The 72,089-nt window shown below is 36.4% G+C and overlaps 4 protein-coding genes across 4 annotated transcripts; 3 read left to right on the top strand and 1 right to left on the bottom strand.

The window, feature by feature from the left end:
- Positions 1-37,144: 37,144 nt before the first annotated feature.
- On the bottom strand, positions 37,145-39,429 carry LOC141595495 (protein FAR1-RELATED SEQUENCE 5-like). The gene is made up of 3 exons (XM_074415463.1): positions 39,276-39,429; positions 37,956-38,253; positions 37,145-37,832 (listed from the first exon to the last, which is right to left on the bottom strand). Exons 1-3 carry the CDS (start codon positions 39,427-39,429, stop codon positions 37,145-37,147), a joined length of 1,140 nt encoding a protein of 379 aa, XP_074271564.1.
- An 85-nt stretch (positions 39,430-39,514) lies between these two features.
- LOC141595494 (putative F-box/LRR-repeat protein At5g38386) lies at positions 39,515-52,367 on the top strand. Its single transcript, XM_074415461.1, has 7 exons — positions 39,515-39,569; positions 40,572-40,706; positions 40,799-41,082; positions 51,301-51,528; positions 51,676-51,825; positions 52,075-52,138; positions 52,183-52,367. Exons 1-7 carry the CDS (start codon positions 39,515-39,517, stop codon positions 52,365-52,367), a joined length of 1,101 nt encoding a protein of 366 aa, XP_074271562.1.
- Positions 52,368-53,780: 1,413 nt separating this feature from the next.
- LOC141595493 (F-box protein At4g22280-like) lies at positions 53,781-55,410 on the top strand. The gene is made up of 4 exons (XM_074415460.1): positions 53,781-54,377; positions 54,950-55,099; positions 55,212-55,311; positions 55,403-55,410. The coding sequence occupies exons 1-4, from the start codon at positions 53,781-53,783 to the stop codon at positions 55,408-55,410; spliced, it is 855 nt and encodes a 284-aa protein (XP_074271561.1).
- Positions 55,411-59,890: 4,480 nt separating this feature from the next.
- On the top strand, positions 59,891-64,036 carry LOC141594462 (F-box/LRR-repeat protein At3g58900-like). Its single transcript, XM_074414478.1, has 5 exons — positions 59,891-59,978; positions 62,272-63,243; positions 63,332-63,490; positions 63,592-63,726; positions 63,826-64,036. The coding sequence occupies exons 2-4, from the start codon at positions 62,290-62,292 to the stop codon at positions 63,724-63,726; spliced, it is 1,248 nt and encodes a 415-aa protein (XP_074270579.1). The 5' UTR covers positions 59,891-59,978; positions 62,272-62,289; the 3' UTR covers positions 63,826-64,036.
- Positions 64,037-72,089: the final 8,053 nt, after the last annotated feature.

Here is a 72,089-nt window from a genome sequence, read left to right as displayed (position 1 = left end):
CCTAAAGCGCCTTCGATCGAGATATGGTCATTTCGAGTTTACGGTGATGCCATTCGGTTTGACCAATGCTCCAGCAGTGTTCATGGATCAGATGAACCGTACTTTCAGAGAACACCTCGACAAATGCGTTGTAGTGTTCATTGATGACATCTTGATCTATTCTAAATCTGAAGAAGAACATGCCAAACACCTTCGTGTTATTTTAGAGATTCTGCGCCGTGAAAAATGGTATGCTAAATTCTCTAAATGTGAATTCTGGTTATCTAAAGTGACCTTCCTTGGGCACGTCATTTCAAAAGAGGGCGTTATGGTAGATCCTGCCAAAATTGAAGCCGTTGTTGATTGGAAAAGTCCAACCAATGTTTCTGAAATCCGTAGTTTCCTTGGCTTGGCGGGTTACTATCGGCGATTTGTGAAGGATTTCTCAAAGATTGCTAGGCCGATGACTCAGTTGCTGAGGAAAGAGTCTAAGTTTGTGTGGTCTGAAAAGTGTGAAAATGCCTTCCAGGAATTGAAAAAGAGGTTGACTACCGCTCCGGTGTTGACCTTACCTGAAGAAGGAGTGGACTTTGATGTTTATTGTGATGCTTCTAAGCATGGTATAGGTTGTGTCTTGATGCAAAAGGGGAAAGTTATTGCGTATGCCTCTCGACAGCCTAGAGTTCATGAAGTTAACTACCCGACTCATGATCTTGAATTAGCTGCGGTGGTGCATGCTTTAAAGATTTGGAGACACTACCTCATTGGAGTCCATTGCAACATCTACACCGACCACAAAAGCCTGAAATATCTCTTTACCCAAAAAGATCTGAACATGAGACAAAGAAGATGGTTAGAATTGGTGAATGACTATGATGCCGATCTAATCTATCACGAAGGAAAAGCTAATGTGGTGGCTGATGCTCTTAGCAGAAAATCCTGTCATTCTTTGAATTCTTTTCGGGACTTACCTCCTGAACTTGCTTTAGAACTTCAAAAATTAGGAGTAAGCCTTGTAAAAAGGGGCTCTCATCATCTTGATGCCATGTCAGCTGAACCTGACTTCCACCGTGAGATCCGTACTTTCCTTCCTAATGATCCTACTTTCATATCCATTCGAGCTAAAATTCAACTTGGGCAAGCTAAGGATTGTAAGATTGATGATGATGGGTATCTCCGTTATCATGGTAGAATCTATGTTCCGAGTGCAGCTGATTTGAGAAAAAGAGTTCTTGATGAAGCACACCTTTCTCCTTACTCCATTCATCCGGGAGGTACCAAAATGTACAAAGATTTGAGATTGCAATTCTGGTGGCCTAGGATGAAGATTGAAGTTATGGAGTATGTCAGTAAATGCCTCACCTGTCAGAAAGTAAAGATAGAGCATCAAAAGCCCGGGGGTTTGCTTCAACCCTTGGATGTTCCTCTTTGGAAATGGGAGTCTATATTCATGGATTTTGTAATGGCTTTACCCAGGACTTCCACTGGGAAGAATGCTGTTTGGGTGGTTGTGGACCGATTGACTAAGTGTGCTCGGTTTATTCCCATTAGAGAGACCTGGGGTTTAGAAGTTCTAGCTGGTGCCTATGTGAATGAAGTAGTACGCTATCATGGGGTTCCTAAAGATATAGTTTCAGATCGAGATCCTCGATTTTGTTCTCGTTTCTGGACTGCATTACAGGAGGCCTTGGGTAGTAAACTGTTGATGAGCACTGCTTTTCACGCCGCCACTGATGGTCAAACTGAGAGAACAATTCAAACTTTAGAGGATCTTCTTCGTGCCTGTGCTTTAGATTTCCAAACTTCCTGGGAGAAATGTTTACCTCTAGTTGAGTTCTCTTACAACAACAGCTATCAAGCCTCCATTAAAATGGCACCATATGAAGCTCTGTATGGTAGAAAATGCCATACTCCAGTCTGTTGGGATCAAACCCAAAATGTTCCAATGTTAGGACCTGATTTGGTGACCGAGTCCATTGAACAAGTTAAGATCATTCGGGAGCGGATGAAAGCCGCTCAGGACCGTCTAAAATCATATGCTGATGTCCGTCGTCGACCACTTTCCTTTGAGGTTGATGATCAAGTATTCCTTAAAGTGTCACCTATGAAAGGGGTGAAACGGTTTGGCGTTAAAGGGCAGCTGAGCCCTAAATATATTGGACCTTTTCAGGTGATTGAAAAGATTGGTCCAGCTGCTTACCGTTTAGAATTGCCCCCAAATCTGAGCAAGGTTCACAATGTCTTCCATGTTTCTCAATTGAGGAAGTACATTAGTGACCCTAGCCATATCATCCAAGAAAGGCCAATTCGGATTCTTGAAAAAGCCAATAAGCAACTTAGGAGCAAAGTTGTACCTCTAGTCCGTGTTCTTTGGCGTTGTGGAAATGTCGAAGAAGAGACTTGGGAAACTGAAGCTTCTATGTTAGCTAAATATCCTGAATTATTCTCGTAAGGTATTCCTTTTCTTACTCTTTTTCCGAGTTATTAAGCCGTATTTAATCATAATTAGTAAAGATATTATTCTTACTATAGAATTTTAAACTAAAAGTTTGAAAATGCTTTTATGATTTTCAATGGTTTTAACATTAGTGAATGTTAAATCTCGTTGTTGGTGACGTCCCAATAATGGGTTTTCTCATTTATTGGTGTAGAAATATTTTTATATCTTGATATGAATATGGATGTTCTTGTCTGATCAACAAGAGTATCACCGTTTCATTGGAAAGATACCTATATTTTCTTATAACTATAATTTCTCCTTCTGAGTTTCGAGGACGAAACTTTTTAAAAGGAGGGGTGATTGTAACGCCCCGTAATTTCGGACCGTTAATATATTTCGAAAATAATTAATTAATCAAGTAAGATCTGATATTTAAGTATTTAAAGTAAAAATAATTCAAAGAAATATAATTTTATTATATTTTGAAGAAAAGTATTTATTTTGATAGTTTCGAAATTTTTAAAAATAGTTTAAACCGTGTAAAAACTTTTTATTTTGAAATAAGGGCATATCGGGGGGAAAATGACAATTCTTTTGAACATTGGGTAAACGAATTTGGAAATGGGTCGTATGAGTATTCAATTTTCTTGTAATCTCGTGTTTAAGAACTTTGGTCTTGTCGGAATTTGCGTTTGACCAACGGTTCTAATTATTATCGAAACGAGCCAAAACCGACTCGTAAAATCCCGACTCAAACCCGCTCTCTTCCTCTCTTTCTCCTCTAACCCGCGGCACCCCCTCCCCCTACCTTTCTTTTTTTCTGATTTTCTTGTTTCATCATCCTCAACTTTTCCAAAAAACACCATTTATATAAAACTCAAGCTTTTTAAGTCAAAATTCGACATAACTTCCTCATTTCTTATCGGATTTTCGCAAAATTTACATTTCCGGAATCCTCTCGTCGAGATCTACAACCTAGTATGTTTTAATTTCAGTTTTCTTGAAGTTGTTTTAAGACGAATTTTGATAAATTTCGGTATTTATACTTATATATTGTGTTTTTATTGTTTAATTAGGTGAAGAATTGGAGGACGAGTTTGGGGACTCGTATATTGTCGAGGATAGCGGCTAGTGCTTGTTAGGGTTTGGTTTTTAAGGTGCTAATTGCTCATTTTCTAGCTTAAGGTAACATATTTCGAGTTACTCGACGAATAATCGTCACAATCTTTGTTGTTTTTGTATGTTTGGTGATTTTTGTTTGAGTAGTAATTTTCACATGATAAAATTTGATGCATGCATGCTTAATTTATGTCTTTTGTTAGTTTAAGTTAACATAGTTGTATTGGGAACGATTAATTAGTGTTCAGACAATGTTATAATGAACAAAAATGGAAAAAAAAGAGGTGTAGGGGTGGCGGCAGCAGCCCGGCAGGCCCACGGCTTGCCCGGGTTGGCCCGTTGCTTGTTTCACGGTTTTCCATGCTTTGTTCGTCATTTTAGGTTCATTAATGATATAATTAGACTAAGTGACATATGGTTAAACTTAGGAAATGAATCATTTTAGTAGTTAAAAATTATGTAAATGGTAAAAATTATGCTTATATTGATAGTTTTCACATGTTAGGATAGTTTATAAAATGAAATTGTAATGTTTTGATGATTGTGCCGAAAACTGAGCCTTAGTCCCTTTGACTGATTCGATGTCAATTAATTGTGTGATTGGTCAGCCGCAATTTAACCCGTACCTGTCGCAGGACTGGGGTTGCGGGTAAAAATTCGGTTGGATGAAATTTTGAATGATTTAGATAATCGGCCTTTTTCTTGTTTTAGGCCATTTATTATATCTTTATTTCACATGTGTAGTTAGTTGGTTTAAGTAGTTTCTTATATTGTAAAAACGGCCCTAGATTCCCCGAAACCTTTAATATGGTTAATATTGTTAGAATTGGAAATTGGTATTGAATACTTATTGAGGATACTGTTGGATTGTCTGCTGTATAGACATTTATATAGCCTTTCACATGATAGAATATTAGCATTTATGTTGGTAAGCTGGACTCTTTGCCCTCTTATGGTTAAGTGGGTGTCTTACTTGTCTTGTGTGGTGTGGGCTAAAGTATTCAAGCTGGGACTAGCTGGGACTAGGTCCTAGGTGAGTATTTCGGCCTTCATCATAGATAGGTCTTTATAGTCTCTGACGAGTATATGTTCACTGCTTAATAGCCTTTGTGTTCCTGACTAGTGGATTTATATCCAAGTTGGGGCATGACCTCGTTACTTATTTTGATAGTAAGTGGTCAGCTTAAGTACTAGCCAACCCTTTGGTGGACTCCTTAGGGTACTCACTTTGTTTTAGAAAAATTGTGGGTCTTGGGTGCGGTGGTGTGTATCCGCATGTCTAGGTCTGCGCAGATTTTAGGCTAGGGTTGTGTTGTCTCTTGGCCATGTTTTATTAATATTAACCGCTGAGCCAAGATACCGGTTCGATTACCTTCCCTACCTCGTGGTATAGACTCGAGTTACAAAGTGACTATTGACGGGACTAAGAACTTATGCCTGTCTTTGATATATTGCCCTTTCTTGTTTGATGATTCTATGAATCATAGAAGGTGAGATGCAAGCCGGCTATGGTTGATAGAGTTTGGATTACTACTTGTTATATTTTTCACATGATAGTTTAAATTAGTCAATTTAGCATTCATATGTTAGAATACTTGGAAATTAGATTAATTTTCATATAGTTTACATGTTTCATTACATGTTACATTCAATATGAAGATTCGTGGCTGGGAGGACTCGAAGTTACTCCCCACTGAATTGTGGCTTTCGTGTTTGTATAAAGTGCGATTGACAGGTTGTTGATGCTTTGTTGGGGTCACAGACGAGCTAGTGAGCATAAGGAACCTTGGACCTAGTTTTTGGCTATTCTTATAGTAAACCTTTTATCTTTTGGTTTTGTATATTATTTGAAGGGACATATGTCTCCCTTTTCTATTTTGGGTTTGTATCTTTACTTTTTCTTATCGTTAGCTATGTATGTAAATTAGTTCGTTAGCATTGCAGGTTTTGGCACCCGCCTCTTGGGAATGTTGGAAATGTTGTGATTGGTTTAGAAATTTTTTTGAAATTACAGGTTTTTGGCTAGTTGGACCAATTACAAACATATCCTACCAGTTTTTCCGTAGAATTACGTAATTATTTAACGCTAAATTTAGGGGTGTCACACCTTGTGTTGCATATGTATTTGGTTGCTCTTGTTCATATGATAAGTAGGGTGGTCAGTTATACTATCCTATGGGTTGAGTCGTGATGTTGTTCACGCATGTTAGTACAGACAGTTATACTGTGCATTTGTTTGTTGGCTGGTTTGAATAGATGACGGTAGTATCAGTTATATACTATCGGAATGAACTAACGCCACCCGTTGATGCGGGATTTATTTTGGTCTATGTTCGGGGGTGGCGAGATTCGTTAATTATACGTTCTGGGTCCCGAGTGTCGTTCGGTGTACATTTATTGCATCGAGAGGTCTGGCCAGGTCTTAGGCATATAGGCAGTGGTGATACGCTATACATAGTACCGTGGAGGCAGTGGTGATACGCTCCACACCGATGGAGGCATTGGTGATACGCTCCGTCAGTCAGAGGCAGTGGTGATACGCTCTGACAAGTTAGAGGCAGTGGTGATACGCTCTAACGGGCGTTCGCTTTATTCGCTATGCTTTGTTGCTAGCTTTGTGCCTTCTGTTGCTGTGGATTGTGTGTTACCGTATTCGCTATGCTTTGATGCTAGCATTGTGCCTTAAGTTGTTAGGGGTCGTGTGCTAAAGTGGTTATTAGTATACATGGTCTAGTTCTTGCATATGGTTTAGGTTTGCATGATTCCGTTTAAGATTGATAAGTCATGGTAAGCTTTGTTGGGTTTTCATGAGTATAGATGATCTCACATGTTTACTGGTTTTATATTTCATTTATTGATGATTGTTGATTATATTCAATTGTTGTAAACATGACTGGGAGAGCATCTAGTTACTCCCGACTGATTGTCGACCCCCTTCTCAGGTTGTTCAGATGTTTGCTGTTTGGATGATGCTTGCTTGGGGAATGTGCGAAGCGAGCTTAATAATAAATTAGGAGTTTACCTTATGTTTTAAGAACCTTCTAATAATGTATTAGTTGTTTTGGATTTAGTAGCGAACCGCATTGGTCAAGTGTTTCCGCCACCTTGACCCTTTTATCAGTATCGTACTCTGATATTTACTTTATATAAGTTTTTCCTTTGTTTTATAATCCGGGTTGTTACATATACAAAACCGGATTTTGAAAATCGTCATTACGACGGCCTAGAAAGGCATGTAACGGTCGGCGAAAGACCGAGGTTTGAAATGGCCATTATAACGGCGCAAAAAGGTGTTTTTTGAAAGTTTGAAAATGACACGGAAGGACTTATGATCAAGTAGCACATAAGCACTCACAGTTCATTATATTATGCATTATGCTGACACGGGTTTTGGCTTAAAAGGGTGGGTTACACGCCAAGCAATCAAACCCCGATTTGCGAGAGGGATACCAATCCAAACAAAATGTGTAAGGAGGGTGCCCTAGCCTCGTGCTCGAAAGTGATGAAAGCTCTTTGACGAAACAGAAATGTGTAACGTCAATGGTATGCTTGACTCAATCGGGATTCGAAACGCGGGGATGAGGAAAACTCACGCCGACGAGACGAGCCAATTGGTCGAATAGGGTTAGGTTGTGGGCCCGGACAAGGAACCCGACCGTGACCGTAATATCAATTAATGCATTCCAACCAAGACCTCGTTCGAGTCTCACCATCTAGGGATCACAAAGACGTAAGTGTCCTAGTTTTCCTCAGCGGAGTCGCCAATCTGTGGACATGGCCCACCTGCAAGCCCACTTCGATCTGTGGACGTACAACGGTCTTTTGAAAGCCACGCTCGGCGGCGTAAAAATGCTTTCGACCGGATCGTTTTTTAGATCGGTCGGTTTCGTCTCGGTTAGGGTCTCGAAACGATTAGAGATGTTTGGAGTCGCCACCAAGCATTTGTGGGATGCCTGGAACCCGTTCGAATTCCACTTTATACCTCGGTCAAATCGAAGCACAAAGCAGCGTTTGACATAGGTACTAAAGATAAGGAAATCGTCCCTCTTTAGCATCCTATCTCTAGAATGACTCTCGTACGCCCTGGATAAGGTCGTCCACTATCCAAAGTTTTTGAGTAATAGGTGAAGGTACGTATTGGGAAGCCCTTTAATCAAACACCCAATCTCGCCCGCGTTAGCGGCCTCTACTGATCGATCTTGGTTGGTTGAATGCAAAAGTTGATAAAACGGTTTAAATGCATGAATGCACATCCAATAATTTAAACCTAACATGTGAGAGCTTTCTAAGTCGGTTGATTTAATCCAAGTATCAAGTATAAGATGTCGAGTTGGATTAATGATTGATTTGCATGCAAGACGGAAATTAAGCATCCATTTACCGTATTAGGTTTAGGGTGCATAACATGATCCATTTGTCTTAATAAGGCATTTTGCAAAGATGGTTTCGAATAACCAAATAGTCATCTGATCCGTCCTATATCCGGGTTAACCGGAGTCGGGATCGTCCTAGACTAATGCTGGAAGGGAACATGCCCTGTACCAGACGGCTATATGAGGCGCGAGCCAGCCGACGATACAAGGGGCCTCCCTCTGGTTTTGAAAATGAGAAATGGAGAGTCTGTTTAGGCGCGGGTTAGCCCACGGTTTATGTGTCGTGTTCTGACCTTTTAGAAAACGTTATAAAACGTGTTGAAATTGGTATTTGAACCCGGTTTGATTTGGAGAGGTCGTTTTAGACCGCATTTGTTGATTTGAAGAACTAGACTCGAATAATCATCATTGTTTTGATAATATTCGGTGTCAGGTTCGATTGGACAAAACTTGACATGAATAGTTTTGAAAATCATTATGGACTAATTGGTTTAAGTCCATTTGAATGTAATTAGTCGATACTCGTCATCGTACCCGGGTTAAAATCCGGCATGGTATGTAGAACCAAGGATGACTTTGTGTTGGTGACTAATATACTTGTTTGAAAAGGTAAAGAAATGAAATAAAAGATTTTAAAATACCTTTTAAATGTCATTAACCAAATATTATCACCGAAACACGGATTTAACCGTCATGGTATGAGGAACCAAGGGTGAAAAATGCTTTATGGTTAAAACATGTGAAATAAAATAAAAAGGGTTCGAAAATATTTGAAATGGTAAAAATCGATTACAAATGTGAAAATGGATTAATGGGAAATGACGAGAACAAACACGGTTGATCTCTGGTCTGAATACCCCATTTAGGCGCGGGCTAGTTGGCGACCTAAGGGGCTTCTGCCTCAGACCAAAAATCAGTTTTGGCTCGTTTATTCCATGTTTTGGTTCATGTTATGCATGTTTTAGCATGTTGTAGTCATGGAACAAATGAAAACATAATAAAAGAGGATTTTTACACCCTCATACTTACATGTTTGGTTATTGCGAGTGACCGACGTAAGTGTAACAACTCGTTTGATCGGAAAAAAACTCGGTTTAAAACCGTTTTGGTAAATAAAAAGAGTGTTTTAAGGTTTAGTGATGGTGTAGTGGTCGAAGTGGTCGGTCAAGTGATTTAATGCACGATGACGGTACCAAACAATGTGTAAGGCTTGTATTTATGATCGGTAGGTCGTAAATACGCGTCGGGTTCTGACTTAAGAAGTCGAGTCGAGAATTTTAAGGGAGAAAAGAGGGGGCGGACACTCGCGTAACTCTCAAATGGGGGCATTTGAGGGGTATTTATAGGAGAATTTGTGGTTGTGTGTGTTTTGAGCGACGTGGCCACCTGGGCTGCTCAAAGAGGCGCGAGCCATGTCGCGGGTCTTCGAGCTGTGTTGTCACTTTCACAACAAACGCAATCATGATTTGTTCTATCCTAGGTTTTGTAGTCACATGTTTGGTACTTGACCAACATGAATCCGGGAAAACATAAGGTAGAAGGTTTGAAATATTTGGTTTTTTGTGGTTGACTCGGTTTGACTCGTTGTTGGAGTCGGGATTTGAATTTTTGAGTCGGTTTTTGGTCCGGTGTCGGTTTTGACTCTAGTTAGTGTCATTGCGACCCCGTCGTCGTACATTAAACACTCCAGGTATTTTTTAAATGTTTTGAAATCGAAATCGTTTTAAGTTTTTCGACGTAAAGTTGTACACAAACTGTCGATCAAACGCCTCGATTCCAAAACATGTTGTAGTCCGATAATCATCGGGTGTTTGTTGGAGTCTCAGCAGATACTGGGTATCTACAGCTTTGTGTTCAACTTCTACGGGAATGTGGCATCCCTTCCCATAAATTAGCCTAGATGGAGACATGTCGATTGGGGTCTTATAAGCCGTTCTATAAGCCCATAGAGCATCTTCAAGCCTCTTGCTCCAATCTTTTCGGTCGGGATTGACCGTTCTTTCCAAGATATGCTTAATCTCCCGGTTAGAGACTTCCGCTTGGCCGTTTGTTTGGGGGTGATAGGCCGTAGAAACCTTGTGAAGCACACCATATTTTTGAAGCAAGGTTGAGATCACCTTGTTGCAAAAATGAGTTCCCCTATTACTAACAATGGCCTTTGGGAAGCCGAACCTTGAAAATATATTGCTCTTGACGAATGCTTTCACCGTGTTTGCATCATCACATTTCGTGGGAATGGCTTCCACCCACTTAGACACGTAATCAACCGCCAAGAGGATGTAGAGGTATCCATAAGAATTAAGGAATGGTCCCATGAAGTCTGTTCCCCAAACATCGAAAATTTCCAAATAAAGCATCGGTTGTTGGGGCATTTCGTTTCTACGTGAGATGTTGCCAAAACGTTGGCATCTATCGCAAGTATTGACGAAAGTATGAGCATCTTTGAACAACTTGGGCCAATAGAACCCGCACTCTAGGATCTCCCGTGCCGTTCTATGAGGCCCAAAGTGACCCCTACAAGCGTACTCGTGGCAATGTTTGAGGATGGATGGAATTTCTACATCCGCCATCCGGCACACAACGCCGAATGACTTGATCTTGGTACATCTTCCATAGGTATGGTTCATCCCATATGTAGAATCTAGAATCGGCCTTTATCCTATTCCTTTGACTTGATGAGAGTGAGGGTGGAAATTTCTTCGTTACCATATAGTTGACAAGGTTAGCATACCAAGGCTCAACGGCCTTCATAGAATATAGAGATTTAAGTGGTAAGCTACCGTCCACTACTCCCATGGCCTTCACGAGATTCTCATTGATGTGAATCTGACTCAAATGGTCGGCCACCACATTAGCACTCCCTTGCTTGTCCTTAATCTCGATATCAAACTCACTCAATAAAAGAACCCATCTCATTAGCCTTGCTTTGGTGTCCTTCTTGTCTACAAGTTGTCTTATAGACTTGTGGTCGGTATAAATGATGACCTTGGCACCCAAGAGATAAGCCCAGAACTTTTCAATAGCATACACCACCGCCAAGAATTCCTTCTCCGTGGTGGTGTAGTTCCGTTGAGCATCATTCAAAAGTGAAGAAGCATATTGTATCACATGAGCAACCTTCCCGTCCCTTTGGCCTAAAACCGCGCCAAGGGCATAATCACTAGCATCGGTCATGATTTCAAAAGGGAGGTCCCATCTTGGAGCTTGAATTATCGGGGCCGTCACAAGCTTTTCCTTCAACGAATTGAATGCCAACCTACACGCATCATCAAAAACAAACTCCACATCCTTGTGCAAAAGCTTGCACAAGGGGTAAGCAATCTTGGAGAAATCCTTAATAAATCGACGGTAGAAGCCCGCGTGTCCAAGGAACGACCTTATCTCCCGAGTATTAGTAGGATATGGTAAGGTTTTTATCACTTCAACCTTAGCCACATCCACCTCAATCCCTCTCTTTGAGACTATGTGACCTAACACGATGCCGGTTTTAACCATAAAGTGACATTTTTCGGAATTTAACACAAGGTGTGACTCCGTGCATCGTTATAGGACCATAGTTAGGTGGTCCAAGCAAGCTTCAAAATTGTCTCCATGGACGGTGAAGTCGTCCATGAAGACCTCTAAGACTCTTTCTACAAGATCCGAGAAAAGACTCACCATGCAACGTTGAAATGTACCCGGAGCATTACACAAACCGAAGGGCATCCTTCGGTATGCATATGTTCCGAAAGGGCATGTGAATGTTGTCTTGGATTGATCCTCCGGACGTATGGGAATTTGAAAGTATCCGGAATATCCGTCCAAGAAACAATAGAATTCCTTCCCCCCTAGCCTCTCTAGCATTTGGTCTAGAAAGGGTAGAGGAAAATGATCTTTGAAAGTCACGGCATTTAGGCGGCGATAATCGATGCAAACTCTCCACCCGGTTTGAATCCGGGTGGGAACTAAAGATCCTTGTTTGCCCTCGATTACCGTCACACCACCCTTTTTAGGTATACATTGAGTGGGACTTACCCATTGAGAATCGCTAATGGGGTAGATGATTCCCATTTGGAGTAGTTTGATGATCTCTTCCTTCACCACTTCCATCATTGGTGGGTTCAATCTTCTTTGTGGTTGCCGAACCGGCTTTGCTTCCCCTTCCAACCGAATCTTGTGCATACAAACACTTGGGCTTATCCCTTTAAGATCCGCAATGCTCCACCCAAAAGCTTCCTTGTACTTGTGCAATACATCCACCAATCTCTTTTCTTGATCACCCTCAAGTTGGTTTGAAATTATGAGGGGTAAAGTATTGTTTTCCCCAAGAAACACGTACTTCAAGTGGTCGGGGAGTGGTTTTAGATTGGGGGTGGGTGGCTTCATGATGGATGGAAGTGGTCTTTCAAGGGAGGCCTCTAGGGGAAGGAATTTGGGGTAGCTATGATTTGTCTTTAAGCAAAACAAGTATCCGTGGAACAGGGGATTTGGCAGACTGCCGTGTGGCTGGCAGACTGCCGTGGCAGACTGCGGTGGGGTTTGGCAGTCTGCCGAATTCCCTGATTCCGACCTCTTTCTTTTCCATTTGGTCATCTTCAAGGGTTATTTCCTCCTCTAACTTGTTGACATAATCCTGCACATCATTAGACAACAAAAACCGCCACCCTTCTTTCTCTACATTGTTAGTGAGGGCCACTTCAAGTGGGTCCCTATGACTCAATTGGTAAACTCAATTTTCCAAAGGTTCAATTTTATCAAGAAAGTAGCAAAAACTCAAATCATCGGTCTTCTTCATTGTCTCATACACATTATACTTCAAAATTTTCCCTTCAAATTCCATGGTCAAATTTCCATCATACATGTCAAGTTTGGTTTTGGAGGTTCTCATGAAAGGACTCCCTAGCAAGAGGGGTGTAGCCTTAGAGTCCGGTTCCATGTCCAAAATATAAAAGTCGGCCGGAAAAATGAATTTATCAACCTCTACCAACACATCTTCTACAAGACCTTTGGGGTGAATCGTAGAGCGATCCGCCAATTGGATCACAACATTGGTCTTAGACAAGGGAGGTAATTCTAGGGTCTCATAAATGAAGTAAGGCATGACATTAATAGAGGACCCCAAGTCTAGCATAGCTCTAGCAAAAGCTTTGCCTCCAATTGAGCACGGTATAGTTAGCATGCCCGAATCATCGCACTTTTTGGGAAGATTTTGTTTGAAAATTGCCGAGACATGCCTACTAACCGTGACTCTTTCAACTCCTTTCCTTGGCTTCCGTTTAGGGGTGCAAAGTTCTTTGAGAAACTTTGCATACCTAGGGACGGAGTTAATGATAGTAAAAAGAGGGATGTTGACCTCACATTTCCTAAAAGTCTCATAAAGATTGGAGTCTTTATCAAACTTCTTGGGACTTGTGAGGGCACTAGGAAATGGTACCTCCGGTTCATATTCTTTTTCAATCTCTTCAAGTTGATCCTTTGTGTTGGTGCTTCTTTCCTTTCCTCTGTCAATGCTCAAATGGCTCTTTTCTTCCTCATTAGCTTTTGAAGATGTCCCTTTCTCTTGTTCAACCACAAGCTCTTCTTCAATTTGCTCTTCAATTTCAATAATCATTTCTTGTGACTTGCCCCTTCTCTTCTTCTTTGGAGGGGATTCGAAAGTTCTCCCCTTCCTCAATGTCATAGCACTAGCATTTTCTCTAGGAGGAAATGTAGTGGAGGGAATAGAAGTGGAATTCCTTTGGTTTTACTTGGCAAGCTCTTGGGCAATTTGTCCAAGTTGGACCTCAAGGTTGGCAACCTTGGCATCACTAACACCCTTGTCGGCTTTAATCTTGTCAAACCGCTTGTTTGTTTTAACTTCCTCTTGAAAAATGCTCTTAAGCAAGTCTTGAACACTTGGTTCCTTTTGATAATTGGTGTTGTTACCTTGATTGCCAAATTGGGATGATTGACCTTGGTTTTGGTTTCGACCTTGGTTATTGAAATTTCCATTCCTATTTCCTTGAGAATTTGAGCCTTGACCTTGTCGGGAATTTTGGTCCCTCAAGTGGTTGAATTGGCCATTCACAAAGCTCTTTGAGGTGTCACCACCCCAACCAAGTCGAGGGTTGTCTCTACTCCCAACATTGTAAGTGTTGCCACTAGGATCATAGTTGTAATATCCTCCCCCGGAAGGATTCCTAGCATTGTAATTCCCATAACCAATTGCACTTACATTTTCCACTCCAATTCCTTCTTCAATCATAATGGGACAAGCTTCCTCCAAATGAGGACCTTGGCAATAGTTGCATTCCACTTGATTCATTTGACCCCCATCTTTGTTTGGATTGTTCACCATCATGTCCTTCACTAGGTGAGTTAGGTCATTCACACTTTACTCAAGATTTTGAGTAGATGAGGAAGAGGTTCCCATTGAAGATGCATTTCTTGACCCCCTTTGACTTCTACCATAATTTCTTGTGGTTGAGGCAAGTCTCTCAATGATTTCCTTAGCATCCGCTATGGAATAATTCTCCAAACCTCCTCCGGTAGCGGAATTGACCATCCTTTGATCTTCTTGGCCTAAACCTTCATAAAAGTTAACAAGAAGGTCATCCTCACTCAACACATGGTATGAGCATTGAGCCACCAACCTCTTAAATCTTTCCCAATATTCATACATGGTTTCCCCATTGTCTTGCTCTATTGTGGTAATTGCCTTTTTTGCACGGTTGTGGCGTGAGTCGGGATAGAATTTCTCAAGGAAGGCCGCTTTCATTTCTTTCCAAGTACTTATGGACCCCGGAGTAAGATAGAAAAGCCAATCCTTGGCCGCATCCAACAAGGAAAACGAAAAGGCACGAAGCTTGAATTGGTCCTCCGTCACCCCATTTGGAATGGCTCCTTCACACATCATGTGAAACTCCGATAAGTGCCGGTTAGGATCATTCCCCGCTTGCCCATGGAATTTGGGTAAGTTGTGAATGAAGAAACCCTTAAGTTCAAAGTTGGCATTTGCTCCCAAAGGAGGGTATGTGATGCATAATGGTTGTTCATCATAATTTCTTGCCCTTATCTCCCGAATGGTTTTATTATCGTTCGCCATTCTAGGATATTGTACTTCAATAGGATCTACCCAAAGTGGCTCTTCTTCAACTTCGGCTTCCCTAGGTGGTCTTTGGTACCACGGGTTCGTAAATAACCAAGAGTATGCTCCAAATGAATCCTCTTCAACGGGAGTAAATTCACCACCTTGTGGGGAATCAATACATATATATATAAAGCAGAAACTTTTCGAGCGATATTAGAGAGTCCAACTTTTTTAGAAATCCTAACAAGAGTAGATTTCGAAAAAAGCTAAATAAATAAAATCATCAATACATATATATAAAGCAGAAACTTTTCGAACGATATTAGAGAGTCCAATTTTTTTAGAAATCCTATAATTTAAATTTTTTTTTAATAAATTATTCTAATAAGAGCAGATTTCTAAAAAAATATTGAATTTATAAAATTATCCTAATACGACTAGATTTCTTAAAAAAAAATTTTATTTAATTTTATATCCTAATATAAATAAATTGAATTTATTAAATCACACACATATATGTAGATTTTAGTGATTATAAATTTATATGCAATTGTGAGTAACAACTTCTCATTTTATCTTAAGTTGAAAATGAACTAAAATGTCATTCAATGTATCCTAATAAAAGTAGATTTATAAAAAAAAAAAAAAAAAATTATCCTTATAAAAGTAAGGCCCTGTTCTTTTGGACTTAATTTCAGTTCTAATAAGTTGATTCGATTGATTCACTCCATTGATTCGATTCGATTCGATTCACTCCATTCGATTCGATTGATTGATTCAATTGATTCGATTCGATTCAATTCAGTTCATTTCAACATTACTATTATTATTCTTATTGATATAATTATTATTATTTTTATATTAACGTATTTAATAATATTATTATTATTATATTACTATTATATTTATTACTAATTAATTCGTATTGTTTATATTATAATATTTATATTTAATATATTTATTATTACTATTATTATCGTCATTATTATTATTATTATTATTTTTATTATTATATTATATTCATTATTTTATTAATATATTCATTATTATTAATATTATTCATAACATATTTATTATTATTATTATTATATTAATAAGTTATTATTTTATATTTATTATTTTATTAATATACTCATTATTATTAACATTATTAATCACATATTTATTATTATTATTATTATTATATTTAATATTATTATATTAATAAGTTATTATATTAGACCTATTATTATTATTATTATTATATTATTATTATTTATTTTTTAGTTATTATTATTAATATATTATATTATTATTATTAATAATGTTATCATTTATATTACTAATATATTATTATTATTATGACTATATTTATTATTATATTACTATTTTATTTTTTATATATCTTAGTATTAGATTATTATTATTATTATTATTATTAGATTATATTAATATATTATTATTATTATTAATGAATAATATTATAATAATATTTATTGTTAATATTATTGGTATTATCTTTATTATAATATTTATTATTATTATTATTATTATTATTATTATTATTATTATTATTATTATTATTATTATAATCTTTTTATTATTATTTCAGTTCAGTTCAGTTCAGCTCCATTAAGTTCAGTTCAGTTCAGTTCAGCTCCATTAAGTTCAGTTCAGTTCAGTTCAGACAATTTCAGTCCAAAAGAACATGGCCTAAATTTCTTAAGAACAAAGCAAATTTTATTTAATTTTATCCTAATATAAATAGAAAATAAATTTCATTTAATTTTATTCTTATATAAGTAGATTAAATTTATTAAATCGCACGCATATATATAGAGTTTAGTGAGTATAAAGTTATAAGTAATGGTAACTTTAACTTCTTTTTCTATCTTAAGTTGAAAATGAACTAAAGTGTTATAGGAGGCAGTTTAGTACTTTATATTCCACGAGTATTTGTGATATTGGCATAGTGTTTTTCCAGTGAATTTCTTTTGTAGGAGAAATAATATATGGAGAGGATTTGTATGATTAACAATATTGAAAACACTTTTAAATTTTGAGTTTCTAAAACGTTTAATTGACTACTCTACGTTATTTTATGTTAAGACTGGTAAAGCAAGGACTAGTTGTTGTATCAATAGGACCCACATTATCATTATCATATACGGAGTACTATAAAATGCAATTGTTCCTTCAAAGTACCAAATATATATTGATGAAACAAGTGTGTAACTGAGTAATAATGTATGCCGACAATTGTTCCTATTTAGAGTCTACAAAAATGAGTGTTAGCTTGAAATAATTTCGTATATCTAGGTTATAGGTACAAAATTCATGTTAATAATTACATACTAAAGTTTAGTTCATTTAAAAAATTACACAAATTCTCAATTAAGATGGACACTATCCATCTTAAGCTTAAAACGGGTCAAATATATACCAAATCACATGACAAATTGCTTAGAAAATGTCAAATTTTTTGTCTTTATTACCACTATGTGGTAGTCTTTGACCTGTTTTAAGCTTTAAGACGGATATTTCATCTTAAACAAGACGTACTTTTTCAATCTTAAATATTCCGTAAGTAATCGTACGGTGACACAAATTTTTATCTGGTCTTGAACTACTATAATATGATGGCTTGAGCTTCAAAATTAATTTTCACTAGAACGTCCAAAGAAAAAAAAATAGTTACCTTATCTAAGCAATAAAAAATTAGAGTATACTTAGTATAAGATAATAGTTTATTCATTCCATTTTTATTGTTTTATTTTCATTTTGAAAAATTTAAGAAATATAGGTGATATTACTACTCTATCCCTTAATTAAGAAGAAGGGGGAGAATGTCATCTTAATAGAATGAGTAATAGTATAGGATTAGGGGTAATAGTAATAGTCCATCGATTTTATCATTATCAGGGGATGGTTGATTTGGGATAAATTTTGGAGAAAAAAGGTCAATAAAAATAGAATGAGTGGATTATGTAATGCTTCGTATGAGACTATAGTGACGTTTATGTGCATAACATCCCACTTTTGCCGACCATTTTCAAGCTATGTTAGCAAATCCAATATCTGCAAACTACTTAAACATAAATGACAGTATAAAACTATAAATAAATATCCCGAATATGAGTTCTGGGTAGAGGTATGATTTTGAAGTGCCCTAACCATGTTAGATGTTGATCTGATCCTACTATTAAGTCAGGAATTATTACTGTTATGTATATAATTTAGTTTAAGTGGACTATAATACAAATTTGACTCCTAATTCTATAAATAATCTTTTATTACATTATTGATGTATACCAATAAGGTAATTATATTAGTGCATTGAAATAGTATACCAAATGCACAATTCGCTTAAAATTTCGAAAGATAAACTATTAAGTATGGTGTATATAATAGAAGAGGAGAACCAGAGTGAGTTCTAATGTTTAAAAGAATTGATACGATTCGATAACTTTCGGCCAACCTTAAATTTCTAACCAAAAATAATATATTCAGCAAGTCACAGAAAAAAAAAAAATCAGCATTTGGCAGGGTATAACAAAACTTTGGTAAATAATTAAGATAGTAGGGAAATTTTTTTTAAAATACGAAGTACTTTAGTTTATTGGAAACGAGAGAAATGTTTAATAATTTTTGACAAAAAACGCTTATAAAAGCGAAGTCAAAATCAAAACCAATTAGACATTGTATATTTTCTAAAAAAAATGGGCATATAGCCAAACAGAGTTGTATAATGGTGGTGGTAAACATTATTAGTAGATTAATACAAAGAAACATATGTATATACTCCATAATTGTGATGAATATAATAAATAAGCAATTGGTTCATAATAAATGTTAACATTTATCGTAAATATAAGAATAGTTAGCACTACAATAAGAAAATCACTTTTATTAGAAAGCAAACTCTATTAAAAGTGTTCAATTATATCAGTGCATTTGTTTTGGTTGGAGTGAATGTAAATGACGATTTATTAGGCCGGTATTAAATTGTACATCGTGTCAACTGTGGGCGTTAAGACATACATAAAGCTAATATTTACATCTTCATAACTCTTGAGGCAGTTATGGTTTCCACCATCGTTCATGCCCCTTCTCCATATGACATCCTTACTTTTAAATGAGTCATTTTTTACTTTCATTATGCGCGACTTTGACTAGGTATTTGAGTTGGACACGACAAGACGAAATTTGCTCTTGAAAATTTCACAATAAAGTGCATACACAATGAAGTTAATATAAATCATATTGCCAGTTAACTAATCCTATAATCAAATTTTTTAATAAAACTAATATAGATCTAATCGGATTTACAAGTAATACCTACTATCTATCCTAAACTCTAAAAAATTAAACATTTACTCCCTCCCTGGTCAATAGTTTACACTATCCCTTTTGAGTGTTTCAGTCAATAGTTTACGTTTCTGTTTTGGATATGTTTTATACTCTCTACTTCATCTTTTAAAAATATAAAATCAATTCCCCTCTCTTTGTACCTTGGTCTTTATGTATATATTTCCTCCGTCCCGATCAATAGTTATCTATTACTTTTGGCACAAAGATTAAGGAAATGAATATGAGTGAATTTTGACCACATGCACATGAGCCACAAAAGGTTGCCAAAATGGAAATAGATAACTATTCAATGATACACCCAAAAATGGAAATACATAGCTATTGACCAGGACGGAGAGAGTATATGGAGCATATGTAAACATTTTATTGAGACAGATGGAGTATTTAGTTATTGGAGTAGTTAGTTATTCACTAAGATATAAAGATACATCTATAAAATAGACATGCAACTTTAATGACTCATATCTTCATAGATGTACACGGGGATAATGATGGGTTCTCGGATACAAAAATATATTTCGTGTTTAACCGGAGATAATATCCATTGTGGTCATGCTACGCCATGTCGATAAATAGAGGCAATGGGCAGTCACTTAATCATGTTGAAATTTATATGAACTCAGATTTTAGTCATGGTTAGCTTTAAGTAACAACGTAAAAAAACATCACCAAGGGATGAATGCTCTACATTGATGATAGGGAACAAGTTTACCAATGTCACACGAAAGATATTGTTTACATGAAGTTCATAGGAAATAATCAGTCTTAATTGTAAATTATGAAAACAAATTCTATTGGTTAAAGATATAACAAATTCTCCAAACATGGTACATATATGATCGAGATACCTGTTGTTTTGCGTACCCTCATTCAGCTTTTACACCGTCTTATGCTTACATAGTCGAATATATGGGTAGATATTGCAGGTTAATCTAATTTGCGAAGCACATAAAGGTTAGCTTCAATTATCACATGTTTATTTTGGTAGAATTAAACCACATTTGGCAATACCGTTTTATGTTAACTAAAAACTGATGGTGCCTACAACAATAAAAATAGGTAACTACATAATTGAATAATACAACTGTCTCTTTGGATGTTATACAACTGATATAATTAATACCAAAGAGAGTAACTTTTACATTACAGGGACTGAAGATCCAGCACTAATCAACCAGAAGTTTTGTGCGTTCCAATTTTTAACATATTTGGACTTTTTTTAATATTTAGTTTAGTTGACTTCTGCTACCAAACATGGCAATGTAAACCAACGTTTACAATATGTTGTTCAACAAATTCTTGGAACATTCAATATGCACATTGTTAAAGATAATCCTAATTGGAGCCCCGTGCATTGCACGGGCTTTCCAACTAGTTAAACATAAACCTTGACACTACACAAAACAAATTAGAACTTCCACTTACTTCTAATAACAAGAGGAGTATAAAAACAACTAAGCATAAATTTACAAACTCAAGTTCTAGCTATGTTGCCCCTCCCCGGCAACGGCGCCAAAATTTGATAGAAAATAAGACTAAGTCGTTAAATGCTAGAATTAAACTACCAAATTAACAATTTATAAGCCAAACTATACTCTAGATTACTCTAATGAATAAAGCAATATAGTGAAAGTAAGGGTCGGTCACAAGAGAAGGACTTTTAAGCTAAATACTTGAATTTTAAACTATTGAATACTAATGACAAGTGTATAAACAAACAATGATTATCAACAATGACAAACAATAGATGAACATAGATAAAGGGGGGGTTTTGAGTTGATTGGTAACATGAAAACAAAGTAAAGTTGCAATCTTTTTCTAACAAGCAATATGACAAACACTTGGTGAGCAAGAAAATTCAATATTAAAGAAGACTTGATGTAATCCTTCCTTAGTAACCAACAATGATAAAGTTTGACTCTTTTGTAACTCTCTTCTTATTATCCACCCACTACTCTCAAATCAAGATGTTAACATACACAAATTAAACCATCCATGTATATTCTTCAAGTTTAATCAACAATTCATTAAACCATGAGTGCAAATCAAACATGAGCATTAAGAGTTGTGCCAAGATAAGAAGCTAGGATCAATTCTCACAAGATTAAACCATACAAATGAGAAAAGACATGAAATTTCCTACTTATTGCATGAATCCTTTAAACCAAATCAACATACAACAAGCTTGCTCCAAACAATCCTAGATAGATTAAACTATTTCTCTAGAATTTGCAATAGTTGAACAAATAACAAGCATGGATGGCCAACCCAAACATAAACTCATTCAACATAATACATTAAGCATAAGGAAAGATCAATGGATAAATAAAAAGAGATTGAAAGAGTCTTACAATACCAAAGTTGGAAACTTTGGATGAATTACACCAAGCAAAGAAGGATTTAGCCTTCCATAATCTTGTTACAACCCACAAAATGAAAAAAGATTAACATCCAAAGCCAAAGATTATACTTTTCTTCCTAAAATTCCAAGTTTTCTTAACACACAAGCCTTTTTGAATTATTGCTAAACAAGATGAGATTTAGGTCTCCAAATTGTGAACTATTTATAGGGCTGCACGAAAGTCTAGGGTAATACGGAAATTTGGGCTTCCATTTAAGCCAACGGGCTAAACAAAAGTCACGAGTACAGCACATCGGCAGACTGCCGGCTGAGTGGCAGACTGCCGTGGCAGACTGCTGTGGCTGGTGGCAGTCTGCCAAAATGCCTGAATGCGAATTGTTTCTTCACTTCCTCAACACGAGTTCTCCACTACTTAGCCTTCATGCTTCCTATCAAGGAATGTCGGCTCCGCAACTGGTTCATGTAAGGTCGTCTGCGCGTGATTGCTTGTCTACTAGTGTGGCTAGAGACTCGTGCTCGGGATTCCGGGTTCTCTCCTCATACGAAGCTCCACACATGAATCAAAATGCATTAGTTATGACAATCATCGGGACGGGAAGATTAACTCTTTATTCCGACAAAAGGACCCTTAATTAAAACATACTTGGCCTAAGAAGGCCCTAGTGACTCGACACTTTTTGACTCTATCAATTTCTTAGTGAATTATTAAACTATATAACTTTGTGGACAATTCTACCCTTTTAATAAGAAAGCTCCAAATTAAAATTCATGAACTCTCAGGCTACCACATCAGCAGGTAAAGGGACTTCTTTTATATATATAATGAATAATGATGGGAGAAGGTCCGACCTTGCGACCTATCGTTCCACAGGCCCTTAGTCACTACCCAAGTTATTTTATGATTTGAGAATATAAAACTAACGGATAGTGATGTAAGAGTTAATTTGCTTAGGTTCTGGGTAAGACTGATATGTAAAAAAGTAAAATACGTATGTGAAAAGTTAATTTGCTTAGGTTCTAGATAAGACTGGTATGTAAAAAAGTAAAATCCGTATGTAAAAATGTAACGTGCAAAAATTATAAAATTTTAATATTCTCGATATACTTATTAGGATCAGTCAAACAAGATCACATGTGTATATTTTATGTTATTTGTTATAGATTGAAAATTATGTTAAAGATTCTTTTCACTTATGTATATGGAGTAATAGCCAAAAAGCAAATTATAACAATTGACTTGGCACGGATAGATATCATCATCATCATCATCATTAGTAAGGTTGAGCCAAACTGAACTTAGTAGAGATGAAATGAGCTGAATTGAATCGAATGTAGCTAAACTGGAGTGATATGAACTGATATTAATAAAGCTAAATTAAAATTGATCGAAAAAGAACACAACCTTAATCTACCTACGTACAATCTTATCCTATCAACTTCTTTTTTGTTGGCCTCCATAATATAGGACGAGGCCCAATAGAAGAAGAGTAACTCAAATTTAACACTTATATTTATTTCAGTATACTTAAATATTAATTATAGAGTTCAGCAGACCTGTCAAAACATGATCCGAGTCTAGTTGACCCGTTTTTTAGGGTCAATAATTGACCCACGACCCGAATCTAAAATGAAATGTTATTTTAGCGTCGTAACTTGACCCAACCCACTCGATCCGATGGGTCAATGATAAATCCAGAATATCATTAAAATATTAATATTTTTATAATATATTTGAATTAAAGATATGTTGAAAATCGTTTTGTAGACTCGTATGGGTATCATTCTAGTACAGTTTCACAAGGGTTTTATATAGGCGGGAAAATATAAACCGTAACCGCAACCGCAACCGCAACCTATAGGCTATAGCAGTTGCTATTTTACTAATCCACTATCAGTAGTAGTCTCACATGACAATACGGCCTTCGAATTTCAAATTACATTTCAAGGAGGTTTACGGAATACTTCAATCTTAACTACTACGTCAAGATCACATAACTTACTATCGCTACTAAGGTATGAGATACATTGATTTCTTCTGATTCTTAACTTATATTATTGCTTATGGTTTAATCTTATATATATATAGTTGATTTGTTTCGGGTCTATCTCTATTTGATATCATGTTGTATTGAGCAATTAAATAACTTGTATTTGGTTAAACATGTGTTCCCATTTTATATAAGGGTTTTTTTTGTCAAACACAACCTTTAAAAAAAAAATTCTTCCAAACACCACCTTTAGAAAAAAAGTTTGTAAAACACAACCTTTAATAATTTTTTTGTTGTCAAACACGACTTTTTGGCCGAAGAACTTAACATTTTGTAATGGGGTAACTTTCAGTCGATGTTTGAGATAGCAAACGATGTCGGTTTGAGGCATTTTTGGACTCGTTGGAAAGGTGGAAATACAAGCTTTCCAGGGGTTATTAATACGATGATCAAAGGCGGCCTTATGTGGGGTCTATTGATGTGTAAAGTAAGGCTGGTCGGAGATATTAGCGGGTGGTCGGGGATTTTTAGTGGGTCTTTTAAAGAGGTTACGATGCTTTTTTGTGGTTGTTTTTGTAAGTGTTGTTTTTTGTGGTTGTTTTTGTAAGTGTCTTTCCTCGGACTTATCCCATAATTCGACCTGCATTACTTTCAGGTAGGGACCTTCAAAGGCTATGGAGTCATCTATGAAACTTGGTAAACATTTACAACAACCAGAAAGTGGGGATTATATGGATAGGATCAGTGCATTACCTGATGATGTTTTCAAAGATGAACCGTGCTTTGGTAGTACGAAAGAATGCAAGGAAATAGAAGCAACTCGGAAGATAAAGTTTAAGGAGTTTGTTGATAATGTTTTGAACTTGCACAAAACCTCACCTATTAATAAATTTCGCTTAGTCTGTCGCACCAGCTATGATAATTCGGATTTCAATCGATGGGTTACTACTGCTGCACAGAAGGGAGTTCAGGATCTTTATTATCAAGTTAGTGTAGACAAGGGATATTTGCTTCCGGATAGCCTCGTAATGTGTGAAACACTGGTGAGATTGGAATTGAGAGTTTACGGGAGTGAAATCAAACTTCCTTTACCAGCCTTGTTGCCAAAACTGAAGATCCTTCACCTGGAGAATGTCGATTTTTTCGACTATGATTCAATTAAAAGATTGTTTTCCGGCTGCAAACTGCTTGAAGAATTTAATCTCAATTCTTCCAAATGTGATAATAGTGGTCATGTCATTATTTCTTTTGGACTACTGAAAATCCTAAAAGTAGATAATTGCTGTTTCGAGAAGGGATTATTCGAGATTGACGCCCCTAATTTGGCGCATTTATCTTACAATTCCAATTTTGGCGTGAGAATCCTTCCTTCATGGAACGACACGTGCTCTCTTGTCACCGCAGACCTGGTATTTGACCACGATAAAGACGATTACTGTGAAGATTCACTTGATTATGACCTTGAAGTTCTAACTACAGCTGCGTATCAAACAACAGTTTTATGTCTTTCCTCGGACTCAATTGAGGTATATAGATCATTTTTATTGGAAATAATTGTCTCGTTCAAACTATTAACAACTTGTGAATGTTGCAGGTTCTTCTTAGGGAAGCCGATTTTAGAAAAATGGCTGATTTTCATAAGCTTTCAAAATTATACATCAGTGGGGGCCGTCACTGTCCTTTTGAAGATTGGCTATGCGTGACAAGCTTGCTCGACAAATCTCCTAACCTTGAAACTATCTTCTTGGATTGGGTTAGTATCAAGTCGTCAACTAAAATATATATATATATATATACAAATTGGTTAGAGTTTCTCTGATGAATTTGTTGTGCAGGAGCTAAGTTGCATCTACTGCGATCCAACGTCATGTCCAGTTATACCCGCGATCCCTGATTCATGTCCTGTCAAGCTGATTCAAGTGGAATGCGGTTGTAGCCATGTGTGTTTATTAAGGCCTCCATTCAATTTTCGATCATTCCCCGTAATACAGCTCTGCTGATATTCTAAGGCTTTCGAGAGACCGTTTTTATAGAACTTAATAGCGTAACAACTCTATGAATCTCTATTATATTCTTGCCAATGATTTTAAATAGTCCTTTCGTTACTGAAGAATGCTGCTATTTTGAAATTGTAGTTAATTCCGGCTTTAAGAGACTTTTTTTTAACTTAGATAGAATCTCTATCAGGTAGGAAATTGATTCTGTGACATTGATTTCATTAGTTTTAATTGTGCTGATTTTGAATTTGTACAAAATGGAGTTCGAGTTTGAGTCTGACTCAGTTGTACTGGAAACCTAAATCAATACCATCGCACACCAACGATCATTAGTATCTGAGTATTTTGAGGTTCTCTAATGCTTCTGTCAATAAAAGACGCATCTCACCTTTACACTTTCTCATACGCGTCACCGAGGACGTCTTCTAGCAGCTCGTTGACGCCTTACGCCATCTAGTTGTGTATCGGACCATCGTGAAGTCCTTCTTTGCCTTGAAATCTCTTGTTCTTAGGAATTCCCCATATAAATGCATCTTCTGGTTCGACCAGCTCCACTGGCACCGGTTCAATCGAGGCCGGTTCAGCCTCCATTGCTACCTCGATTATTGCAGTACAGCCACTCTGGTAATTTGTACTGTATAGTTTGATTGAATTAAGTTTTCGGTAATAACTATTACACTTCTAAAAACTTACGGGAGCCTTTTGTGACACTTAGATAATGTCGTTTTGAACTTTTCGGAAACTTAACTCATGGCACTCTTACAAAAATTTGTCTCACACGTTTTAGTATCTCTTATTATGCATACTATGTGATTGTGAAGTAAGATAAAATGGCTACTCATTCTTTGATTCCTGTTTCGTAATTTCCAAAGATTGGTAATTTAATTGATAGGCTGTTTGGGGGAAGGAGCGTAGCGGAACCATAATTTGACGTTAGAAAGTGAACTTAATTATTTATTTTGAGGGATGGGGGGCATTAGAGCAAAATAGAAATAGATAAAAAAATCGACTACTACCTTACAAAGTTCAGAATTTTTCATTGTTGGGTGACAACTAGTCGATTACACATGTTAGGCCCTGAAACTTTCCAAATTGAAGTGAGCTAAAGTTACTTTAAATAAAATCCAAAAGAATAATATCATTGAACTTATTTAAACGGACGGATTTGAATTCGAATCGAATAACCCGTTTATGAGGTCCAAGGGTACAAACCCTAATTTCTAAAACATGTGATCATAAATTCCTGACTACTGTACAAAGCATGGTAAAATCATACACAAAAACTTTCTTTTAGAAAAAAAGTAAACGTGATATCCTGGCCAGACGTATACCAATCTCAAAAATAATTAAACTCAAGGAGGATAAAAAAGGTAAAGTAATTTCTTATGAATTTTCATTTGTATAAGAGCAAGTCCAATGGTAAAGCTTTAGCGACCGCTTTGCAATTTCTTAAAATCGCGTTCTGGGCAGTTCTACACCATTGGAGAAGCGCCATAAAGAATGGCTTGGGTTGCTACTTTACCCCGTTATTGCCTACTCGCTTATATGGCCCCACAACTATCAATCAACCAATAGAAAAATTATTCCAATAAATAATTTGACATGTGGGTCCCATTAAGCTAGTATTAAAGCTAACTAAACCATTGGAATTGTTTACTAGTTTAGAATGATTGTAGCTTATGAATTTGCCAAGCTAGTTGATCGTTGCTTACCATTGGACTTGCTGCCTCCTGGCCTGTCAATTAAATATATTGCTCTTGATGCTTAATAACTTTTATACGAATTCTACAGTAACACCGTCAATTTATATGAGCACAATTTTTGTTAAAGAGACGGTTTCTCATTAATGTTAGTGAGAGTCCTCTCTCGTAGGTAATTATTATTTTCATTTAATATGTCATCTTGCATAAGATTATTATTTCTTGAACCATAATTGAGCAAAATTTCATTGATTACTTGTTTTGGTGGTTCATACTCAGAATGATTAGGCAAATTTTCATGATTCTCGAAATCAATGTACTGTACAAGCGTGTATCACTTGAGCATGGCATGAAAACGGTAAAAGAGATTCACTTGGAGGTGAGAATGGTTGACGACTGCAGTAAACAAGGCCCTGAAAACAGAACATATAAGAGCATCTTTAGTGGTAAGCTATAAGTTATTGTGGCTTGCTTTGCCACATATGAATTTTCAACAATATTGCTTGTAAGCAGGATATCGCTCCAATGGTGAGCGACATACAATTGTAACTTGACTGGACCCACTTAAAATAATCGACCAATGAAAAGAAAGCTACTTGAAATCAAGCATGTAGCTTGGTAGAGCAGGTGTAGCTTTCAGGCGGATCGCATTTTTCCTAATCCAATGGTGAGCAACCCGCTTGAATTTTTTTTTAATTGCTCAAGTGATACAAGTATTTGAAGGAAATACTAAGTAAGTTTGGGTTGACTAATGTTAAACCTCTTGCTACACCAATGATTTCTAACATCAATCCTAACAAAGAAGAAAATGTTAAGAGTGTTAGTGAAATCATGTATCGAGGTATGATTGGTTCATTACTTTATTTAACCGCTAGTCGACCCGACATAAAATTTAGTGTATGCTTGTGTGCCCGCTTCCAATCAAGTCCTATGGAATCACATTTCAAAGCCGTCAAAAGGATTTTTGTGTACTTGATTGGAACACAAACCTATATATTTGATATCCATCTCATTACGATCTTGATCTTGTAGGTTTTTGCGGGTAGCACGGTGAATACGAAGAACACATTGAGTATTGACACTTTCTTGGGTCCTTACCTCATTTCATGGGCCTTAAAGAAGCAAGAAGTTGTTGCACTATACACGGCTGAAAATGAATACAATTGTGCAGTACTCTGTGGCGCACAGATTCTTTGGGTATGACAACAATTGCATAACTATGGTATTATCTTCGACATAACTTCTATCTTTTGTGATAACACTAGTGCAATTAACACCTCAAAGAATCCAATACAACATTCTAAAACTTAACATATCGACATAAGACATGATGTTTACGTGATCAAGTTGTAAAAAGGAATAATTGTCTTAGTTTTTGTATAACGGAAAATCAATTAGCGGACATTTTTACAAAACCGTTTGAAAGAGAACAATTCGTAAAACTTCGGTTGGAAATTGGTTTATTGGCTGATAAGTGATTCATATTATTTTATTTTCCTTAATGATTGACTAAAGATAAGGACATACATGTGATTACCCTAATTGTTAATTAGTTTACTTCATGCAAAAATATGGTTCAAAAAATATGAATAATTATGTTTGCATTTGAATTGTTGTTGCATTGAGCCACTCAACCCACATTCAAAAATCAAACCTCTCCACCTCCCGCATGTCACTAAAATCGTCCGAATCAACACTTCAAAAATGCCTCCAAAACCCTCATACGACCGCGACTTCAAAATCATCAAGATTCTTATGACCCAAAGAAAAGAGAAAATTCAAAGAAACAAATGACTTCTCCCATTAAATCCGCTGCCATAAATGAAATGTTGGGAAGCTCATATGTCGAATTACCCATTTCCTCTAAGAAACCCAAGGGTATTTCTCCTCCCAAAGTTGATGCCACAGCATGTGTCACTGTGACACGAAAGAAAACCACAACTCTAATGGAGGAAGATGGCCAGAATATTTGGGATGAAAATGAAGATGAAATTTATGAAGATGTTGGTAATTTGAATGACGATGGTATGTTTAATAATAGTCTTGACCCATTGCCCTCACCACATGCTACAAATGAGAAAATCATTGAAATCCTTAATGATGACTTGGAAGAAAACTAACATGATAAGCTCATTGTCACCTAGCGTTTTCCAAACAAAAGAAAAAGGGGTTCAAGTTGAAAGATTCAAAAAAGTTTGGAAGAAGAAGATTTATGCCACTGTCAAGGTGAATGTTGCATCTGGTACCCAATCCGTAATCATTAATCACCAACTCTTTTCCTAATTCTTGAACCTTGGGTAAGATTCTTGTAGCCATTACTCAATTGGTTAGTGAGAAAATTCGAACTTGAAATGAAGAATTTTTGGAACTTATGCAAACTTTGAAGGGGAAAGCTTCAAGAAAATTGATGATGACTTGATTAACCCCATTTCTAGCCCGTTATCCATTACCATACATAACCCATTTTGGCTTAATGTTTTCCAAATTCTTTTGCAAACCGTACTTATTTTATTTGTTTAACCTTGCCTTGTTTGTTGTTAAATTATGTCAAACTGTGTTCGTCACTATGTTTTGCCCTTCCTTGATGATGTCAAGAGGGGGAAGTAGTTTAATTATGTCTTATGTGTGACCCCTTAACTCTTAAGCTTGCGTTCACCGTAATATGTCTTGCGACCTTGATTAGATGTTCTACTTAGACTAAGTATATTGACTCTTTCATGCCTTGATCATGTTTTGTATGTTTTATGTTGAATGCTTAAAGACCGGGTAACCATAGGTTAAGGGGGAACTTCACACATTATTAAAACTTGCCATCATCAAAGGGGGAATTTGTTAGAACACACTTGGTTGATGATGCCAAGTTTCATTGTTATTTAATTATTTGCTTCTTAGTTATAATGTTTAGCATTTGAAGCACTCAATGAATTTCCAAAGATGGTTCAAGAATGATCAAGATAAAGTTATGACAAGAAATCCCTTAGCCTTAGTCAAATGTTGTAAACGATTACAAATGCTTAGTGATTGAAGCAATCAAATGGACTCTCAAAGATGGCTTAACATGATCAAGATGAAGTCAACAAGAAGTCAAGAAAATGATATGATCCTAGCATCAGTCGAAAAATACTTCCTCCCATCCAGACCAAAGGTTACAGTTGCTTTATCACACTTGTCGAGGCATGTTTTGTAACGTGCATATCTTTAGTTACACATTATTAAAAATTATAAAAATTTGATATTCTTATAGCATTCATGACGATAAATCAAATAAGATCTCACATGACTATATTTTGTCTTATACATTAAGAATAATAACAAAGATTCCCTACGATCATGAATAGTGCCAAAAAGCAACTGTAACCTTTGGTCTGGATGGGAGGGAGTATAAGAGTAAGTGTAACATTCTCATTTACGTCAAGTGGCTGCAAAACCATGCAACAGTGCACTGCACTGTGGTTTCTGATACTACCGTATGGAGGGACTTTTATTCGAAATGTTTAAGTGTCAAAATCTTTGCAAATTTCATATTCTCAAATATTTTACATTTGAATTATCCCAATTTGAAAACAAATCTGAAAAAAATCAATTTGCAAAACTCACATGTGACTCCTCTAAAGTTGTGCATCTACTTTTACATAAACGGAAAGTTGATTTAGTCAAGTACTAAAGCACTCTTCCATTTGTGGTAAGTTGTCATTTGTCAAATGTGTTGAAGTTTTAAATATGAAAGTTTAAGTCATAAATCCACATTGATTAATCCTCTAAATTTGTGCATTTACCTTTTACTAAAATGGTAAGTTGAACTTGTCAAAGTTTTAAAGTTAGAAATGCTTTTTGCCATTTTGGTAAAATGTCACATGTTGAGTGTTTTGGGAAGAGTTTTCTGATACCTGTGCTCCAAGCCTATAGCCTAACACTTACCATCACTCAAAGGCTATCTATTTAATATTGGATTTAATTAACCTAAGTTGTACTACTTAGATGATCAAATCCACTATAAATAGGGTGCCTTTGCATCATTTATCACCTAAGACTTTTATGAGCATTAATTGTTAAAACACTTTACAAAACATCAGCTCTTGTTCTTCAACTTATTTGCAAAATTGTTTTCTATTTTAAAAGTCTTCAAACGTTTTTCAAAAGGGCTGTAAATCTCCATGTATCGATTCATTTTGACTTTGTGGCATCTGAGTTTGTTCCATGATTCTCTTGTTTAGGTCTTAATTGTAATCTCCATGTTCATTAAGTGAACGATTGAGATTCAAAGACTCTGTAAACCTGTGAGATAGAACTTAAGTCTTGAAGCGGAGTAGCTTTGAGCAAGTGAAAGTCTTGAAGCGGAGTAGCTTCAAGCAAGTGCAATCGGAGTAGGTTGGCGAGTTATTTTCATTGTAAGAGGTTTAGTTGTTTGAGTAAATTTCTAAACAAGCAATAAAATAACGGTTGGACGTATGCCTCGGAGTAGAGGCTGAACCAATTTTTAAAAAACATCGTCTTGTTTGTTCATTTACTTTTACGTTTGTTCTCCTTATTTATATCTTGTTTATCTCGCAATCTGTCTGTGTCACAGTGTTCAATAGTGTGTCTCAGACCATCTGATTGATTCAATCTTGTGAACTTAAAACGATTAAGTATCTCAAGTTTTCAACTTAAAAGGAATTCATTTAAGATTTTCATTGCTAAGAGTATTCAACTTAAAAAAAAGTATTTACTTTATATCTTCATTGCTAAGTTGAAGAAAAATACTCTTTCATTCATACTTTTCTGGTCTGTGCAACAGTCGACTTTACTGTGACATATACTGAGCTGAATTCGTGTGTATATACTTCTAACTCAAATAGTTCTAAGTATAAACACCTTTAACATTTAAAGTATTGTCCATATCAGCTTAGTCTATTGTCCTATATTTCAAAGAAGCTTAATTCAAGCTTAAAAATTTTAATTGGACATCTAATTCACCCCTTCCCTCTCTTAGGTGTTCTCGTCCTTGACTCTTCAGGAACGTTGCCAAATATCAGCTTAGCACAAGAGAAATATTTAGAGAGAAATACAAGAGAAAATCATTGTTGTGTCTTTTTTGTATGGTAGGGATGAGTTTATATAGTAGTGAAATGGGACAATGGGTATGGTAAATCACAAAGTTAGTATCGTAAAATGGTAATTTTAGGATACTACACAATCAATGTGGAAAATCTCATAAATCAAGTATGGGAGAATGCACAATCAATTTGGAAAACTATCCCATGAATAAATTGGGAATTACAATTTGCTTCTTTTGAAGCACTAACTCCAACAAATATGTTTGCTTAATTTGATTTTAAGACTAGAAAAAAATGGAGTACCACATAATTTCGTTGTAAGGTAAGCTTCTATTTTTGTGTACATGACTGTGTGTAAGTACCCAAAATAAAAATAAAACGAACAATTAGGCATCATATTGGGTATGTGTGAATAATTATTAAATCTTAAGGGTAGTTACTCCCTTTGTCTAGCTGGAATTACTTCCTCATAGTACATGATAATTGTAAGAAAATGGGTGCAAACATTATTTTCAGGTGCTCCTTAACAATTAAATTATTCCTGTTGTTTTTTTTTAAAAAAAATTGGTTGATTGAAATTAGGCTAAACAAGGTAATTGACAAAAAAATAAATTAGGGTAAATTGATTATTAATCACTTAATATTGCTCCTATTCAGTGGTAGGAAGAATGGAAGATGGTTTTGATTTCAATGGCTTACAACACGGGAAATTTTGAGGAAATGGCGTATTTATAAGTTTATTGCAAATGTACTACTAGATCACAAATAAGATCATACATCTTGTTGTACAGGAAGCATGGTACATCAGGCCCATATAATATATAATTAACTACCTATAGCTCAATAGAAAAAAAAAATCTACTTATCATCGACATTTTTAAACCCTTAACCTTCTTTCTTTAATTCTCTGTTGAACGACACTCACAACAAACCTCCCTTTCCCCTAATTTTAATTCTAAAATGGTTGAAGGAAAGCAATTGGTAACATCATCGAGGAGAAAAAATGCATCGAACAATGTTTCGGTGACTGAGAAGCAATTTACATCGGTATCAAGAAGAAAAAATGCATCGAACAGTAGTACTTTGAGGTAAACTTCTACACCAATCATAACCCTAATTTTGTGATTTATGTATATTATCAAAATTCGTTTATTTCCTATTTAATTCCAATATTTTGCGTTTTGCCCGTTATTTTTTCTGTTTCGATTTGATTTTGTTCGAAACCTAATTTTATTATTTCAGTTCCCAGACTATTTGATCATTTGCCCGTTAGTTTTTTATAAGATTCATCACACGATAAACAATCCCTCAAGTCGAAACAGAAACATTCGAATAAAACACCCCATGTTTTGTGAAAACAAAGTATTACGAGCAGCACCTGTTCTTGACCACCGACCACCCTTGACCACCTATCTGACTATATTCACAAAATTGGGAGTCCAACGATTCCAAAACACTAAAGAACACAAAAATCCGTCATCATTTGATCCTTCAATTCTCTCAGCAAAGACCGTCGCACATAAGCATCCCAATCTCGAAAGTATCAATAGAATTATTTAGGAAACGAAGGCAGTATGTAACCATCAGAATGCATGCCCGTCATCATTAATATTTGTTTTATTTTTGAAGATTTTCAACTTTTTTTGTAATTTAGCTCATTTTCTTTATCATTAGCTCGAGTAGTTTGTATATAGCTCGACTTCTTTTGTGAAAACAAAGTAGTACAAGCAGGGCCTGTTCTTGACCATTTTCGTACCACATCCGATCACCCTTGACCACTTCGCTGATTATATTCACAAAATTCGGAGTCCGACGATTCTAAAACAATAAAGAACACAAAAATCTGTCATCATTTAATCCTTCAATTGTCTCAGCAAAGACCGTCGCACATGCATCCCAATTTCGAAAATATCTAGTTGATGATTAGCTATTCCATTGTTATGAATTTTATGACTGAAGTGGGACGCTTAGGGCCTTGGGTCCTCCAAATGGAGGTTCAAATGAACAATTTTGTTGATGGTTGACTGAAGTAAGACGTTCACAGAGTCTTTTGCAATACTTTGGTAGTAATCTTTTGCAATTGAACATCTTACTCCATTTGGAGGACCCAATACTGTGCCATTGTTCTGTGGCATTGTTCTATATTATATCTTTTGCTGTTAACATGTTTTATTTTGAATCCGGCTTTACTCGCATTGCCTTCTAAATGATATCTACAAGTTTGAATGTGTAAGATTTTTCAATAAAGTATTTCTTAAATAGAAAAGGATGTGTGGGATCCTTATTGATTTTCGTATTCTCTTTCTTAGACCTTCGAAAAAGCAAAAAAAAGACAAAGAAGAAGAAGAAGAAGAAGATGATGATGATGATTTGGAAATTATTTTCGATGTCCCTTGTTTGAAGAAAAGGATGTCCCCAACAAAAGTAGCGAAGCTCATAAATATTTTATGTCCAATTCAGAAGGAAAGTTTATTGGCTACACCTTTCAAACATTTCGCCGAACAAAGAGTGACCAAAATTCTGACTGCCTTAGCTCACTATATTGTCCAGAATTACAATGACAGAAACCGAAAATTGAGGTTGGATAGTGGAGAGACAATTGATGTCTCCAAAGAACGACGTTCAAAGAGTATTGGGTCTTCCAAATGGAGGTATTGTACCAAAGTATTCAGTTGAGGAGATGCAACCGGTTTTAAAAGAGTGGATAGATCAATTTGGTAATGATGCCAGAGGAAAATTGGTGAAGATGAGTGTGCTAGGAAAATACATAGAAAATCATAAGCAAGATGGGGGACCAATGTTCAAGAGGAACATTTTATTGTTTATCATATCAGCTGTGATATGTTCTTACGGGAATGAACATGTGTATGTAGATGCATTTCCGTGGGTAGTCAACTTAGATAAATTGGACGAGCTAGACTGGTGCGAGTTCGTCCATGATAAATTGTTGAAGACAAGAGAAAATTGGTCTCCCAAAAAGCAATTCCGTGGTCCTCTATTATTTCTTACGGTGAGTTACATTTATATTATATCATTTTATTTATGTTGCATTGTAATAAACAGTATTACTTTGTCTCTGTTCACTTTCCTTGTGTATTAGCTTCTTTATTCACTTTCATTGTGTATTAGCTGATTTTGTTTGTCTATTAGCTCACTTTCTTTCATTTTTAGATCATTTTTTTTCTGTCTGCTTTTTTTGTATATTAGCTCACTTACTTTGTGTATTAGCTCATTTGCTTTGGTTATTAGCTCATTTTTTCTTTGTTTATTTTTTTTGTAAATTAGCTCAGTATCTTTGTGTATTAGCTCATTTTCTTTGGTTATTAGCTCATTTTCTTTGGTTATTAGCTCATTTTTTCTCTGTTCACTTTTTTTTTGAAAATTAGCTCACTATATTTGTATATTAGCTCACTTTCTTTGTTTATTAGCTCATTTTCTTTGGTTATTAGCTCATTTTTCTCTGTTTACTTTTTTTTTGTAAATTAGCTCATCATCTTTGTGTATTAGCTCATTTTCTTTCGTTACTAGCTCATTTTTTCTGTGTTTAACTTTTTTGTGTATAATAGCTCACTTTCTTTGTGTATTAGCTCATTTTCTTTGATTATTAGCTCATTTTATCTACATAGTAACTCATATAGGTAATTGTGTACAAACCCCATCTATAGTAAAAGTTTAAGCTTTTAAACTTCATTTATATGTGCAGCTACACTTTGTGGACACCGTTGTCGATTCGAGAAGGGATGTGGACAGAACTAGCCCTATACTTATTGGTTGGGCTACCGAAGATCTGAACAAGAGACGGAAGAAGGGCGAAAAAAGAGGTGGTTTTGGTTGTGGGTTCGTTGAAAAGAATCCTTTAATTGTCTCAAGTGTAAGTAATTTTCAGGAATCAATTTAGACGATATTGTTCATAAAGTATATGTATTACACGCTTAGGGAATTGTATGTATATCGCATAAAGATTACGAACATTATTATCAGGGGCGGCCCGTGAATTTCGGAGGCCCTGTTCCGAATATTAAATTGAGGCCCCAAAATTATTAATCGCCATTTAGTTAAGGTCCTAAACGTAAATTATTAATCACTTTTCATCGAGCTAATTGATCATCATCGTACATTTTTACTAAGTAAACGAAAAAATAAAAATTTGAGAAAAAAAGGAAATGCTATGATTTATTTTAGGCATATATAAAACACAAATTATATAAATAAGACGGTTTTACATCGTGAGACGGTTCACTTCTATAAATAACTATTAATTTATTTGTAATAAATAAATTGTTATTTTACATAATGAAACCATTTTACACAATAATAAATAAATATAAGGTATAAATATAGTTAAAAAGTTGAAAGATGAATATCGTAGTCGCCGTAAATAACAAAAGAACCAAAAAGGTGAAAGAGTGTAATTCTTTGAAGCCTATGGTCTACTTAAAAATAAGGAAAAGGAAAAAAAAATCTGTTGATGCACGTGTATTTGGGGGGGGAAGTAAAGATGGTCTAGTGTGTAAACTGTAGACAAGCATAGTTGTATACTTGTATGTTGACTTATACGGATTAGGAAGTAGTCTGTAAAGAGGAAAAAGGCCAGTCATTTTCATTTTTAATGTAATAGATTGGGCTTAAATTTCGAGGCCCTATTTCTTCTTGGGCCCCTGTGCTGAGGACCGAATGGCACAACTATTGGGCCGCCCCTGATTATTATAAACCTATTGATAAGAATACGAGCTTTTGTAATAAGAATACGAGCTATTGTAAGTACCTATTCCAACAATGATTTAATTCTTCTTCAGTATGACATCTTTTCAAGATACGACTGAACAACTTGTTAAAACCAAGGCTCTCTTTTAACCGTCCAAGATGAGCAGCTGAATTCTTGAACAAATGCCACACGCATAATCTATGCTTTGAATGTGGAAAACACACTTTAATAGCATTTGACATTGCTTTAGATTGATCCGTCATAATAGTTTTGGGCTGAATACCTCCCATTGACTTCAAGAAAGTACCATACAACCACTCAAACGACTCAGTGCGCTCATTCAACATAAACCCTATGCCGAACAAACAAATTCGAGTATGATTGTTAATCCCAACAAATGGCGCACAAATCATATCGTATTTATTCGTACAATAGGTTCCATCATTTCCAAGAAGCTCATAATAAGCTTCATAATCCTGCCTCATTATCTTATCCCTAAAAAATACACTTACTAAAGCATTATTCTCATCCAACTCGAAATCGTAATAAAAATCCTCCTCACTTGCGGCCCTCTGCTTCAAAATATTTATAAGAGTATTGCAATCTGTAACATCAAACTTCTTTTTCCCTGCCTTTTTTATAGCAGTCGCAGCATCACCATATTCAAAACCAACTACAGCAGAACCCCCCGCCTCCTTTGCCAATGACCTCACCCCATCAACTAAACGAATACCACTGCTTCGCAAATGCAAAAGTTATTTAACTGAAATAGAATCAACCTTTCTGTGACATCTTAAATGGTGAACTTCATTAGGATGACAAAACTCATGATTATGAATCATATCATGTCGTACACACTCATATTTACCATCAATAATTTTAAAATGCACCATTGCCTTATAATGATGAGTCCTCCGATCCAACTTTGTATAGTTTTTACCCACAACTCCCTTCTTGGCCTTAGTACCCTGTTCAAAACAACAAAACTCTCTCCCAATAACATCACATTTGTTAGTTTTCCTCAAATTAGAATGTCTGATACCAAAGCACTTAATAAATGAATATCTACGATAAGCTTCATAAGCATCATTCTCGGAATCAACTTTAAGTCCAATCAATTCTGATTGTTCAGCTTCAACCCATGCATCTTTGGTACCTAGAAGCATATCAAATACACATTCAACCCATGCTACAAATATTAAACCGGATTTGTAAGAGTTCATGTAAAAATAATACGAGAACACAATTTAAGCACTTAAAAATACGAGCTATTACTAAAAGAACAGAAGTTTTAAAATACCATGACTTAAGAATACGAGCTATTGTAACAAGAATATAATATGAGCTAATGTAAGAAAAAATACGAGAACACGAGCTAATTGAAACACTTCTCGAGCTTAAAATATTGAACCAGATTTGTATGACGCTAAAATTTGGTGATATATTAAGCGCTAAAAAATACGAGCTTTCATAAATAGAACACGAGCTTAAAATACAAGCACATAAGAATACTAGCTATTGGAATAAGAATACGAGCTAATGTTAAAATAATACGAGAACACAAATTAAGCGCTTAAAAAACGAGCTTTTATAAATAGAACACGAGCTTAAAATACAAGCACATAAGAATACGAGCTATTGTAATACGAATACGAGCTAATATTAAATAATGCGAGAACACAAATTAAACGCTTAAAAATACGAGCTTTTATAAATAGAACACGAGCTTCAAATACAAGCACATAAGAATACGAGCTATTGTAATAAGAATACGAGCTAAGGTTAAAATAATACGAGAACACAAATTAAGCGCTTAAAAATATGAGCTTTTATAAATAGAACACGAGCTTAAAATACAAGCACATAAGAATACGAGCTATCGTAACAAGAATAAGAGCTAATGTTAAAATAATACGAGAACACGAGCTAATTGAGACACTTATCGAGCTTAAAGTATTAAACCAGACTTGTAAGACGCTAAAGTTTGATAACATATTAATCGCTTAAAAATACGAGCTATTACTAAAAGAACACGAGCTTAAAAAAACAAGCAGATAAGAATACGACTTACTAAGATAAGAATACGAGCTATTGTTAAAACAATACAAGAACACAAATTAATCGCTTAAAAATACGAGCTTTTATAAAAAGAATACGAGCTAATAAATTTAACTTGACAGGGAGATGTAATATCTATTTGTCTTTCCAACACCATTGAATCAGAGTTAAATGTTTCAGTTTCCATTAAAGTTTCATGCTCCTTCGAAGTTCCATCTTCAATTAATGACGATACAATTGAAGTTTCATCCGCCATCGAAGCTTCATCCGCCATTGATGATAAAAATTTATTAAATCCTTACCGATTTTGATTGAAGAAAGAGAGATATAATTGTTGATATAACAATTTTAGGAAGAAAATGATTCATTTACTGGAGATGGAGGATGGGGAGGAGTTGGAAAAATGTGGAAGCAGTTAGAGAGAGAAGAGGGATTAAGATTACGTTACTCTTGTTTTTTTTTTTTGTTTCTTTTTTGTCAAAAGTAATTGAAAAATACTAAATTACCCCTGAATGTACAATAGCATTGTACATCCAGTTGTATAGTCTTGGAACTGCTACTAGATTGTATGTTTATTTGTATTGGTTGAACTATAACTGATTTAACACGTGAGCTTAATTTGTGTGTGGTAGTCACTGACTATTGTTTATTGTAGCTCTGATACTCACCCTTCGAGCCTTCAACACGATCTTCTCTATTGCTTATACTTCCTTTTCCTCATCATGTCAATATGGATAATATTTTACTTTCATAGAAAAAATAGCTGGGGTAATTGAGTAAAGTAACCGACTGTACAAGAATTATTCTTGTATCATAGTATCAATGCTCAAATTCATTATATAAAAACTATAAACATTCCGTGCATTGCACGGGTCATAAAACTAGTGGTCTAATCAAAACCAGACTTATTTAATTCGAACCGAACTCTAACCTAATATAACTCTTTTATCAAGCGAAAGCCTACAAACCCTAATATCTAAAAAAAATATGTGATCGCAAGCATGAAAAACATAAAAAAACTGTGACATCGTTAAACTCAGTTCAAGGAGAAGTCGTTTTACTTATATCTGCCTTTCGAGTTTCGATTGAATATATTGCTCTTGCTCTGTGGTTCATGCTCAATTGCGGAGTACTTTTTATACAAATTTATGCGAGATCATTAAAAGGAACTACTCCATATGTTGGGGAATGAGCTGTAGTGGAATTAGGATTTGAAGTTAAGATAGGCGAAACCTTGTGAAGAATTAATAAATACAATAGCGGAAACAAGAAAAGTCGATCATTTCTTCTAAATTTTCAAAGTTTCCGTTATTACCATGGTTTCATCCTGTATAAGATTATTATTATTATGGGTACTGTACTTGAATCATCAATAAATATCATTGATCAGGTGTTTTGTTGTTGGTTACATTTCAGGTAGTCGTGTAAAGGCCATGACGTCGTCTAGGGAACGTGGATGTAAAAGTCTTTCTGATAGGATTAGTAATTTACCTGATGAATTGATCGGTCACATAATTTCGTTTCTACCAACAAGGTGTTCTGTGAGCACAAGTATTCTATCAACGAGATGGCGGTACCTATTTACATTGACTACTAATCGTCTTTCTTTCAACGATTCACCGTGTTTTGTTACACTTCGAAAGGAGGTAAGAAATTCGATATGGCTCAAAAAAGAAGGTTTAAAGAATTTGTTTATAAATTCTTGCAATTGCATCAAATGTCACTCATTAAGAAATTTAGTCTAAGATGTCGAGGCAGTTATGATATATCAGAATTGAACCTATGGGTTAGTAATGTGGTGCAAAAGGGTGTTCAAGAGCTTCATTATGATGTTAATGATATTAACAATATCTCAGCAAATATTGACAAATATGCAAGGCAATCAATTAGCCCCAAAAATCAAGCAATCAGAAGATGCATCCACACTGTAATTATAGGAAGATTTCTTTGTGTATATTCTCTATTGTATAAGCTCATATTCTTAGCCATAATTAGCTACACCTCTCCTCCTATATAAGCTGTAAAAATCATTAACCAACTTATGGTTGAGGCCCAACTATTATAAATATTCCTATTACGCTCCCTCACTCAAATGCCCATTGCGCTTAAAGAGTGGTTAGTTGTGCACCGGCTCCCCCGTACCGTGTGCTGGGTTTTCACTTCGAGTTTTTGAGGGGTTTTGAGGTTGCCAGGATTCGAACCCGTGACCTTCGGTCACACTGGCTCTGATACCATGATAGATGAACCAACTCAACCAAAACCTTAATGTGACACCCTCATTTATTGCGGAAAAGTAAACACGTAATTCTAAATAAAAACTGCATGAATATGTTTGTAATAGGTTCATTTGGGTAAAAACCTGTAATTTTTAAAACCGAAAACGAAACCTGAACCTGTTATAAAAATATCCACATGGGAAGGTGTCAAACATGCAAGGTCTAAAATGAATCTCATAAATAAAACATCGCTAAAGTCGCGAAACAAAGTTATACAACCCAAATATGAAAAAGGGAGACATATGTCCCTAAAAAGTATATGACATAAAGAGTGTTTAAGGGTCACAATAAAATAAAGCCAATCTAGGTCCCAAGGTTACTTTTCTCGCTAGCTTGTCCATGTACCCCATATATGCATCACCTACCTGTCAATCGCATTTTATACAAATACGAAAGCCACAGTCAGTGGGGAGTAACTCCGAGTTCTCCCAGCCACGAAATGTAATAATTAATATAACATGTAAACATAAGAATATGAATATGAATAACACATAGCCTTAGCATATAGATGCTAGACAATCGTACTCATCATGTGAACAACAATATAACAACACATAGTCCTAGCATATGAATACTAGACCGACTCATACTACACTATCATGTGAATCACATAACATCCAGGAATCCAAACTCTATCAACCATAGCCGGCTTGCATCTCACCTTCTATGATTCATAGAATCATCAACAAGAAAGGACAATATATCTAGAGACAGGCATAAGTTCCTAGTACAGTCAATAGTCACTCTGTAACTCGAGTCTATACCACGAGGTAAGGTAAACACCCTAGTCCTAAACCTGCGCAGACCTAGCGACATGCGGAAAATACCGCATCCAAGACCCATGATCACACACATGACTACCCCTAAGGAGTCCACCAAAGGGTTGGCTAGTACTTAAGCTGACCACATACTTCTAAGAGTACGTCAGGAGGTCATACCCTAACTTGGATATAAGCCCACCAAGCTAAGACACAAAGGCTATTAAGCTGTGAACATACACTCGTCAAAGACTATAAGGGCCTATCTATGACGAAGGCCGAAATACTCACCTAGGACCTAGTCCCAGCTTGAATACTTTAGCCCACACCACACAAGACAAGTAGGACACCCAATTAACCATAAGAGGGGCAAAGAGTCCAAACTTGCACACACACAAATGATCATACACACCCTAGCATATGAAAGACTACGCAAGAGCATATTCAGCTGACAATCCAACAATATCTCCAATATCAATAATAATCTAAATTCCAGCTAATCAACCGTACCATAATCCGTGAGAACAAGCTAAAATGGCAAAGAGGCAACAAGACTCAAGCATAAGGCATCCAAAGCATCCAACAACCAACATGTGAAATGATAATTACAAACATCAAGGCATAACATAAAACATCCAATAACAACCAATCTCACCTCAAAGACAAACCCTCGACCCGAGTCCCGCGACGGGTCATCGGTCAAATCGAGGCTGACCGGTTTAAACCTAGTTTGACCAAACTCGTTCGGTCAAACTGCTCACTCGTAGTCTTGGCCTACTTTGGCCCAAATCACAAAATTCATTACAATATCATTCTCATGCAATATTCCAGTTTCTATCATGTGAACACTATCAACATAAAGAAAACATTCCAACTTACAAAATAACTAATTCCACAAAATTCTCGCATAATAAAATAGCATAAATAACCGTCTCACACAAGGGTAAACTTTTTTATAAATTTTAATCGATAAAACGACGCCATTTACTCATACGGACTCCGAATTGAGTGATTCAAGTGGCTAAACCACCTAATTTTTCGATGTCGTTCAATCTGTCATATTTTTGGAAACATTGGAAACCGTCTCGGTCCGGTCTTCGACGCGTTCCAGCCAAAACTCGGACTTGTCACAACACATAATTCCTCATCCAAATTTGTTCCAAACAATAATATACAAATGGGTAACATAAATTAAACATAAGCATACTCATCTTACTCCATTCATTCATTTATCAACAAGATCGTCTCAAACAACAACAAACAACAAATACAACTACTAATGTGACATTAATTCGTCGAGTAACTCGGAATAGTTACCTTAAGCTAGCAAAGAGACAAGTAATAACTTGAGAAAGCTTCTAAAACCCAAAATTATGCATCATCTTCTACAATATATGAGTCTCCTAACTCATCTTCATATTCTTCACCTATAAGAACAACAAAAACATAATTATTAAGCTTAAATTCGAAAACCCTAAAAAAAGTGTCTTAAACAAAAATTGGGGGAAATGAAGATAAATCTTACTAGGAGATGAGGATTGAAGAGAGGATTCCAAATATATAATTTTTATGAGATTTGGTGGAGAAATGAAGGATTTATGGTGGATTTAGGGATTGTAAGGAGGATTTTTAGTGGGTTTTTGGTGTTTGAGAGAAGGAGGAGATCGATTGAGTTATGGAGGAAATGAAAATTGAAATAGGGGGCAAAAGGAGGGTAGGTGGCCAGCCAAAAGGCATGGGGAGATGGGTCATTTGTTTACGTTTTGGGGTTTGCTTCGACGGTAATTAGAAATATTCGTCGAACGCGATTTCCGAGAATATTAAAGTTCTTAAACACGATTTTACTAAAAGATTAAGTACTCATATGCCCAATATCCAAACTCGTTTACCCAACGACCGTAAGAAATGGGAAAATTCCAATTTTACGACTTTTATCCGAAATCTATTTTATCAAAGGAAAAGGTTTAAATATAGTTTAAATCACTTTTAAACATTTCTAAACTATCAAAAATAATTACATTTCTTCAAAATAAAATAAGATTATATTTTATCAAATAAATTTTATTTCAAATAAATTAATATTAAATTAAAATAGATTAAAATATTACTCTTAAATATAATAAAGGTCTTCAAATTTACGGGGTGTTACAATCATCCCTCCTTTTAAGAAGTTTCGTCCCCGAAACTTAGAAGAAGGAACATTGTATATATGTAGGTCTATCTCTTTAAAATCAAGTAAACAAAATCTTCAAAATGTGAACGTATGAAATATAAGTGTCTTTTCAATGGAACGGAATATCCTCGTCGGTCGTTCAAGAACATCAACATTCCAAATCAAAGACATAAAAATATATATTTTTATACCAACAAATGAGAAAACCAATTATCGGACGTCTCCAATAACGAGCTTTACCACTCATTGACGTTAAAACAAGTGGAAAACATTAAAACATTTTCAAAATCTTTAGCTCGAAATTCTATAAAAAGGATAATGACTCCACTAGCTATGACCAAACTCTAACTATGACTTTTAAACAACTAAGCAAGGACTAATAACGCGGAGAGTATTTAAGAGAAGGAGAGGAACACTCGAAAGGATAGCTAAAACTCACAAGAATTAGATAAAGGAAAGAGGATTACTTCACGAGAAAAGTTCGGGATATTTAGCTAACATAGAAGATTCAGGCTCCCAAGTTTCTTCTTCGGCATTTCCACAACGCCAAAGGATACGAACTAGGGGCACCACTTTGTTTCTAAGTTGCTTGTTTGCTCTTTCGAGGATTCGGATTGGCCTTTCTTCCAAAGTCAAGTTAGGCTCCAAATCTGGGATTTCTTCTTGAATGACATGGCTCGGATCACTAATGTACTTCCTCAACTGAGATACATGGAAGACATCATGAACCTTGCTCAAATTCGGGGGCAACTCCAAACGGTAAACAACGGGACCAATCTTCTCAAGCACACGGAAAGGTCCAATGTATTTGGGACTCAACTTTCCTTTCACACCAAACCGTTTCACCCCTTTCATAGGTGATACCTTAAGGAACACTCGATCATCAACCTCAAAGGCAAGTGGTCGACGACGGACATCGGCATAAGATTTATGTCGGTCTTGAGCGGCTTTCATACGCTCTCGAATGATCTGAACCTGATTGATGGTCTCAGTCACCAAATCGGGTCCCAACACATGAGCATCTTGGACTTGATCCCAACAAACAGGACTACGGCACTTCCTACCGTACAAAGCTTCATAAGGTGACATCTTGATAGAGGAATGATAGCTATTGTTGTAGGAGAATTCAACAAGAGGTAAGCACTTCTCCCAAGAAGTGTGGAAGTCTAAAGCACAAGCACGGAGGAGGTCCTCTAAAGTCTGGATAGTCCTCTCAGTCTGTCCATCTGTAGCGGCATGAAAAGCGGTACTCATCAATAGCTTACTACCCATGGCTTCTTCAAAGCAGTCCGGAAACAGGAACAGAATCTAGGGTCACGATCTGAAATTATATCCTTAGGCACTCCATGGTAGCGTACTATCTCCCTCACATAGGCCTCAGCTAGGACATCTAATCTCCACGTCTCCTTGATAGGTATAAACCTAGCACATTTGGTCAATCGATCTACAACCACCCAAACAGCATCTTTTCCACTCGCAGTCTTAGGTAAAGTCATCACAAAGTCCATGGAAATGGATTCCCATTTCCAAAGGGGAACATCCAAAGGTTGTAGCAAACCCCCGGGTTTCTGATGCTCAATCTTCACTTTCTGACAGGTAAGACACTTGCTAATATACTCTAGGACATCAATCTTCATTCTAGGCCACCAAAACTGTAATCTCAAGTCTTTATACATCTTGTCACCACCAGGATGAATAGAGTAAGGAGAAAGGTGAGTTTCATCAAGGATCTTCTTCCTCAACTCGACTACTCTCGGAACATATATCCTACCTTGGTAACGAAGGTGTCCATCACTATCCACCACACAATCCTTAGCTTGCCCAAGTTGGATTTTTGCTTGAATGGACTTGAAAGTAGCATCCTCAGGTAGGCAAGTACGGATCTCATGGTAAAATTCGGGTTCTGCACTCAAGGCACTAAGATAGTCAAAGCCCTTCCCAACAAGGCTTATCCCTAGCTTTTGAAATTCCGTGGTAAGTTCATCAGGTAACACACGGATAGTGCTCAAAGAGTGACTAGTCTTCCTACTCAAAGCATCGGCCACCACATTTGCTTTCCCTTCATGAAAAATCAACTCGGCATCATAATCATTCACCAACTCTAGCCATCTTCTTTGCCTCATATTCAATTCTTTCTGGGTAAAGATACACCTCAAACTCTTATGATCGGTATAAATGCGGCAATGAACTCCAATAAGGTAATGCCTCCATGTCTTCAAGGCATGTACCACGGCGGCTAATTCAAGATCATGAGTCGGATAGTTCACCTCGTGAACCCTCAGTTGTCGAGAAGCATAAGCAATAACCCTTCGATTTTGCATCAAGACACAACCTAAACCATGCTTTGAAGCAACACAATAAACATCGTAGTCCACACCATCCTCAGGTAAGGTCAACAAGGATGTCAAAGATAGAGTTTCATAGGTTATGAGTTTCAAACTTAAAGGAGGAGCATGATGAAGCGAGAAAAAGAGGTATGAATGGTAACCCGTATGGTCAAAGAAAAAAGGAATTAGACAACAAGGAAACGCCAGGTACTCAAACCTCAAACAACAACATCATCCTAAACGGTTCCAAAAACTTCCTAACATTAAAATTTATAACCACAACACTTCCAAGGATTTCCTCAAAACACTCATGTTACTTCATCCTAAGCAATTCCGTGAAATAAGGTACTCCACTATAAGTGTGATCTCATCACTCCAAACCCTCAAACATCCACAAACAACTCCCACAACATCATGGTCAGCGCTCCAACAAAGCTATACTCGTATCCAAAGTGATCATAGAAGCCAATCAAAAACTCGACTTACTTAGTCAATTCTACATCCTCAAATCCACCATTCAATTTCATCCATTTTAAGTCAAGTTCTAAGCACTGGCATCCCAAGACACGTCTCACTACACTTCTCAAGCCTTTCTAATCCCAAACACAAACAACAAAGCCAAGTTCCATAACCTTAGCAACAAGAGCAACTCACACTCGTTAACACAAATAACTCCACTAAACAACCACACTCACTTTATCAAGGAACTAGGTATAAGAATCACTAAGTATGTCTCATCACACTACCTAAGTCTTTCCAACATCAAATCCTCTCAAAACCAGGTTTAAGGGTCAGACACAAACAATCTCCTCAAAAGTCGAATTTTCCAACCAAGGTCAACATTCCTCAAGAGAAAGAGTACTATCAAAAGGCGTTAAGGAAGGATAAGCAAGGAATAAAGGACAAGTTAGGAGGGTACAAGAGTAACTTTCAAGGAAAGAGAAAAGAGAGTTTAGAAGAAGAATAAGCACCAAGATATAAAGAATAAGGCAAGGTACACAAAGAATGAGAAACATCTTCGAGAAAGTAGAAGCATTCTTCAAAGGTAAACACATCTTCAGTCCTCAGCAATAGACACCAAATCTTGATCTTCATGTAGGTAAGCTCACGGTCATTGATCCAAGGGCACAACAATTATTAAGTGACAATCAACAAACACGTTAGAACCTAACAAAGAGCAAGCACACTACAAACTACACCATAAGGTCCTAAGTCTACCCATCCTACCCATCTCTCAAGTTTATTATTTTAAGGTCAAGTTATTTTTATCGGGGGTGCACAAACGTGCGTCGGGAGCAAATATGCTCTGATACCAACTGTGACACCCTCATTTATTGCGGAAAAGTAAACACGTAATTCTAGATAAAAACTGCATGAATATGTTTGTAATAGGTTCATTTGGGTAAAAACCTGTAATTTTTAAAACCGAAAACGAAACATGAACCTGCTATAAAAATATCCACATGGGAAGGTGTCAAACATGCAAGGTCTAAAATGAATCTCATAAATAAAACATCGCTAAAGTCGCGAAACAAAGTTATACAACCCAAATATGAAAAAGGGAGACATATGTCCATAAAAAGTATATGACATAAAAAGTGTTTAAGGGTCACAATAAAATAAAGCCAATCTAGGTCCCAAGGTTACTTTGCTTGCTAGCTCGTCCATGTACCCCATATATGCATCACCTACCTGTCAATCGCATTTTATACAAATACGAAAGCCACGATCGGTGGGGAGTAACTCCGAGTTCTCCCCCACCACGAAATGTAATAATTAATATAACATGTAAACATAAGAATATGAATATGAATAACACATAGCCTTAGCATATAGATGCTAGACAATCGTACTCATCATGTGAACAACAATATAACAACACATAGTCCTAACATATGAATACTAGACCGACTCATACTACACTATCATGTGAATCACATAACATCCAGGAATCCAAACTCTATCAACCATAGCCGGCTTGCATCTCACCTTCTATGATTCATAGAATCATCAACAAGAAAGGACAATATATCTAGAGACAGGCATAAGTTCCTAGTACAGTCAATAGTCACTCTGTAACTCGAGTCTATACCACGAGGTAAGGAAAACACCCTAGTTCTAAACCTGCGCAGATCTAGCGACATGCGGAAAATACCGCACCAAGACCCATGATCACACACATGACTACCCCTAAGGAGTCCACCAAAGGGTTGGCTAGTACTTAAGCTGACCACATACTTCTAAGAGTACGTCAGGAGGTCATACCCTAACTTGGATATAAGCCCACCAAGCTAAGACACAAAGGCTATTAAGCTGTGAACATACACTCGTCAAAGACTATAAGGGCCTATCTATGACGAAGGCCGAAATACTCACCTAGGACCTAGTCCCAGCTTGAATACTTTAGCCCACACCACACAAGACAAGTAGGACACCCAATTAACCATAAGAGGGGCAAAGAGTCCAAACTTGCACACACACAAATGATCATACACACCCTAGCATATGAAAGACTACGCAAGAGCATATTTAGCTGACAATCCAACAATATCTCCAATATCAATAATAATCCAAATTCCAGCTAATCAACCGTACCATAATCAGTGAGAACAAGCTAAAATGGCAGAGAGGCAACAAGACTCAAGCATAAGGCATCCAAATCATCCAACAACCAACATGTGAAATGATAGTTACAAACATCAAGGCATAACATAAAACATCCAATAACAACCAATCTCACTTCAAAGACAAACACTCGACCCGAGTCCCGCGACGGGTCATCGGTCAAATCAAGGCTGACCGGTTTAAACCTAGTTTGACCAAACTCGTTCGGTCAATCTGGCCCAGCTCAGAGTCTTGGCCTACTTTGGCCCAAATCACAAAATTCATTACAATATCATTCTCACGCAATATTCCAGTTTCTATCATGTGAACACTATCAACATATAGAAAACATTCCAACTTACAAAATAACTAATTCAACAAAATTCTCGCATAATAAAATAGCATAAATAACCGTCTCACATAAGGGTAAACGTTTTTATAAATTTTAATCGATAAAACGACGTCATTTACTCATACGGACTCCGAATTGAGTGATTCAAGTGGCTAAACCACCTAATTTTTCGATGTCGTTCAATCTGTCATATTTTTGGAAACATTGGAAACCGTCTCGGTCCGGTACTGACGCGTTCCAGCCAAAACACGGACTTGTCACAACACATAATTCCTCATCCAAATTTGTTCCAAACAATAATATACAAATAGGTAACATAAATTAAATATAAGCATACTCATCTTACTTCATTCATTCATTTATCAACAAGATCGTCTCAAACAACAACAAACAACAACAAACAACAACAAACAACAACAAACAACAAATACAACTACTAATGTGACATTAATTTGTCGAGTAACTCGGAATAGTTACCTTAAACTAGCAAAGAGACAAGTAATAACTTGAGAAAGCTTCTAAAACCCAAAATTATGCATCATCTTCTACAATATATGAGTCTCCTAACTCATCTTCATATTCTTCACCTATAAGAACAACAAAAACACAATTATTAAGCTTAAATTCGAAAACCCTAAAAAAGTGTCTTAAACAAAAATTGGGGGAAATGAAGATAAAGCTTACTAGGAGATGAGGATTGAAGAGAGGATTCCAAATATATAATTTTTATAAGATTTTGTGGAGAATTGAAGGATTTATGGTGGATTTAGGGATTGTAAGGAGTATTTTTAGTGGGTTTTTGGTGTTTGAGAGAAGGAGGAGATCGATTGAGTTATGGAGGAAATGAAAATTGAAATAGGGGGCAAAAGGAGAGTAGGTGGCCAGCCAAAAGGCATGGGGAGATGGGTCATTTGTTTACGTTTTGGGGTTTGCTTCGACGGTAATTAGAAATATTCGTCGAACGCGATTTCCGAGAATATTAAAGTTCTTAAACACGATTTTACTAAAAGATTAAGTACTCATATGCCCAATATCCAAACTCGTTTACCCAACGACCGTAAGAAATGGGAAAATCCCAATTTTACGACTTTTATCCGAAATCTATTTTATCAAAGGAAAAGATTTAAATATAGTTTAAATCACTTTTAAACATTTCTAAACTATCAAAAATAATTATATTTCTTCAAAATAAAATAAGATTATATTTTATCAAATAAATTTTATTTCAAATAAATTAATATTAAATTAAAATAGATTAAAATATTACTCTTAAATATAATAAAGGTCTTCAAATTTACGGGTGTGTACTTAAGGTGATGGTTGAGGCCAAACTATTATAAATATTCCTATTAAATGAGAGGCATGGTCTGCTGCCAGATGGAGTTGTAACGTGCGAAACACTAGCGAGATTGGAATTGTTGGGTTATAACTACTATGAGATCAAAATTCTTCTATCAGCCTCATTACCGAGCCTCAAGATTCTTCATCTGGATCGTGTTAGGTTCTTTGATCAGTCTTCAATTCAAAGATTGTTTTGTAGCTCGAAATTGCTTCAAGAATTGACCCTCGATTCTTGTGGTTCGTATACAAGTGGTCATGTTATTATCTCTACTCAACTACTCAAAGTGCTAACATTAAAAACTTGCTCTTTTAAGGAAGTTTTGTTTGAGATTGATGCACCTAATTTAGCATATTTAACATACAGTTGCAGTGTTGGTGTTAAAATTGTTCCTTCGTCGAAATGCTCATGCTCTCTTATCAAGGTGGAGCTAAACTTCGACGGGAATACACAAGCTTATTACTCACTCGAGTATGACCTTGAAATCTATAAGGCCACTGCCTATAATACCACAGAATTATATCATATCCCTGACTCCGTCAAGGTATATATATATATTTTCTTTCAACGATGCTATTTGCCCGATGGCCTAAAATTATCACAAAATTCAGGGTAAGGGAGTTAGGGCAGTAGAGGTTGTGTGAGTCAATTATTTTAGCTTTCATATAATTAAATTTGGTTCATGTTACAGTTTCTTCTTAAGCGTCTTGATCAAGAGCAAATGCCCGAGTTTCATAGCCTGTCAAAATTACGCCTTGGCTGCTTCCCTTCTTATTTTTGGAAATATGTGACAACGTTGCTTGACAAATCCCCTCAACTGGAAACTGTCATCTTTGAAAAGGTTAGCATCAACTAAGTATGTACCCTTGTTAATTCTATACTACTCCCTACATTTCAATAATCAAAGGTTAACAAATAATTTGGTGAAGAGATTAATTGGTTAGTTAATTCATTTTTTTTTTGAGAGAGGTTAGTTAATTCATTTGGTTACCTTTTCTATTTTTTTTTTTTACGACGGGTATTTTAATCAAAGTAAACAATTAATTGTTTAGTTAGTTTTTTCTCACTTGTTCATATGTTCTTTTTTCAGGGCTTTCGTCACTGCTGCAGTCATCCGCGGTCACCTGTAAGTGAATCTCTATTACCATTTTCATGTAATGCTCAAGTGATAGAAGTGCATAAATTTTGTGGCTGTAAGGGTTCGTTGTTACTTCTAATTTAAGGCATCTTGTTAGAAACGCGAAATTCCTGAAGAAAATGATTGTTGTCAAGAGAGTTCTCGGATGGCGTTACGCTAATGATAAGAAGGATGAAGTGCAGATAAACAAGGATTTGATGAACCTTCCAAGGGCTTCAAGCGACTGTTGTATTGAACTAAATTAGTATAACAACTCCCCGACCGTTGTATTGAACTATATATATATATATATAATGGTTTTAATGGAAAAGGTGTGGTTATTTCACCATCCGTTTCTTGTCACTGAACAATTCTGCTGTTTTGATACTGTAGAATCATCATTAGTTCACTCCGGGAGAAATTGTCATGCTATCGCTAGTATTCTAGACTTTGCAAAATAAAATTGAAAAATCAATGGGTAAATTTGAATCAAATTGAAGCTATACTGAATTTGACATATCGAAAGAAACTCAAACTTGAATTGAATACATCTGAAAGATACTAACTAAACTGATCAACCCGAACTATTTTCTTATAAAGGCACTCAATTTTATGATTTTTTTTTATTTAGTAATATCACTTTGAATTATAACATCCCAGCTGAAAAATTTACTAATGAATTTATTAAGTCAATTCATGGACACCCAATACAAACCCGCTAATTCGAAGTTCGATCTGATGATATTAACCTAATGCTCCCTCCATACCTAAGCGGCTAAGCCAATATAAAACAAACCGAATAATTGGCTAACCGAAACAAACCCGAATGGAATCAAACTCAAAACGAGACTAAAGTTAACCCAAATAACACCGGACTTATTTAACTCGATTTGAACTCGAATTGGATGCCCCTTTTATCAGGCCTGATGGTACAAACCCTAATTTTTAAAACATGTGATCGTAAGTATGATAAAATCATAACAAAAAGAAAAAAAAAAAAAAAAAAAAAACGTAAACATTGTGGCAAGACTTGTACCGAGATAAAAAAATCATTGAACTCAAGGAGGATAAAAACAAAGGTAAAGTAATTTCTTGCCATTTGTTCACAAGGAATTTTTATTAATTACCTGAGTACTGTAATTTAATCAAGAAGCCAATTGAGAAAGTGCTACTATGTGATTCTGAAATTGTATGATTGTGAAATTAAAGTGTTTTGTTGATATGTAGAATAATGGGGCAAATTTTCATATGATTCTTTTTAAATCAACCTACTGTATAAGCATATGTGTATCCCTTAATTTTACATGCATGCGTTACAATTTCAGGTAGAGTCCGGTAAAGGCCATGGAGTCATCTAGGAAACGTGGAGGTAAAACTCATTTTGATAGGATCAGTAATTTACCTGATGAATTGGTCGGACAAATACTTTCGTATCTACCAACAAGGTTTGCCGTGAGCACAAGTATTCTATCAAGGAGATGGCGGTATCTTTTTACATTGACTTATTGTCTATATTTTGATGATGCACGGTGTTTTGCTATTACAACAGGAATAGATACAGATAAAAAACAAAGGTTTAAGGAATTTGTTTATAAAGTCTTACAATCGCACCAAATCTCACCCATCAAAAAATTTAGCCTAGTATGTCAACACACTTGTGAAATATCTGACTTGAACGCATGGGGGTTAGTATTGCTGTACAAAAGGGTGTTCAAGAGCTTCGTTATAAGTTGAATAAGTTGCATGACGAGCTACTAGATGAACTCGTAGTGTGCGAGACACTGGTTAGATTGGAATTGATGGGTGGTTATTATAGGTATTCTCATATCAAAATTCCTTTATCGGCCTCGTTGCCGTGCCTCAAGATTCTATATCTTCATAATGTTACGTTCTTTGATCAGTTTTTGATGCAAAGATTGTTTTCTAGCTCGAAAATGCTTGAAGAATTGACCGTCTATTCTTGTCTTTCGCATACCAGTGGTCACGGTATAATTTCTACTCGACAGCTCAAAGTGCTAAGAATAAAAAATTGCAATTTCAAGGATGGTTTTTTTGAGATTGACGCCCCTAATTTAGCATATTTGATATACAGTCGCAATGTTGGTGTGAAAATTTTTCCTTCGTGGAAACATTCTTGCTCTCTTGTCAAGGCAGAGCTAAACTTCAGCTGGAATCCATATTCTGTAGATTCTTACTCAATAGAGTCTGATGGTGAAATGCTTAAGACCGCTGCCTATAAAACTAGAGAGTTATACCTTTTTTCCGGTTCAGTCGAGGTATATACGAGCATATGATTTATGTTTCCCCAAATGTTTTTTACTTTCAACAGTAACATTGCCCGATGGCTCTAACAAATGTCGGGGTAAGGGAGGTTGTGAGTAGACCAGGTAAAAGCAACCCGATTCGAAAAGACTGATCCGAGATCTGAAGTGACCCGAACTACATCGCCCGAATGTGACCCGAAAACCCGAATTGACTCGATCCGATCTGAACATGTCCCGAACTTTCTTGACCCGTAACCGACCCGACCCGAAAATGGACCCGATCTGAAACCACCAAACTCGAAATGACCCGACACAATATAACTCTAGTTGAACCGAAAAGACTTGAAATGGATATTTCTCTATTATTCATTGATCCGAAAATAACCCAACCCGAAACAACCCGACCCGCATGAATCGAAACATACCCAAAACTCGAATTGACCCGAAATCAATGAGAGACCTGAACTAAACCGACCCGAATTGGCCGACCCAAACCCGACCCGTTAACCAGTTTTACTAGGTCTAGTTGTGAGCGAGCTCATTATTTCAACATTCGTATAATTAAATTGATTTTCATGTTACAGGTTCTTCTTAAGCTTGCTTATCAAGAGCAAATGCCTATGTTTCATAGCCTGTCAAAATTACACCTTTGCTACATTTATTCCAATTCATGGAAATATGTGACAAGTTTGCTTGACAAATCTCCTCAACTCGAAACTATAATCTTAGAAGAGGTTAGCATCAACTAAGTACATACATATATACCTTGTTAACTCTTTACTAATTGGTTCATTTGCGTTATTTACTTATTTATTCTTACATCTTCATATTATGTTCTTTTTTCAGGGCCTTCTTCACTGTAGTCATTATCTAGCGTTACCTCCAAGTGAACCGTTTTCATGTCATGCTCAAGTGATAGAAGTGCGGAAATTTTGTGGCAGTAACGGTTCGTTGTTACGTCTAGAGCATCTTCTTAGAAACTCTAGATTCCTTAAAAAATTGTTCGTTCATCGATGTCATTGCTATATTTGCTATAGTGATGTGATAATCAAGTGTTTGATTATGAAACTTCCAAGGGCTTCAAACAACTGTTGTATTGAACTAATAAAATAGTGTAATAACTCCCTGACGTACTTTTCCATGTTATTCATTTTTCTCTTTTTTTTTTTTTTTTTTTTTTTTTTTTTTTGATAAGGTAAGGAAACTAGGTTAATCGAAATCAACCTATAACATCCTCGCGGATGAAAGCGGTAAAAGAAAGACAGCCTTTCAAATTACCAAAGAAGAACCAAGAAACCAAGGGCAAAAAGAAAACTCTCAAAAGAAAGTCAGAATCAAGCCCAAAAGAAAAAGAAAAGACCAAAAATGATCCGGAAAAAACAAACATACACATAATAATGTGCAAAGATCTTTATGAAAAACTAAAGCTTGCTCGAAGAAGATCAATGAGTAAAGCAGATGCAACAAAAACCTTGAAATTGCAAAGAGAGGCCGACCAAATAATAATGCGAGTTACTTGGGTCCCTCCCTTTAAACAGCAAAAACAGCGTTTTAAAAATCACCTGACGGAACGACTGACTTTGCTCGGATCCAAAATAATCACGTTCCACAACCAACATTCAACAATCGAAAATTCAGATCGACATTCCAAACCAACACAGAAATTGGAGAAAGAGACCAAAAACCAAATACTTCCAAAAAATTCATGTGATTAAAATCTCATAAATATTTTCTATTTAAATTCATGTTTATCTTAAACCTTCAAGCTAAAGATGTATTGATTGTAAGTAACTCTCCGGTGCTAAATTGGAGAGTTAAGACAATCATATCTTAAAGAAGGTAGAAAATAAAGCAAGAAAATGGACTGAAGAAAACTTTTCAAGAGAAGAAAAAGAAGTTGCTTATTCATTTTTCTCTTTAATTATAAGTAAAACAACTCTTTGGTTTTATATTATTTGCTCATATTATAATGAATTTATTGAAAATATGTGGTTATTTCACACATATGAGAGTCTTTTAGTTGGAGGAGATAGGTTCGGGATTGTGATCATGCTCTTTTGTTGGGTGATTCGTACAATGCGGTTTGTTTTTAGTAACATCAGAGTATTAGAATCGTTGGAAAATCGGAATGTTTTTTAAGGCATCGAAGTAATGTTGTATTTGTACTTTGTGGAAATTAATGTTGTTACAACGGAAGCAAGAAAGAACAAATAAAGAACAATAAAGAGATAAAACGCATATATTTACGTGGTTCACTAACGGTGTGTTAGCTACGCCCACAGGTCGGAAGGGAGAGAGTTTTATTGATATGTGAGGAGTTTTCAGATTACAGATTCAGACGGTATGATAAGCATGACCTCTAGGTAGAGGCTTAGAGTATTTATATAATACATTAATACTCTCTAAGACCTAATACAAAATGATCTAATAAAGGCTCAAGACAGACTTAGCCTAATAACAGACCCCTCCGCATAGTCGTTCGAAGCGGCGACTAGCAGAATCAAGGCATAAACCCAACAAATGTCAGGTTGGTAACCTAAAGAAATCGACCGTGCATAATGTAGTTCTAAGTGTCAATGATATGTTTACGTTTAGTACTCCCTCACTCCCTCTGTTCTCAACTTTGATAATAATGAACGAGACCTCCCAGACACATTGGCAGCAGCGGATCTACTAAGGCCATTTCCGGGTGTGCGGACACCGGAAATAGAAATTTTTTTTGCGTATTTTGTCTAATTTTCAGGCTAAAAAAATAAATTTATAACTTTTTTATGTGTATATAGATTTTAAATATTAATCCGGATCCCGAAAAGAAATTTTTCTGTATTCGCTATTGCACATTGGCCCCCTATTGTTCTTGAGTATACGACCAAAAGTTACTTTGTGACACCCCCATACTCCAAATGCCTTACCAGGACCACTTAAGTATAAGAACGTCACCATCTCGGTTACCCGAGGCAATGATAATCAAATGACAATGAAGAAACATAATTTAAATAACAATATAGTTTAAAGTGACTACATGATCAAAACCAAAATGTTAAATCGAAATACAAGATTCTCGACGGTCTCATCGCTAAAACTATCAAAGCTATAAAACATCGTCGACACGGTGGAAGACTTCTAACCGCCACGTGATGACTCATCCCGCCTATCCCATACGCGTCATATATCGCACCGCTCAATAATCGCTCACCACCCCGAATGGATCACCACGTTTTTAAAACATTTAAACGGGTCGTACTAATTACACGATACAAACCAACATGAAGCAAATACCAAGTAGCTCAATCAACACATCAATCCCCAGTCTCCATCATCAATCTCCACACAACCGACTACACACTAAAGTGTGTAGCCCCGCGCAGTACCCATCGCAATGTACTCCACACCGATGATGGGGGACCGCAGCCGTTCCCACCTAAGCCCCGCTCATCTCATCGAGCGATAAACCCCATGTTCCGTCCTTAATGTGCACATCCCTCCTGTGGCGGGTTCCACAGGAGTCGAATCAAGGGCGTGAAGCCACTCCCGCAAGTGACTCCACTCAGCCAGGGACGCACCCCGAAGATCACAGACAGATACAATTACCAACAATCAACAACGATAATATTCAACAACCGTCACAATACCAACATTATACTTTAACAACAATCATAATCAAATCACCAACCGTCTGAATCAATCAACAATCACTAACACAGCACAATGACCACAAATCATGTAATTAATACCGAGTAGAGAAACCCTACCTGGAACAGCAATCCACAGACGGTCACAATCAGCTAACCAACATCGCCCTTCACTGAAATCACTTCCTATCAAATATACAATCATACAATCACAATACAATCATCAACAATACTCCCAAAACCCCCAAGTTACCCAATTAGGGTTTTAAAGAAACTCAACGAAATCCAATATAAATGATACAAGGAATTTACCCTCGACACGACGATCGCAACGATATAAAGAATAAGATAATCCGACCAACCAAGCCTTGGGATTTGCCACTAATGCGATGAATGCGAAGAACGTAACTTTCAATCTTCTCTAGAAAGGTTTTAGGATGATAAAAGTGTTTAAGAAAAGTGACGGAACCTTTTTATATTAATCCCGCATTAGTAACAAAACCCGTCAAAACAAACCCGTAAAACACACTTACTCGATCGAGTAACTAACGTACTCGATCGAGTGCCACTTACTCGATCGAGTACCCAGGCTACTCGATCGATTACCCTACAGGCAGAATACTGATTCTTAAATCAAAACACCCTTACTCGACAGAGTAAGGCCCACTCGATAGAGTACCCAGAGACTCATAAAACCGTAGTATTACAGTCTTTCCTCTTTAAAAAGAACTTCGTCCCCGAAGTTCAACCCATACTTAAAACAAACATACAAACTCGACCAAGACACAACAACGCAACTAAGAACTCAAAACGAAACCCCAATCTATAAAACATGAACTCTTAACGCCAACTCCACCAACTATGTCTACCTCCACAACATGACTCACGATATCGTATCCACCACATTATAGCCTCTCTCAACACTAACTCCATACATTACCAACTACCATCCACAAATGACACTAGCTCCGTTTCACAAACATATTATCCACTAGAAAAACCAATATCAAGACACTCATAAACATCAGACGGAATGTTACAAACCCGACCCAAATGTGAAATGTGTGTATTGTTGCAAACTAATTATTATCTATAAAAACTTGATAATAGTTTATCCGAAACCTGAAATAATATGGCCCGACACGAAGTCTTCCATCCCAAACTTGATCAACCCGAACCCGACCTGGTTGTCCCATTTGCCAGATCTACCTCTCGTACCCGAAATGAATGACCTAGTATAACCCGACCCGAATATTTATTATTAGAAAAATGATTTTTATATATAAATAACTTGAAAATAGTTGTCCCGAAAATAACCAGACAAGCCGACACGACTTAGCCCTAATCCTTGCAAATCCGAATAACCCGTACACAAAATGACCTCGAAATAAGGGGGTGTTTGGTTCAACTCATAAAGGTATGAGGTATGAGTTTGGAATGAGCCAAACCCATACCAAGTGTTTGTTTGGCAAAAATAGGTTCATACCCATATCTCAAACTTATGAGGTATGGGTTTCTCATACCCAATGGGGAGGTGGGTATGAGATTGATACCCATGGGTATCAAGTAATAAAATCAAAAAATATGAAAAAAACTTAAGTGGAACATTTTAAATGAAATTTTTTTTACATTTATTTGATTAACTCTTCATTTTCATGATTTTTTAGTATCAAAAATAATTATTTTTAATGTTGTATTTTAGATTTTTTTAACTTTGATGAAATTCGATCTCATTCCACCCAAAATTGAAACAAACACATGGTATGGGGAATCAAGTTCCAAACCCATACCACCCGAATATGATTCCTGATTCCAAATACATACCCACGCGCGAACCAAACAACCCCTAATTGGACTTGTTTTTAAGTATCCCCTACATTTGGTAAGAACACTAAAGAAGACTTTTGATATACTCTATACGGTCTCTCACATAAGAACGAACAAGGGTTTCACATACAGTCTTCACTCAACAAGGATTAAGGTACACTAATTTCTCCTAAATTTTAATTTAGTTTATTCTGGTTTTTTTAATAATTGAATTATATTGTTTGGGGTTTTGCCGTTAATGTCAATTTATTTTGATAATAAGATTTTGATTCCCCTGAAATTTAATTATTTATATGACCTCTGTATTGTTGATCATTAGAACTTTTGACAAAAGAATTGAGTCGGTTTTTGATTTGGACTATGTGACCACGCGATGGATTAACATAGGTTTGAGCGAGCACTTCTCAATCGCCTCCGTAGATGTAGCGGCTTAGGCCGGCGCTCTTAACATTCCCAACGCCTTAAGCAGGAAAACAATCAATCACAAATTCTCGTTATAGACGGACATTATCCGTCTATAATGAAAGACGGGCCAAATACAATACCACTTTTCTAATAGGACAAACAACAAGTGGGACACTATCCGTTTATAACGAAAGACGGGCAAAAAAATGTCACCACCACTTTCATTGTATTTAATAGACGGATATATGCTGTCAAAAAAAAAAAAAAAAAAATAGACGGATATACCCGTCTATAGCAAGACTAATTGTAAGCCAGACCCGGCCTTAGAAGACGTTTGAAAATATATTGTTCCTATGTCGTAATGCTTCTTGTATAGACTGGATTGGACCGGGCCGGTCTGGTCTGGTCTATCTCTTGTTTTTTTAAAGAATATGTACGAGCATTGATGTTGGGTTCCTTATGTTGATGATAACATGCCCATTTGATTTGTGTCATCTTAGTTTACCTTTTCAGGATATATGATCATATCAAGCATGGATTAAGAAGTGTTGAAGTTGTTATTAATCCCATTGTATTTAGTCAAGTGTCATCTAATGTACAAGCAAGAAAGTAGAGTATATTAGAGTAATAGAAACGATCCCACGATCACATTGCTTTCACACGCAAACAAATTTGTTTGGATTATGCCACAACTAAAAACTTGAAGCTCCCTTTTTATCTTTCAAATGCTTTCACGTGACTCTTATTTTCAAAGATAAAAATCGATTTTTATTAAGGAGATGGTATTCAATAAAGAGTGGTTTGAATTATTTTCAAAATGTTTCCTCTTTATGCAAATTCAATCCTTTGAGTCTTTAAGAAAACAAAGAATGCTTTTTGCCATTTTAGTGTCAACTTGTCATCATGTGACTTGTCTTTTCTCTCTTTGTTTTCAGAATTTGCATGAGCTTTTAAGGTTATTTTTCAAATCATCTTTCCCTATTCTTACCTTTGCAAAAGAGGCCTTTTTGGTGCAAGTTTTGGGTGGTTGCTATTGCCCTTCACATGTGAGGTCTTTGACCCTTCAAAACCCTAGCAACCCCTTTACTCACCTCCTCTATATAAACCGTGCATCCTCCTCATTAAATCCCCAAGACTTTTCTGAAATAATTCTTTCATCTTTGCAAATTGTTTTTAAAGCTTAAAAGTTGTGTTTATTTGCAAAAACCTGTAAAAGTCTTCAAGTGTCTTGATTTCTACGATGTGGCTCTTTGTTGCTTTATAATACTAAACTCTCTTGCTTAAGAATTGTTGATCTTGTAAAAGTTGTCCATCTCTATTCTTTGTTAAGAATATGTTAGTGGAAACTTGATCCTATAACATTCTAAGTGCGTTAGTAGAGTTTAGGACGGAGTAGTCTTTAACTCTTGACAACCGGAGTAGGTTGTGAGTGGTTGAGTTCTAGGACGGAGTAGTCCTTTAACTCTTGGCAATCGGAGTAGATTGCGAGTTAGCTTGTCATAAGAACGGAGTAGTTCTTGTACTAGCTTTGCAACCGGAGTAGGTTGGCGTCTTTTATTACAAGGGTCTTCTAGTTGTCGGAGTAGATCACTAAAGGAAAGTAATAAAAAGGTAGATTGGACGTAGGCACTTGAGTATTTGCCGAACCAATTCAAAAATCTCGTGTTCATTGTTTTTTACTTTATTTCCGCTGCTTTTTACTTTGTTTGTTTGTATTGTTTCGCTTAAACCTTAGAAGTAACAGTTCATCATACTGTCGCATTTGGTCTGCAGTAATATTCCACAAACTGAGACAAATAGATACAAATAACGATTGTTGCTTTCATACTTCAGCAAACATTCATCGTGATACTTGTTCAATCTTTCAATATTATTCAAAGTATCCTTTAATCTCTTTTGTTCACTTAACTTACTTTAATCCAATAAAGTTGAAGTTAAAATTTTTAAAAGAGTACCTAATTCACCCCCTCCCCCTCTTAGGTACTTGAATCCATAAACTCAACAATTGACTTATTTTCTGTTGTGCCTGCATTGATTTTCAGGTAGAGTCCTAAAAGAACATGGGGTCATCTATGAAACTTGGCAAACATGTAGAAGACCAAGGAAGCGGGAATTGTTTGGATAGGATCAGCACATTACCTAATGAACTCCTTGGTCACATACTTTCATTTCTACCAACAAAATGTGCTGTGATCACAAGTGTTCTATCAACGAGATGGCGTTACCTTTTTACATTGACGACATGCCTTTCTTTTGAAGATGAACCGTGCTTTGGTAGTACAAAAGAATGCAAGGAAATAGAAGCAGCTCGGAAGATAAGTTTTAAGGCATTTGTTGATAAAGTTTTGGAGTTGCACAAAACCTTACCTATCAATAAATTTCGCTTAATCTGTCGAACCAGCTATGATAATTCGGATTACAATCGATGGGTTAGTACTGCTGTACAGAAGGGAGTTCAGGATCTTCATTATCAAGTTAGTGTAGAGAAGGGATATTTGCTTCCCAATAACCTCGTGATGTGTGAAACACTAGTGAGATTGGAATTGAGAGTTAACGGGTGTGAAATCAAGCTTCGTTTACCAACCTTGTTGCCAAAATTGAAGATCCTTCATCTGGAGAATGTCGATTTTTTCGACTACGATTCAATTAAAAGATTGTTTTCTGGCTGCAAATTGCTTGAAGAATTTAATCTCAATTCTTCCAAATGTGATACTGAAGGTCATGCTATCATTTCAAGTAGTCTGCTGAAAATTTTAACAATAGACAACTGCTGTTTCGAGAAAGGGTTGTTTGAGTTTGACGCTCCTAATCTGGCGCATTTATCTTACAGTTGCAGTACTGGTGTGAAAATCATTCTTTCGTGGAACAACTCGTGCAGTCTTGTCACGGCAGAGTTACGGTTCGACCACTGTAAAGATGATTATTGTGAGGATTCACTCGATTATGAACTTGAACTTCTAAGTGCCACTGCCTGTAAAGCCACAAGTTTATGTTTCTCATCCGACTCAATTGAGGTATATATAAGGATAATAATGTTATTTATTTTCCTACATATATTTCCTTGCCTCATTAAACATTTCTAACATCTTGATCATGGTATAGATTCTTCTTATGGAAGCCAACCTCGAGGAAATGCCTGATTTTCATAAACTTTCAACATTAAACATTTCTGGGGGTCAGCACTGTCCTTATGACGATTGGAGATATGTGACAGGCTTGCTTGAAAAATCTCCTCAGCTAGAAACTATCTACTTGCATTGGGTTAGTATCAATAATCAACCAAGTATACTAAGTAACCTAATTTATGTATTTAGTGAGCGTTTTTGTGCACTAATGTTTCTCTTCATGTATTCGTTTTTCAGGACGATGATTGTCTCTACTGTGATCCAATGTCATGTCCAGTTATACCCGAGATCCCTGATTCATGTCCTGTCAAACTGATCAAAGTGGATTGCCTTTGTGGGCACGTGTGTTTATTACGGCCTCCATTCAAATAGGTCGTTTACATTTCTCTAAGTCCCGTCAAATATTTTGAAAAATGTAAACATGCAAGAAAATGCAGATTTCTTAAAGAGACCAACCGTGCTTTAATGCAGATCTGTTGATGCTTCCGAGGGCTTTAGGAGATTGTTTTATCGAACTTACTTTTAGAGTAACAACACTATGAATATCGTTTCTATGTCATTAGTCCCCAATTATGACTTTGTTATATCTTAGTAAACACCGGTTTGATGGATGTAGTGGATTTCGAGGTACTGATTGATTTCATTAGTTTTGTTTGTGGTGATTTTGGATATGATGTTTTTGAATTTTGTGTGCTTTTTTTAGAACTGTGGTACTAAATGGAGATTATGAGCTGCTTCATGTTTACATTTTGGTGAACCTAATTTGATGCTACTTTGGCTCACATTCTGTATTCACCAATTCAACTTTGGTGTCGCTAATGAGTGATACTCATTACCAAAGGTTAAAACCCGTCCACTCCTTCGCACTATTTTGTTAGGCACAAAATCTCATTGAAGACGGCGATATCCGTCACAAGCTTGTGACGGATACTGTTTCCTCTCACAGAATACCCATGAGAGGTGAGTGGGGGAGCACATGAGGGTGCCCCACCTTGTCCCCTCTCCCTTTTTGTGAGAGGTCTTCAGCTTCTGACGGGATTAGCCCGTCACAAGCAAGACGCTTTGGTTGTTAGGATAGGGTCAAATTCATGTCTAATTCAATTGTATTGTAAACTAAATCAAGAACATGGCATTAATCGACCGTATATTGTTATCGCCAGACTTTTCTTCATACCTCAGGCAAGAAATTGCTTCCAAGTGGTTTGAGGGCCATTTTCGTCATGAATATAGAGAAATAGACGGAAAATTCAAAATATGTCGGAATATTACGCATTGGAAAATGGGAGCAATTTCTTGCCTGGGGTCAACGTAAGGGAATAATTTTAGAAAAATTCAAAAAAGAGTAATTTTAGAAGATGCATTTCAAAAGGGAGTAAAATCTAATTTTTACTCTTTTACTATTTATCCTTTATTGTTTGAGTTAAACCTTTGATAGTAGTGTTGGTCTGTTGGGTGACATCTGGCAAAAAAAAATAAAACAATAAGCAGAAGTGTCACGTGCATCTCTTAGCTCATCTCCTCCGTATCACTCCATCTTCTCCCCATTTCTCTCTCATCAAAATATTTCCATATCTCAACCACCGGAATTGGTCTCGAGGGCGGCTGCCTGAGATGGGTGCGAATTAGTCTAGAGTTTCGGTGCCGAGTTCATAATTGATGATTAAAATGGTGGTTGTTCGGTGACGGGGGAGCACTAAGGTGATGCTGATATGAGAAGCAAAGGTGGTTGTCGGAAGCAAGTGATAGGCGCAAACTGTCGGTGGTCAAACGGAGTTGCATATGGGCGATGGTGCTATTGTCGAGTTGGAGTCAGAGGAGCATCACTTGTGGTGCTTGGTCCCATGGTACCCTCGAACTTTGGCAGATTACACATGGTACCCCTCATTTTAAGTTTCTACATATGGTACCCCTATATTTACCGTTTTCTTTCCCAAAATACCCTTAATTGATATTCTGTCATAACACCGTTAGTTTACTCTTCTAAATACTTCACCTCTTGCTTTTACCCATAACACAATCTTCTAATTCCTAATCTTCATCTTCTTGTTTTACATCTTCAAGCCTAATTTCATTCATCCCCTCTAACACCACCATCACTACCACCACACCACCACGCACAACCCCCAAGACCCTACACGAGCATAAGACACAACAATTCCACACTTCATTTTAGATCAAAAAGTTAAAAACTTCAGGCAAAATATCTGTATTCAACACTTCGACACCTTGTCTAGAAGGCATTACTGCAGGGAGGTCAAAAATCATAAGGCATGATCCTAGGACATGAAAAAAGGTCACCTAACCCGAGTCGTTCTTACCAAAATGCGTAAATTCATTTAAGCCACAACAATTAACATCAATTTGTTTGAAAAAATAAACACCAGAAATACAAGGAGGAGGTAGTAGATCACCGGATCTCGGGTTTTACGACCACACGATATGGAGTAATCAGGATAACTAAATGAGTTACATAACCCCCCACCGAACCACAAGTTCTGCTCTAAAACCCAATTGGTAATACGAGGAGTAGCGAGTATAATAAAGTAGTGGATGATTAAAAGAGTGAATTTCACTTAAGGAGTAAAAAAGAGAGGAGAATGGAGAGCAGTGGGAGAGAGCCATCAAAGCGGCGGATGCGGATGCGGAGGCGGAGGAGCACCACCACTACCAGCGGCATCAATATCGACATCGGTTTTGATATCAACATCTTGTTCATCCTATTCCAGAGATTCCGTCTTCTCTACCATTTACATTCCCTATCTTTTCTCTTCTTTTTTTGGGGGGTTTTTCTAATACCCTATATTCTATCAAATTATCTAATCTAATTAAGATTTTGAGGCATGATTCAAGCGAACACCAAAAGAGGAGGTGGGTAGATTAATCTGTGGAAATAATTGATAAAGGAGGGGGTAGTGATACTCGGTACTGGTTGTGTGGTGTGGTGGTGGTGGTGTTAGAGGGGATAACTGATAAGTGATATTAGGCTTGGATATGTAAAGATGAAGATTAGGGAAGTATTTAGAAGAATAAACTAACGGTGTTATGACGGAATATCAGTTAAGGGTATTTTGGGAAAGAAAACGGTAAATATAAGGGTACCATATGTAGAAACTTAAAATGAGGGGTACCATGTGAAATCTGCCAATGTTCGAGGGTACCATGGGAAATTTCCGTTTAATTTTTGTTTTAATTTTTGCCATATGTCAATTTTTGGTGGATGGAATAGGGAGGGGGGCAAATTGATGGGACAAGTGATCCGGACTCCTGTTGAGTACAGCTAAAACCAACACCAGACAACGACTTCAAACAGAGCCGCTTTCGTCTTGCTTGGGCCAAACAACTCATATGTGCGGTTTAGATCGGGTCGGGCCAAATAGGCAGGTGGATTTAGTGAAACCAAATTTTCGTCCAAACAGGCAAAAGGTGAGGGCTGATTTTCATCGACGACGTTTTTTTAAAAAAAAAACGATAATTACCCCTACACTCACATACTACTTTCTCTCTCTAAAAAAATTCCTCTTAAATTGTAGTAAATCTTATCTTTATTAATTCAGAAGACAATGCTGAATGGAGAATGCGCCACGTCATTTGTACAACTTTTTTTTTTTGAAATTCAGGTTATGGTGGGCCCCGTTGGTGTGCAAAGAATTTATTTCTTCAAATCGTCTGCCAATACAACCATGCGACAATTTCCGTCTTAAAAAATTCCTGAAATAATTACATACAATCGGAACAAATGAAATTAATTGCATATACTTGTGATAGGCTTATCGCGTACCTATGCAAAGATAATTACCCTAGACAACAAGTTAATGTAGCAATAGGGGTCGAACACAAGGAAACGGGAATTACTTCGTGAATTGCTATGGGTAGACTTTTATCAAGGTCGATTACGATTTGGGTTGGTTTGATTGTTTGGTGATTAATAACAATAATGATGTAAATTATATAATAAAAGAGAGTCTAAGGGGTTCGGGTCACACATGCAAAAGTAAACATATGATTATGATAAATTCGGTACTAATAACATTGTCAATTGCTTAGGCTTAAAGATACCCACCTTGCGGCATTAGCATCAACCATAGACCGGGTCCTAGAGAAACTCTCGTCCACGACTAGGTCGTCCTACTATACATGCTTAGTCTAATTCAATTCCGTGCCTCTCGACTTATAGAATGAATGAACAAACTTAATCATTTGAATAAGGCCTTAAACAACGATTAAACGTGACGATGCAAGTATGTGACAGAAGCAATATGAACAATATTATTATTAACTTATTTTATCATGTTTATATATTAAATTTATGCATGGCTCCCCTAGCCCTTAGACTAGGAAATTTAGCTACTCATACTAAAATGTAAATTGCAAACTATATTGTAAGAAATATTAAACATGGTTATAAGATTTATATTAATTAGATGATATAACATGAGAAAAGAATAATGCTAATGTAAAATGGAATACTTGATTATAAACTATGTGGTAACTAAAATAGAAATGTAAATTGCAAACTAGAAATAGAAATACCTTAATAATAGAGAACTTGTATGGAAGAACAATGTATAACCAAAAGCTTGAAATAACTTAGAACCAAATGTTTGAACAACTACAAGATTAACTAATTTGTAAACTAATATGAAAACTATTGAGAGAATTATAATGCTTAAGGCTATTGTAAACTAAAACTTGGACGTAAAATTGGATCCCTAAGACCTCGGAACACCTCTCCTATTTATAGGAGAGGAAGAAGAAACGTAAACAATCAAGACGAGTGTGGCCCCGATCGGGGTTGCATGGCCCCGATCGGGGTCGTGTGTTTCTCGGTTAATTCCCTTAATTCTCCTCTTAATTGCAAAGGGTATCCAATGTTGGTGATTAATTGTGCGATTAATCACCCGGTTTAATGCTAGCATTTGGCATCTTAGGAACTTTAGAATCCCATGCTTTCCCATTGACTTGGACTTTGAAGTTGGGCTTGATTTTGGTTGTTGACAACATTTGAATTACACAATTTGATCCACCAATTTCTTCATGCAAACCCATGCCAATACTCCATGCTAGTCCAAAACTTGGTTTCATTTAGCCATAGTACTCTAGTAGCTCATCTTGTAGTATTTTAGCTCCAAAAAGCTTAAGTATCCTACAAAACATGTTAAGACAAACAAACACACTAGAATAACAAATATTAGCTCACAACACTATGATAAGTGCCAAATGACATGTAAAATGAAGCTAATATAGGGGGTGAACGTATATAAAATATGCACTTATCAAACTCCCCCAAGCTAAACCCTTGCTTGTCCCCAAGCAAGAAACCAAATCCCATCAAATGCAATATCCCAAACAAGCTAAGCATAATGATTTAGAAACCCCGAAACAACATGGGCAAGGAATAAAGCAAGACATGGATGAGATTTACACGACGGCGTAGCATAGAAAACTTTGAATGAACCTTTAAGCTCTTGCATGATCTTTGGACTTATGGACTCTCACGGGACACTCAAACTCTTTTTATGTGAAAGGACAATTATGTGAATGGTCACTCAACTATCCTCGACTTATAACAATGTGCCCGCAATCTAATATGGTAAACAATCAAAACTAGCAAGCCAAAACAATCAAATGCAAGCATGATAAAGAAGCCAAATGGGTAGGAAGAAGGCAAATAAACATGGGTAAGAAGGGGGAACAAATGAATTATGGATTGTTGAGCTAATGTCGAGCTAGCAACAACCAAATGTAAGGATGTTCAATCCCAATTCTAACCCAATTTTGCAATTCAAACCATGAGAAAATCCTCCAAAATATATGAATAATGCTTGAGAATTTTTCACATCTTCTCTTCTTCTTTTTTTTTTTCTTTCTTTTCAATTCATACTTCTTTTTTTTTCATGCTTTTTCTCATTCATTCATTTTTTCCATCTTTATTTTTTTCATTTTCCAATTTCATTACTTCAACTTTTTCATTTTTTTTCTTGAGCATTAAGACCAAGCTCACATGATATTCAAACTTTGAAACAAATCCCAATTGAGCACCCAAACAAGACCAAACAAGCTACTAGCTCAACAAGGTAGGCAAGTTATAATGTAGCTAGGGAAAATTTGTTTGTGAAGGGGTCAAGAAGGCAATTATATTCATGTGAATGGCTCCAAAATGCTATAACAAATGAATGCATGCTTACCAAGAGATGACATGAAAACCATACTTGTGCGTATTGATGAAACACACATCATAAGGAGACACCTACACTCACCTAAGAGAGACCGGATATGGATGCATCGGTCGAAAGAGGCTCTACCTTACCAATTTGTAGCTTGCCGAAAGTCAAGATCAAGCCTATTCGGTTCATTCTCCATCTCCCACCTACTATGTCAAGACATCCCCATGTAGCTAATATCCCATCATTAAAGAATAAATCATTAGCAACAAGCCATTATTAGGATAAGCAAAGAGGAAAGTAGGCTACAAGCAAGCACAAAGCAAAAATTTCTCTCAAAAATTTTCAAAATTTCTACACTACATGCAAACTATGCTATATGCAAATGCAATATCTCCCCCCAAGCTAAACATCACATTGTCCTCAATGTGCCAACTAATCAAATCATCCAATCAAACCATAAAAATGGCTCAAGGCACAAAACAGGAAGGACTAGAGGTTATGTTTAATGGGATGCAAGATCTAAACTAATATGCAAAGCAATGAAAAACACACTCGACTTGCCAATCTCCCCCAAGCTAGCATGAATCCGGGGGATGAAAATGTTTCTTTGTGATTAAGGTAAAGAACTTGCAGAAATATGGAAGAGAAAAGAATAGAAAATACCATCGGGTGTGAAAATAATCGAAAGAATTTGATCACCTTTTTTTTTTCACCCGTATAAAAAGAAGGTCGGGAAATCACAGAACCACGACCCCGATCGGGGCCACCAACCCCGATCGGGGTTGACCTCCTCTTCATGTTTTGACCCTTTTCCGCATTTGATTCAACTTCCTTCTCTTTTTTCGAAAACCACGTCCCCGAACGGGGTTGTTGCATGGGGAAGCGTGCCAAATTTACTTCTAATTCTTCTTCCTTCATTTTCACCTAAAAATCACAAAAAGAAACATCATCAAGTCGAACATTTTATTACTAATCTACAAAAACAATAAATTGCAGAAAATTAAAAACAAAAATAAATAAAAACAATAAAAAGCTTGGGTTGCCTCCCAAGAAGCGCTGGTTTAACGTTCCGCACGACGTAAGAAGCTATTTGATTCAAGTTGTGTTCTTGAGCTTGCCACCAACCGAGCTCCATTTCATAGCTATCTTCGCATTCCGCAACCATTTGAAATTGTTCAAATAAAATTTCCTTTTCCTCTTGGCACTCCTAGCATTAGTGCCCTTGGCATCGTCACCTACAAAACAAACAACACCCATATCGTCCTCTAACGGATCCATTAGTGAGGATCCAAGCATAGTAGAGGCATAAGAAGAGTCCACAGTGCTAAATAAATAACAAGACTCTTGTAACATTGGGCTTCTAATGGTGTTGTTTTTGCTAAAGGAAACCCGGTCATCACCCACTTCCAACGTCAACCTCCCATTTTTCACATCAATTAACGCACCCGCGGTGCGTAAAAATGGCCTACCCAATATAATTGGGGTTTGTGAGTCCTCGGCCATATCAAGTATGAGGAAGTCAACAGGTATGAAAAATTTGCCAACTTTGACGGGTACATCTTCTAAGACACCTAAGGGTCGTTTTAAAGAACGGTCCGCCATTTGCAATGTAATACTTGTGCATTTTAAAGCACCCATGTTAAGTTTTTCACAAAGGGAATAGGGCATGACACTTACACTAGCACCTAGGTCGCAAAGGGCCTTATCAATGGTATATTTGCCTATAGTGCAAGGAATAGAATAGCTACCAGGGTCCTTAAGTTTCGGGGGAGACTTGTTTTGTAAGAGTGCACTACACTCTTCGGTGAAAGCAATGGTCTCAACCTCATTGAAGGATCGCTTCTTTGAGAGTATTTCCTTCATAAACTTTGCGTAAGAAGGGACTTGGGTAATCAATTCCATAAACGGGATGGTGACTTGCAAATTCTTACAAACTTCGAAAAATTTAGCAAACTTACCTTCCTCCTTGTGCTTTGCTAGACGATGGGGAAATGGTACTTGAACAACTTTCTTGGGAGGAGCATCCTCCACATCTTTCACTATCTCTTTCTCATTCTCCTTGGGAGCATCCATTTTCCTTGAAACGGCATCACTCTCCTTAGCATTATGAGAGATTTCTTCAACAACCACCTCATCACTTTCTTTTGGCATAGGAGACCCAACATCTTTGGCATCAAGCTTGCTCTTCCTCTTTAGCATTAACAATCGATGAGGAAATGGCACACGATCTTTAACAATAGGCTCTTCACTAGCCTTCTTTTTGTCATTTCCCCCAAGCTTAGCCTTTTTAACAACCACCTCATCATCCAAAGTCATGGATGACCCATCATAGCTTGAACCACTTCTCAAAGAAATAGAATTAACGGTTTCATGTGGTTGCTCACCTTGGGGAGGTAATTGACCATTCTTCCTTTGAGAGCTAGAAGCGGCCAGTTGAGCCGCTTGTTGTTCCAACATCTTGACCGCGGCACTATGAGCTTGATCATTTTTTTGAATTTGAGCCAATAATTCCCTTTGCATTTGGACTATCATGCCCTCTAGCTTACCACCTCCTTGATTGTTTTGTTGGCC

This window comes from Silene latifolia, chromosome 8, assembly GCF_048544455.1.
Source record: "Silene latifolia isolate original U9 population chromosome 8, ASM4854445v1, whole genome shotgun sequence".
Classification (NCBI taxonomy): domain Eukaryota; kingdom Viridiplantae; phylum Streptophyta; class Magnoliopsida; order Caryophyllales; family Caryophyllaceae; genus Silene; species Silene latifolia.
This window is presented reverse-complemented; position numbering and strand designations above follow the sequence as displayed.

Excerpts from the sequence above, each read along its gene's own strand:
- LOC141595495 (XM_074415463.1), bottom strand. The coding sequence starts at position 39,429 with ATGGCGGATGAAGCTTCGATGGCGGATGAAACTTCAATTGTATCGTCA. Across the intron at positions 38,254-39,275 it reads AATAGATATTACATCTCCCT|GTACCAAAGATGCATGGGTT; the intron begins GTCAAGTTAAAT and ends ATATGCTTCTAG. Across the intron at positions 37,833-37,955 it reads ATTATTGATGGTAAATATGA|TGGTATTCGTTTAGTTGATG; the intron begins GTGTGTACGACA and ends TTTGCGAAGCAG.
- LOC141595494 (XM_074415461.1), top strand. The coding sequence starts at position 39,515 with ATGATTCATTTACTGGAGATGGAGGATGGGGAGGAGTTGGAAAAATGT. Across the intron at positions 51,826-52,074 it reads AAACTGTCATCTTTGAAAAG|GGCTTTCGTCACTGCTGCAG; the intron begins GTTAGCATCAAC and ends TTCTTTTTTCAG. Across the intron at positions 52,139-52,182 it reads ATCTCTATTACCATTTTCAT|GGTTCGTTGTTACTTCTAAT; the intron begins GTAATGCTCAAG and ends TGTGGCTGTAAG.
- LOC141595493 (XM_074415460.1), top strand. The coding sequence starts at position 53,781 with ATGGGGGTTAGTATTGCTGTACAAAAGGGTGTTCAAGAGCTTCGTTAT. Across the intron at positions 54,378-54,949 it reads TTTTTTCCGGTTCAGTCGAG|GTTCTTCTTAAGCTTGCTTA; the intron begins GTATATACGAGC and ends TTCATGTTACAG. Across the intron at positions 55,100-55,211 it reads AAACTATAATCTTAGAAGAG|GGCCTTCTTCACTGTAGTCA; the intron begins GTTAGCATCAAC and ends TTCTTTTTTCAG.
- LOC141594462 (XM_074414478.1), top strand. The coding sequence starts at position 62,290 with ATGGGGTCATCTATGAAACTTGGCAAACATGTAGAAGACCAAGGAAGC. Across the intron at positions 63,244-63,331 it reads TCTCATCCGACTCAATTGAG|ATTCTTCTTATGGAAGCCAA; the intron begins GTATATATAAGG and ends ATCATGGTATAG. Across the intron at positions 63,491-63,591 it reads AAACTATCTACTTGCATTGG|GACGATGATTGTCTCTACTG; the intron begins GTTAGTATCAAT and ends TTCGTTTTTCAG.